Source organism: Aquila chrysaetos, chromosome Z (assembly GCF_900496995.4).
Source record: "Aquila chrysaetos chrysaetos chromosome Z, bAquChr1.4, whole genome shotgun sequence".
Taxonomy (NCBI): domain Eukaryota; kingdom Metazoa; phylum Chordata; class Aves; order Accipitriformes; family Accipitridae; genus Aquila; species Aquila chrysaetos.
In genome coordinates this window covers 68,055,047-68,120,318 of record NC_044030.1, presented here as the reverse complement: position 1 = coordinate 68,120,318, position 65,272 = coordinate 68,055,047, and the positions used below count along the sequence as shown (strand labels likewise).

At 40.9% G+C, this 65,272-nt stretch overlaps 1 protein-coding gene across 6 annotated transcripts; it reads right to left on the bottom strand.

Annotated features, from left to right (window-relative positions):
* Nucleotides 1-10,951: 10,951 nt before the first annotated feature.
* SLC38A9 (solute carrier family 38 member 9) lies at nt 10,952-64,972 on the bottom strand. Of its 6 annotated transcripts, none has more exons than XM_030004736.2 (16): nt 64,795-64,972; nt 60,024-60,080; nt 55,468-55,619; nt 47,228-47,360; nt 46,525-46,646; nt 46,313-46,376; nt 46,108-46,201; nt 44,959-45,129; nt 42,302-42,361; nt 39,837-40,034; nt 36,302-36,409; nt 30,357-30,463; nt 23,597-23,710; nt 22,125-22,273; nt 14,445-14,534; nt 10,952-12,698 (listed from the first exon to the last, which is right to left on the bottom strand). In XM_030004736.2, the coding sequence occupies exons 3-16, from the start codon at nt 55,569-55,571 to the stop codon at nt 12,533-12,535; spliced, it is 1,680 nt and encodes a 559-aa protein (XP_029860596.1). In that variant the 5' UTR covers nt 55,572-55,619; nt 60,024-60,080; nt 64,795-64,972; the 3' UTR covers nt 10,952-12,532. The 6 variants fall into 6 exon arrangements, with proteins under 6 accessions (XP_029860596.1, XP_029860597.1, XP_029860598.1 ...); XM_030004737.2 differs by lacking the exon at nt 64,795-64,972 and adding an exon at nt 64,233-64,280; XM_030004738.2 differs by lacking the exon at nt 60,024-60,080 and having other exon boundaries at nt 64,795-64,968.
* Between the last annotated feature and the right edge of the window lie 300 nt (nt 64,973-65,272).

Genomic DNA, 65,272 nt, shown 5'->3' with positions numbered 1-65,272 from the left:
GTTCAGATTCCAGAAATGCAGTGACTCATGCATTTCCAAAACAGTGTTATAACAAGCTGCTGTCCAAATTTCCTGCTGTATTATATGTAATGCACATTCAGTGGTGCTGCTGGCACACTTCCCTCTGAGTCAGTATTGAACCACTGCCCCAATTCAGAGTTAGGCGACCACTGTGCTGCTGGAGCTTCTGTCGTTACAGATGTAAAACAAATGTCCCAATTCCTTGTAATCATCAGTATCCTCTTACAGATGGCAGAGTCTAATTAATATCTGACCTGATGACCACGTATAAAGATGGGCACTTACCTTCTACATTTCTGTGCCCTTCCAGTTGGTTACAACAATTTTCAGTTGGATTAACATTTAGCTCTGGGGAGCTGGACTCGTAAGTTAAGAAAAGAGAACAGGAAGGTGGAAGGGAGCATTACTCTACACATTTTCTCTTTCTTTCAGTACCTAATGCAGTGATATTATGTCTTAAGGCTACCTGACCTTTCCTGTGGATCCTCCCTGCACTGTGTGTTTGACAAGCTCTTAGAGGCATGGGAAACCATGGGGAGTGATGAGGAGGAAGGTAAAGTGGAGAGAATGACAAGTACCAGCCTTACCCATATGGTCATGAAGGGATTTACCGATGCCAGGGAGCAAGATAACTTGCCTACTCCACAAGCCCTGGAGTAATCCTCCATGGAGATTTCTCTCAGTTACCCTCTTTTTCCTACTCTGGGTCTTACTGCTAAAGAGAGGCATTTCAGCCTTTCGGAAATCTTGACCTCTCTATAGAGACATTCACTGCAGCTTGTAAATGAACTAGAGGAAAGGGTAATAATAAAGAATTAGCGGCATTGAGCTTGGACTGAAATGATCATATCCAAATCTGTTGAAATTGCAAAAAGTAAGAAAACAGACTGCAGTCAAAAACTTGGGGCCATCTCTAATCATTAGGTGCCATCACAAATATGAAAAAAGAATAGCAAAAGCCTCATTTCACTGTTTCTTTTTTTCCTTTCCTTTCCTTTTAATGTACTGGTAGTTTCCTTGAACAAAAGACATCACGAGGCTCTGTGTGCCTTCCTAGTAAACCTTTTGCCCTCTGCAAATGCGACTGTTTCATAGCATGTGGAAATCTGCAAATAAGAAATTGAATCCTAAAGGCAATTTAATTGAATTGATAGTCTGGCTTGAAGGAATCATGTTCGAATTTTTCCCAGAGCACATTACTTGTCTGCTGAAATAGAGTGAATTTTTCAAAGGTTAGGTGTTGCCTAATGTATGCTGGAAAACCACCTTTGTAGAGTTGCACTGAGGCAAGATGGTATTTGAATCTGCTGGAATGCTTTACATATTCATATTGCCTGAAGGTTGGAAACTTTTTATCACCAGCAGAGTAGCACAGATGACAGTGAAGATACAGTTCAGGCAATGGAAAATGAGACTCACACATTTTCTTCAAAACACTTTTCTGAGTGCAGAAGTCCAGATGTCTTTTGTGGAGATATACTGATTTGCAGAGTATCTTGCACTGGATCCCACGGACAGCTCAGATAAGTACAGCTTGAATGGACTTTAGATGTAAATATGGAAAATGCAACAGCTTTTCTTAGCTATAATGAGAAGAGTGACATGCCATGTCCCTGGAGCTCAGACTGAGGTGTATAACTGCCTACAGCACTTCCTACAGCACTTCCTTCTCTACAGCATTCTTGCTGGCTAGATCACAATTCATTTTTTAGCAATGATGGTTTCCACAAATCTTACTCCTGTGGATATAAGTCTCCCTCCAAGAACCTACCCTGAATGCCAGGGCAGTAAAAATTAGAGACAGTAAAGAGCAGCAACCTAAATCTGGTATCTTTTTTAACCTAGTGCTAAGAAGTCCAGTAGAACCAGATTATAATCTGTTTTAGTCCTGTCTCAAATAATCCAGATTTCTTGCAATTGTCCGTTTTTTTGCAGTGACATTTCTACACCACTCTTAAAAATTCAGTTGCAAAATCAGACACGGCTAAGCTGAGAACAGAGCTACTGAAAGATGAAGGAAGGACGTGGGTGGCTTTTACACTAATGCTTAGTTTCTGGTTCTGCAGCTGACAGGATCCATAAGCTTTACTGATGTCTGGAGATCTCTGGTTGTGTGCAGCCACATTCCTGTGCACAGAATAGCTGGAAAAATTGCCATTGCAGCCTTGAAAAACATGGCTTTTCTTCATAACTACAATTCATTTATATAACTGCAAGATGCAAACGTAAGATTGCAGTTGGCAACACAGCAAATAATTAGGGATGCTCTACCTTGTGGGATATATTAATTAAATAAAGAGTTCTGCACTCACATTAAATAAGAATATTCATGTACTCCATTACATGACATATTAAAAAAAACCCAAACAACCAAACAACAAAACAGAGCACAATGCAACTTGCGCACACCTGGGAAAGGAAAAGAAAGAAAATATGTTGAATAAGTAGTGCTATAAAAGGCAGTAAAGCTTTTGCCAGAGACCTTGTAGTCTCTTGCACAGATTTACAATTGTGTTTGATCCTCCTCCTTCAGTTTCTCACGGGACCCTTGTCTAGCTTTGTCATTCTTTATTATGAGACTGACATCAGTCAGCTGGTTTGTAGCCAGTTGCACTAATAATAAACTGGCAGGGAGATTAGAAATTACTGGAACTGTTTGGTCATCTTGAAACTGAAAAAGGAGGACTACTCTGAAACTCTTGAAGGCAAAATAAAGATACACTCTTAAATGCCATTTCTATAATAGTTGTTTCACAGCAGAAAATGTCTACAAAGTTCAAATTGTTTCAGTTTATTTAATGCTATGCTGGCCTTAAGAGTTGCAAGGAGGGCCACGCAAGAGAATCTATCTCATCCAAAAGGGATTAATTTAATATTAGCAAACAAAAATACATATTGTTGAGGACCCAAACCTTTAAAAGCATAGAAATAATTTATTAAGGAGAATGACTTTTCATTCCATATTGCCTACAGCTTTATAAGTAACATAGTCCGTTTGTCTAATAAGGTTTATAGTCTAATATGGAATGTTAAAGAGATTGCATAGGCTCTTGCCTCAGCTACAAAAGCACAGTGTGTGATGGATTTGCATGTTTGACTGCCCCACTTGCACAGTTTTTTGAAGAAATTCAGCTCTCCTGTGCTGAGATCATTTACAGCTTTGTAGCTCTAACCTGGCTCCAAGGGAGCACGTAGTGACTGGCTGTTGCTTTTGAATATCTGGCTGAAGTGAGAGCTTGGTGAAGCTTGGGAGCATCTTACTAATACTCTTGTGAGTGGTAAGAAGATGGAAACAATGACACAATGCTTTCCTCTGTCCCTGCACCTCTAGGTTTCTGGGTGGAACTGCGCATGTCCTGAGGTAGCTTTTGCCATTGCATGCCATTTATCTATTCATGTCCTATTACTTCTTCTACAGCTTTGGTGTGCTCAGTAAGGCATCATTTTATCCCCTTTGAATGTTCCTGAAGTAAGAACAGCAAAGTAATCTGCAGAGTTATACCAAGTTTAGCAGTGACGATGTATTTGCCAGCTGGAGGGCAACCCCCCTCAGGTGTGAATGGCTGGAAACTGGATATAGCCTGGAGCAGCAGCGGCTGTGTGTACCTGTATTATACCAGCCCATCCGTGATTGCTCCCTCCCCTTTACTGCCAGTGGGAAACATACCTCTTGAATTCACTCAGGCCATCAAGGCTAATACATAACATGAGATCAAAATCCTTAGAGCTAGCACCATGACGTTTTATTGTTCCTGAGAGCCAGGCTGTCCAGTTGACTGCTGTCACACACTCATCGTCTTGGTGGACTGGATATCAAGGTGGCTGCATGATGCAACTGATCACAGCCCAGCACAGGCAAACTTCATGACAAAAGGGTGCAATGTGTACTTCAGGTGTTCGAGCAACAGCAGATAGGTGCACGTTATCTGTGCGTCAGGCATACCCAGTGGTGCCCTCTCCAAACAGGTCAGCACCAGGATGTGAGGGCTTAGGCCTCTAGATCCCAAAAAAAGACTCTTTCTACTTGAGTCACACAGGTCAGTGGCTCCTCTGCAGAGATACCTGATGGGCTACACAACTACTTATTCATCTGCTGCAGAACTGCCATTAGGAATGCCAGAACAGGGACAGCTGGTAGTTAGGTTAAGCAAAACTGGATTACTTGGTCTAAAAAGCAGTGCAATACAATGGACAAGTGGTGGGGCTGATGGAGAAGCACGTGGCAGAAAACTGAGTTCTGAGTCTTCCGTGACTCTATATATACTTTGGCTTAACATTTTAAAATAAACATGGTCAAAAAAGTTCACAGCTCCTCTCCAGCTGTCTGCTGGCTTGAGGTTTGTGGCTCTAGTCAGTAATGAAGGTAGTGAACTGCATGGAAATTCACATACCACTTAGAAAAGGGAGGATCTTTTAAAGCTCCTTACAAGTGTTTTTGAAGAGGACAGAGTGCCCTTAGTGTTTTTTTCTTCCCCAGAAATACATGACAGCATCTAAACAAAACGGATTATTCACCAAATTTAGCAGGTTCAGCTTGGTGCATACTTTCCGTGTGGTTCAAGTGCTATAAAATACTCCACAGAGAAACACTGCTGACAAATAACTAACAGACAAAGAACAAGTACATAGGGGAGCAACAATGCAACTACACACGAATCCCAGAGTGCTTGTAAATTTTTGCCCAAGGAGTCAAAGAAAAGCAAGATCCACCCTGGGATAAAATAGCTAGCTGAGAGTACTTCAAAGGTATTCTGTTTTTTCCTCTATGTATTATCACTGCACAAAAAAACATTTAAAAAACCCAGATTATGCTTATATTCTGTGCTTTACTTTGGTACTCACCACTTCAGTGAATTTTTTAAAAGGTAAATCTGTTATATCACACTCAACAATATAGCATGTAAACTGTGATGCAGGCCCGACTGCACTCAAATAACAGCTGCTGAAGTATACCCAGCTCCTTGCGTGGAAGGCTGAGTCCCTCTGTTTCTGATGGAATCTTCCCCTAACTGCCAAAATCTTTTCAAGAGCAATTTCTCCAAGGCCTGAATCAGTGCCCACTGAAAGCAAAGGGAAAGATTCCTACTGATGGCAACCATCCCAAGTAAGCCAGAGGTCTAGGCTGCCCTTGCCAGAAAATTTTATGTGCATTTTGATGACTTTTAAAGCTTCTTTTTTTGTAGTTGTCTTTCTTATGGATCTTACTTTTCAGTGAATTTTTTCCAGACACTTCACATACTGGATAAAGCTGGGTTGATATGTTTCTATCCCTGATTCAACACAGAAGATCATTTTATCAGATTAATTTTTAAGAGACTTGCTTTAGTCAGGGTGCATTGGGAAGCATACGCAATGTTAAAACATTCTGCTCTCCAATGGCCTGATTTTCCCTGTATAAACACATGGGATGAAGGCAAAAGACTCAGTCATGTGCTAAAGAAAACGGTGTGGTGCCGTCACAATAAAACCATAGAAGCCAGGTTTTTAACAAGTTTACCCAATGGCTGAAGTTTACTTGCAGTTTGGCCTCGGAGGTAAGTATAGACATTCCAGTGCAGATGGGGATTGAGGGCAGATTTCACTGTGGAAAGAACTGGGACAGTCTCGTAAGCTCTCAAGGAAGGTGTGGGAGCCTGTGGTCACGTACATACTCCTTCGATGACATTAAATGGCAATTTATTGCCAAGGTGCAAATCAGGTGAACAAACCTGTCTGAAAGGAGCTCATCCTGGCATCTGAGTTATCTACAAAAATAGACAGGAAAGGAATGAAAAACGTGCACCTTTAGGTAAGAGTTTATTTCTGGAGGAGCTCCAAGCCCATCATTTATTGCAATTGCTATGATGGGGTAGCTGGCTGCCTGCAGATAATGTGTCGTCTGTGGTATAAACAAATGCACTCACAGTATAAAGACTGTCATCTTCTGCTTTTCCTTAATTAAACTTGTTTTCTTCTGTTGGAGTAGGAGCAGGAACAGTATATGCAGTTGCAGCTCGCTGTTTTCATAGACCAATATTGGTTTAGGCCAGACTTCAGTTAGTTTAAAAAAATCCAACTCCCCCCAGCATTAAAAATAGCAGCTTTTGTTACACCTTTGACATCCCAACTGATTAGCCAGAGAAGAAATCACAACTAGCTGGAGTTTGGCTGTCAGAAGTTACCCCTAACTTATCACTGTTTTGGTGTAAGACCTATCAAGAGGAGAGACAAGATGACACGTAAACCTGAACCACCACCACCACTGTAAAAATAGGAAGTTGGTGGCACCATAAAGAAATGAGATGCCAAGGGCTTAACAAATCTAGTCTTGGGAAAAAGACAGCAGTTTCCCAGGCGGGAGTAAACTGCTCACGGTAGCTTTCACAGAGGCAGGATATGATCTTTTGCCCATTGTTGTCAATCTGGCTGCACCCTAAATAGCAGCTATATTTCCATAACAGAGGACTTCTGTTATGCAAATCCTCCCTCTCAAGCCAAAGGACTGCAGACAGGATAAGTGAGATTCAGCCTCCTCTTAGTAAAGTGTGTTGCACTTCTACAGGAGAAGAGATGAGAGTGAACATGAGCTCTCCCAGATCCCAAATCCACAAAGCCAGCACAAAGCATCAGTGGGAATCATTTTCACTGCCTCTGCCACCCAGTACCAGCCCAGACTCCTTGAACTCGTACACTGGAAGGCAAAGGGGTGTCCCCGAGTTTCTGTATGCTAACTTGGTATCCTGACTTGGGCTTTTATTACACTTCTGTGTGCAAAACACTAGATATTCACTGAGGAGATAAAAAAATGAGCTTCAGTGCAAAACAGCCTCCCCTCTCCTCCCATAACCAGCCTGTAATTTGAATGCCCTGCGGTGATTTCGTAATACAATCTCCTTTTGCTCTAAGAGATGAAGCCAGCTGGGCAGTGGGGACAATGTCTCTGTTTGGTGTGGCATTTAGTATCCACCCTGGAACTCAATGTCTAGGCATTTCTCCTCCCCTCATATTGCAGCTGAATGACTTTGCTGTGTTGATTTGAAATGACCTGACTAATCTCAACTTCCTCTACCAGTTTAATGAAATGTCAGAAGTGAACAAGGTCCACGGAATTGAAAAAAGACCATTCAAACAATGATGAAAAGAAACACATGGACAGCAGTTTTTAAACAGTACTTGGGCTATTGGAAATAATTCAGTGAACTTTAGCCAAGCTGCAATATAAACATACTAAGGAGGGACCAAAAAATGTTTTCTATAAAGCCACATTTTTCATCTGAACTGTTTAATCTACTTCAGGATTACAAAAAGGAGGTATATGGGAAAAAACATAATTAGGTAAAATTGAAAAAAGAAAGAGACCCTTCCCTCCCCACCTGTATCAGTTGGTGTTTGGAAACAGAAACCACAGAGCAACAGTTACATAGCACTGGTTCCACCATCTGAAATTACAGGAGTGAGAGGTAGAGAGGATCTGGCAAGTTGAGTCCTGTTACTTTCCAAGAAAAGTTTAATGGTGTTCTCAACTGCAGAAGAAATTAAATACGCTGATCATGACTCCAACCTCACAGAATACCAACTCAGAGGGAAAAGCTTACACTGTACTCCCCTGTCAAGCACCGTACAATGAGCTAAAACAAACTTATCAGTGCTTTGCATATCATTACTATTTTACTTCCTATTAGGAAGTTACCGAGAGCTCTGCTAAAATAGCATTTTCATTACTGAAGACAGCCCCCAAATTTCATGAACTGCTCATGGAAATTAATTTCTGCTTCCAACTGAAGGTGAGAAGTGACACTGTTTTGCTGGTACAGCTGGTACCAGCTATTACCAAGCACTAATCCTTTTCCCATTATTATTTTTCCTCACGTGCCTTCATATCCATTATAATCATGACAGATGTTTAGTCCAGTTGTCCTCTGGAGCAAAAATATGCTTTCCAGAGGCTACGTCTCTCACCTCCCTTACTACCATCTTGCTGCAGAACACAGCCATTGCAGCACCAGTCTGGCTGTACGTACACAGGAGTCTCTGGGACTTCCCAGAATGCAGACTGTATCAAAGATTCGCCCATCTCAGTTACTCCGGGAAGTCTCTCCTCCTTCCCAAAGCAGCTCCACATTCAGTTATACTGTTGCTGCCTCTCAGCTTTCCACTCTTATGCCACGCTGGAGGGACATTACGGACAGGGGCCCCAAAGGAGTTTTAACCAACCTTAGGGCTCACTGCACATGCTGGCATGTTAATTAACATTTGCCCAAAGTCCAGCACTCAAAGTCAGGAGATGCCAGGTCTGAGCAATGATAAGGAACCAATTGCTCTCGCAACCTTCACTCTCTGAAGCTGACACCCTATGGAAAAACAGTTACGTGATCATGTAATCAAAAGCCAACCCCAAGATGGCAAGTGCGGAAACCTGGTGGAGGAGGGGGCAGTCTGGAGGTTGGGTGGGCAGACAGTCAATCCAACAAAGTGTTCAGCATTGCAACCAAATGCCATTATCTTTATGTACTTTTTGTATGCGGAGTTCAAAAGGCTGACCTTTTAAGAAAAAAAGGAAATTTTACGTAAAATGTCCTCCCTGAGCCCCTTTGTTTAAATGATCCAACATTTTAATCCCAAATGCTCATGTTTGATGTGCAGATGATCTGAGCTACAGGATTTAATACATTAACATTATATTATTAATCCAGACAGAACAGGAAAAACTGATTTTTAGGAAGATGCAGCTGTGAGCGGCTGGAAGAGCAAGGGGAAACTGAGAGCTAATAAAGCACAGGAGATTTTGAAGCCTGCTAGAACTGAAGGGAAGAATCTGGGCCACAATAACATTAAGAAACTGAAACAGATGATGCTAGGCCATTATAGAGAAGGCAATGAGTTAGTACAAGCACAGGTATGGAGAAGGTAATTCTTTCTCTCATCATGGCAGAAGGCAGACCTAACACCCCCATCTTCTGTCCTTGCCCTTAGAAAGTACAACTACTTCTGTTCATCACAAAGCTGCCACTGAAAAACTAATCCCTCGGTCTCAGTGCTCAGACTGTGTATAATCACCCACAGACAGGTCCACAACTTCACCACACAGGCACATCCACAACTGCTCTTGGAGCTTCGTTGGAATTTCCCTGGCTACCGATACTTTGGCAATGTCCAAAGGTCATGCCGGGTTAATGCCTTATGTACATTGAGATCTGGATTTTAGCTTGATGGCATCAGCACAGGTGATTACAGCTGCTTGAGCCTCCTGCCATGAAAACTTCAGTTTGCATCATCACGGAGTTACCACACAATAAGGAGGACTGGATTTTCAGAGTGCAATGAGGTAGGGATGGTGCTAAACAAAGAGCCTGGTACTGTTATGAAGGAAACCTTAGACTCTTACTCAATGCCCAGAGCTGACACTATTTCACCTCTCAGCTTACTCCAGCAAAGCTCAGATGTAAAGACAGAATTCAATTATTTCCAGCAGAAGTTATCTTTCTTTCATGAGAAAGTAAAAATGACATTTCACAATACACCATTGGGTCCGTGTATTACTTCTTCTGCTCCACTAAATCACGTGATGATTTGGTGGAACAGAGAACATAAGGAATTGGAATTAGCTGGCCATCACTGCAGGTCGCATGAGCAAACAAGATGAAGTGTGCATTTGTGGAGAACTACATTTTGTGCTTGCATGAAAAGAGACACTGCAACCTACTTTTAGACCTTTTAATTTGCCATTAAATTTTAAAATATTACTTAATATAGGATGTTGACTGTTGGAAAAAAAAATCCAAACCCTGAAAATGCCCTGTACTTACACACTTGTAACTCGCTTCTGACACCTGTGAATCTCAACTGCATGTAGTAAAATAAAAAAAAAATTCTCATAAGAAAATGTACTTCAGCTGATCAGTGTAATGAAATATTTGTTATCACTTTAATACTTATCAATTTAGAATTAAAATCAAAGCTGTTAAAGGCCTGTATAAATAAACAGTGCAGCAAGAACCTATCCCTGTAACCCAGAGCTAAAACAGGCTTTTGGAAAGGTACAGAATAATTTTCTTCTAAATATCAACTCAGATCATTGTACATTGCAGAACTGGAAAAGAGACAAACAGATAGAAGATGCAATTAAGACACTTCACCGTAAACTCTGTCTTACCTGGGAATTTCTGTTGAACTACTAGATCCTAACAGAATTTAGTTCTGCTAAAGTCAATGGGCATTTTACTATCTGCTTCAATGGCAAGGATTTAACTCATGGAATCATACCCAGATGGAACACAGATGGACATAATCAAATTGAAGTACCTGCACTCATCAGGGTTTGTACCTAAATTAAACACCGAATCTACAATAAACAAACACAAGAGCTTAATGTGAATGGGCCAATGATGCTTGAATCCTGCATCTTTTGTCCTTTCTTTTCAGTGTTCAAGTACTTCTCTTCTGTATCAAGTAACTGTGGAGGGTTTAGCAATATACTACAGTTGTGGAATTGTAAATTTGTAAAATTTGTTGGAAAGAAGAGGAAGTTTGTCAGAAAGTAAAAAAAAACCCCAGGTTTAATTGGTCAAATACACTGCTTAGAACATTGAGGGAATGCAGCCATCAAGTTACATGCCATGATGACTACCTAGACATTCAAGGAAGTATTTTATGGGAGAGGTCAGACCCAGTCCCTAAAAAGCAGATGTGTTGGCCAGTGCTAATGAGGTCAGCACTGCAAGATACACTCACTGTCAGGCAGTGAAAAGGGTGGACAGATATGCTTTAGAGAACAAGGAAACCAAGCAGTGGAAGATGAAGAGTATAGACAGGGAAAATGACCAGGATGGGGCAAATACCTCTCTCTAATACAGTACAGACGATGGATATATTCACCAATTCTGATTCAAAGGCACAAAAAGTTTCACAGGAAAAAAAGACAGCATCTGAAATAATTATTCTGCAGACAATATTCCAAACCCGTATGATCTTGTATTTCATACAAATCAAAGGACATTTATGCAAGTCAGTGTTGTTTACACAGTTTGAGGAGCCTAACTCAAACAAATGGATTTACATCATTACTACAAAAATTCACATAATTTCCCAGAGAAGCATGGTAATAAACTAGGTTATACTTTTCATTGTCTTTCTGATGCAAATGCGAACTCTTACCCTGCAATGTCATTATCTTTCCCAACTCAACTCCTACTTCACAAATATTGCATCACTCCAACGTTTTTCCTCTTTTACTTACTTTGGGATTTAGCGTTGCTCGGAGTCCTCTTTCAATTATTCTACATTTGTTGATTATTTTAATACACTGAAATTCTGTACACAGAGGAGTTTTTACTCTCTCTCCCACCACAAAATATGACATTCCACTAATGCCTGGCAACTTAATTATTGCATGTTTTGGGTTAAGACTCACGACTCACAGATGGTAGGTGAAGGAAGGTGTATGTGTGCTTACGCATGTACACCCTCTTAGTTAGTAAACAAGAAGTTAAAAAAAAAAAACCAAAACAAAACCCTTCCCAGATTCTTCCAGCTTCTGTTAGGAATTATTTAAAACTTAAATTATTTGACTTAGTCCACAATTCTGAAGAGTGCTGGCTTTGTCTCTCTGCTCACATCCAAAATGTCTAGAGTAATGTAGTGGAGGAGCATAGTGAGAGACCACTAGAGTAAGACCCTACAAAGGAGGGAGCAAGCCTGTGATGAACATTGTGTCCAACATGCATCCATAAAACCACATGCAACTCCTGACAAGACAACTTCACAGCACATAACAGCCCAGTTAACAGAGTTGAAGTGAGGTCAAGCCTGGAATACTAATTTTAATTGTCTTGTTCTAATTTTTTTAATCCTCCTGACTCTTTTCATTATAAGATCACAAATAACTTGTGTACATATTGGTTCTGAATAAAACACTGAGACATGAGTTTATTGTTTCTCTTAGTTGGAAGTTCCTAGAGGAAAAACATTGCCAAAACAATTTAATAGCATATTCAAAATTAAGAGTGCATTTTGACCCAAATGACTATAAATTAACCTAAAAAAAAAAAGGAAAGACAATCATTTATTCATTTTCCAAACAAAACAGGAAAATAACTGCAACAAAAGAGCATTTCAAACAGTCACTGAACAATACTGCAAAAAGCATGTTTTTTAATAAAGGTAAGGACAGTTCCTTTGGAGGGAAGACGAGTTCTATGGCCTGAGGCTGAAAACTGCGTTTTGAGAAGTGTGCTGTAAAAAATTAAAATATTTGAGTTTCATTAACCTTTGATGTATGTTCAAGAAAAACAGGAGAACTACCTCACTCAAATCTGAACCGTTTCACTTCTCAATAAGCTGTGTTTTCAGATGAGCAAGATAGGTTTCCTGTCAAGCGCCTGAAAGATGTGTTTTGAATTTGTTTCAAAGGTGCAGCTTTTCTCAGGAAGATCCCATTGAGGACTGTTCATTCTCATGTGTGACAGTGTTGCTCAAGGCTGTTGCCAAATGTCACAGTACCACTTGTAACAGCTACAGGGAGAAGGCGGAGTTTTCACAATAAGAATTGTGCAATCAGATTAGCCAGTCCAAGGAGGATTATAAAGATGTGAATGATCAATGCTGGCCACGTCAGCTGCCCGGCACGATGCAGGGAGATCACGTAGATGAGGGACGGATACACGAATACAAAGGCCAGACCGCATGTTGCTCCAGAGTATCTGAGGAAAGGGAGGGAGAGGGGAAGAAGAAAAGGGAAAAAAAAAAAAAAAGAAAAAAAGAATGCTTTGTGTTAACTCTTATTTCCTGATGTCATTTTTCCCCCTCAAACCAATGAACAGGCTGAACAATGACTATCTGCAGTTGCTAAACATCAATTTCTGTTCCTTGCTGTTCTTCACCTCCTTCACTGGCATTTAATTATGCCCTTCTCTTGCTCAGCCCCCTGCTCCTGTGTAGCTACACTCTGACATGCCTCTGATGTTTCAGTCACATCTCCAGATGCTTCTGGGGACTAACTCCCTATCTTTGACTTGACGTTTCTACTTTCTTTGGGGAAATTTGTCACACACCACAGAAAAAGACCGGACAGTGTATCCTTTTTTAGGCATCCTTTACTGTCAGAACTGCAAATCTCATTGCATCCCAGCCACCTGGGGATGCATGTTAAAGCATGTAAGCAGAGAAATCCTCCTGAATCTGCAACTTTTATTTTAATTTATTTAATGAGCTTCTAGCAAACCATTCTCCAGACCTGAAAAGATCAACATGCCCTCCTGGTAACATGATCAACCACAGCAAGTGGAACACTTAACTGTTCTTTTTCTAACCACTCCCTTGCTTACCAAAACCTTCTCGTTATTTTCCCCTATTGTGAGTTTCCATCTAACTAAGCTAGACTGCAGCCAATATGCATTACTAACTAACAACATATTTTATTTCAAACATTTGAACATTCCTTTTAGACAGAGGAAACATCATAATACAGAGTAACCACCTGCAACACAAAACCAGCAAATACCTAAGTTAGACTGTATATAGACAATTTATCAGCTGGCAATTCACTGTTCAAAAGTTTGATTACTATGCACAGAAAGAACACATTAGCAGAGGTCAGGATGAGTTTGCAAACAGAGAAATGTACTGCATGATATTTATTTGGAATTAATAACTAGACCATCTCTACCACTGGAATACAAGAATTTTCACTGAAAGGAGAGGTAGAAAAATAAAAGGAAATGGAAAAAAAAAATCAAAATCAGCCACCGAGCAAAAGTAAGTTATTCTGCTACTCTGGTCAGACCTAAACTTGTCATTCTGGTTTTATAATTGCAGATTTCTATATTTTTAAACACCTCCCTCTCCTGGTTGCTGTAAGAAAGATGCAAACAAGGAATGAATGACAATGATTAAAAAAATGGTGGTGTCAAATGTAGAAGATAAAACTCATTAGATTATTTCCTCTAATCTTTCTCAATTATAGAAATCCTAGGTGTTTATTAACATGGTAAATGTAAGATATCATTTAGAAGTACAACTTTTATGTCACTTTGCCCTTTCAAGTTATTTGCTTTCTTGATTTTTATTATGGACATTCAAAACAGCTTCAAATGGTCTTAACACAAAACAAAAACTTGAGAGAAGCCACACAATAGCCAAGGAACTTTTTCTATTGACACCACATTCTTTCATTTGTATAGTTACAAGGCTCTCAGATAGCTCCAATGAAACTTGGGGAATCATCCCAATCATCTCAGATACAGAGGCACAATTACAGATAGCTGCTTGTCAGGAGTTTAAAAGAGCTGATTGCTTATACTTCTAAATCATTACTTACAACTTAAAAAGGTGTAAGCCTCACAAAATGTAAAGATAGAATTACCCACACTCATACTGTTCCTTTCCAACATCAAGAAGCAAACATGCAGCAACACCACAGGCAAGTTTACTGTGCAAGCAACACTCACCTTATGATACCTCCTATATTCGGATAAAATCTTGCCATTGCTACTCCAGCTCCTACAATTGCTACGTTCAGGACAAGCACATGGAAAATGCTACAGGAAAGTGAGGAAAGTGTGTTAAAATCTATGCTGTATTTATTACAAAATACAACCATTATCCTTCATTTACACTAACATTTAACTGGTACATGGATGGTGTTTCCATTTGCACGACTCACTCTATAAAGCTAACTAATTTCACCGCAAACATAACATCTACTGAATATTCAGAGTGCCAAACTCTAAATATCAAGTGTTTTTACTCAAAATATTCCTAAGGAGTAAGTATGTGTAATTTGGCAGTTCTTCTGAAAAACATCATACGTGGTACTCAGCACTCAAGTATTTCAGCTGGCTATTCAAATACCAAAGAAACAATACTGTATAACTTAATTCCCACAAGAAAGAATTAGCTTGTTCAGAGAATGATCTGAATTGCTCAAAGTGAACTAAAGGAAACCAGAAGAAAGGAAAAGATGCATTGAGCGGAAAACATTACACAGAATACTAGGGGGAAAATAACACCTTAAAACTTGAACTCTAGTGCATTTTGATAGAGGACAAACATTTAGAATGTTGGACATCATTTAATATTTGACCTGTGCACTATTTATGCTGGAATTTTTTGTTGAATTTGTTTTTACAAATAATCTCCTGTTGCTTTTCTTTTTGCATTAAGCAGGAAAAAAAAGGAGATTTTCTGTTCTGCAAAAGCAGCTTCTAATGCATCGGACAAACTCTGTGTAGTGATGCACAGAGCTGACACTCAGGAGAGTATCACTTTTCCTTAGAGAACATGAAAAGTTGGCATATTTTAATTTAAGGTGAAGTCAGGAAATACAATAAAAAACTGCGATATTTTGGTCACCCAGCTGTTTCTATGAAGGGAAAAAAGAATTCACACAGAGGAAACATACATACACTTACAGGTTTTGTTTACTCTTCTGGAGGATTTGATTTCTTAAAATAAACAAAACCTGTAAGCTAATTTTTTCTTAACTGTATAAAGTATCTGTATTATGGAGGATGCCACTAACAAACTTTTTAAAAGTGACCACTTCCATGGCTGAAGGCTGGCTGCCAGTTTCGAAGTTAGGAAGAAATATTAGAGACATAGAGTGGTCTTATTAAACTTTAGGGGAATGGAGGTAATTTAAACAGAAAGGAATAATTTAAGATATGGACTATTTCTAACATTCGCTCTTAAAAATTCATTTAAAAAAGACAGAAATAATATCTTTAATTTTGTACATGATATTTTAACAGTGGTACAAGACTGAACACAGACTGAAGACAGCCGTGGGAATACAGCAGCTGAAACTTTAACAAATACATAATTGGATATAAACCTGGTAAAATCCAAGAATAAAAACCAAAATCCCCCAAATCAGACCTATTAGGGAAAGAAGGACCAAACATTTACTGCTTCTCTAATATTTTAAGGAAAGCCAATTAACTAAACTGTTCATTAAAAATTACTTCCTCTCTCCCCACACATACAGCAGATTGCAAATCTTACTGTCAGACAGCACAACTGAAGCCAAAAGTTTATGAACACAGAAAATGACGGCATTTCTTCCATTCTTTTTTTTGCTGAGATTAATTTTTTAGCAAGAGGAATTAAAAAGAGTGCAGGCTTAGTAATTAAAAAATGTTTTGCAGATTTGGGTCACTTCAGAATATTTTAGCAGAAAACCTGAAAAAAAGTCTGAAGTATTTCATTGTCACATGATTTAAAACAGAAGTGATTTTGTAGTTCAAAGTTGTTGCTTTTAAAAACATTAATTCCAGCTTCTTATAACTTCAAAAGCAAAGTGGCGTGTGTGAGTTTGGTGTGTAATAAAACATTTTTCAACTTCTTGATCTGGGAAAAAATAATTGGGTTGGGGAGGGGAGTGTGTTTTGGTTCAATTGAAAACAATGGTCTCAAAATGCTGGAGCTTTCAAAACAATTCAGTACTTGCAGAGCAGTGCTTTGCAGTTTTAATTGTTACAATTAAGCAGGATCCTCAAGAACAATACCAAGATCAAAAGTCTGAAAAGGATTTAAATCCATCTGTTTCAGGGCAAAAGGTTACACTGTATTTCTCCCCTGGAACAAACTTGTTCCTTTTTCTACCTTTTTGAAACAGCCTGAGCTGTAACCATGTTATTGGTAACAGGTGTTTAACCTGCAACCCCTTTCTTTTCCCTAGGCACATATTCATAGTTCATCTCAACTCCAAGACAGGAAGAAAAATCATTCTTAGTGGAGAGAAAGGCATTATCATTTAGAAAAAAACCTATCCTTCTGAATAAAGAAGAATCTGATATCTAGGGCTACTAGTAGCTGTATTATTTGAGATAGTATTTTTCATAAGACTGTAAGTTTCACGCAGGTGTGCTCCAGAAGGGACAACCATTTCTCAGTTCTAAATTGCTCCGTTTCAGCCTGACATTGGCTTATGGTAAAATTAATGGTCACCACACATCACAAAAGGGCGGTCAGAAAAACAGTATTTTTGGGGGGCATAACCATACCACCTCTGCTTATTACAACTATAGGAAGAAAAGTATTTAGATGATGTTAGAGATCAGAAAAGGTTTGCCCCCCTTTTAGCTAACCACCCTGCTGGCACAGAGCTGTTTTCTAAGCAGTGTAACTTTCTTCCTTATGGTCAATGGCAGAAGAGGTGGGTGGCCTATGCCAGGGCTGGACTGTCCGCCTGGGCAGCCTGATTAGGGTTTCTGCTCTGAGGCACAGGTTGGATTGCCTCAAGGAGGCCATAATTCACAAAAGAGGCACACCCATGGCAATCCAAGTATGGCACATGACACTCTGTCTTTTATATTCTGTCCTCAGTCTCAATATTTTCGGTTGGGCAGATGAAGACTCTAGCTCTTTTCTACAAAGGGAATCACTGTTCACCTGCAAAAAACCTGCAATCCCATAAAAACAATAGTAGAGAGGAGGGAAAAAAAAAAAAATATTCAAGCTTCCCCCTATGCTTTTTTCCCCCATTGCAAGGGTAACCTTTCAGATTAACAGGAGTTGAGAAACAACCTGGTATGCCAGAAGGTCATTAGATGGCTTGCTCTATCAAGTTCTCTCCTGAGGAAGTGGTAGTTACAGTTAAGCCACTGAACAACAGTGACCACATATATCTAAGTAACCTCAGCATCCTCAAAGTAAGAATCATATCGAAAGCTGTGAAAGCAAACCCTAGGGCAGGGGACATTTTAAGAAAGAAACTAATTTTAAATCCCCTCAGGTCAGACACAAGGAAATTTTAAGTGCTGGACTCAGCATGGAGTCACAGGGTGAACATACACAATAAAAGAGGAAAGCAAAGAAAAAAGCAAAACAGGATCATTTAAGTAAGAATTTTTGAAAGGTTACTGTATCTAAAAATGCAGTTTCTTCCTGGAAATCTCACTCAAGCGACATTAGTCAAAAGACTATGAATCACAGCAGTTAAGAAGCAGCTAGGTGAAGAGCAGATAACACACATGCAAACAGCAGAAATGTATTTCATTGCATCAGAAGACACACATCTGTGGGAGAACTGGCAGGTCTGCTGGGCTACCATGGAGTAAAGGGAGGATGATCTTTAAGGAAAGCCAAGTGATTTCTGTCCATCAGCTTATTTAACCTCTCAGAACAGGAAAGATGTTAAAAAGTTTTAAAAACTGATCAGATGACTGTACAAAGCAATTTATGCACAGCATATAATTAATCAAGGGAATTCTCTGTCACAAATATCACTGTAGCCAAGAGCCAATAATAATAATAATAACAACAACAACAACTAGCTTTCTGTACACAAAAGAAGATCCAGAGTCACGTAAGAAACAGCAGATAAACCAGATGCCTCTGGCCCTAAGTCACCCGTTAAAAGATGCTATGGGAAACATCTCTCACTTTAGAAAAGCAAGTAGTTTCCCAATACACGATATTTTGGCCCTCCTTTACAACACCAGGGAGAGAAGAAGAGAATGAACAGTTCCTTGGGTTTTGTCCCAGTATGTCACTTTCTATGTTGTCTGCACACTAGCATACATTTTGCAAAATTAGAGAAGGAATTAGGATGCCTTCTCTTGTCTCTAAACTTTTTGTAGGAAGCACAGAAAGGCTGAAGGCTTTGTGATGGTGCCTGGCGGAAGAATACTGCGCCCAGCATATCTACACACGTATTTGTTTTTAAGCTGGGCAGTGACAGAAGTGACTGGTACATAAGAGAAAGGAGAATCCCCCTTCTTAGAAGCAGAGGGGCTCTTGTTCTCCTGACTGCTAGAGGACATTGGATGCTACTTATTTCCTCTCTGCTTCAGTCAAGCAAGCTGCCACTGTTGAGCTGATCCCTGATGTGAAACCTGGGAGAAGAAAAAGTTATGTATCATCTACTTAAGCTTTTAAGTTTGGAGAGGGTGAGCTTCTTCAACACACTAGACTACAGGTTAGTAGGATACATTATGGATAAATACAGCAAAGCATTGTTAGTAGAAAAATAGCACTGCAAAGTATCTAAAAAGCATGAGACAGAAGACATGGGGATCAGTCTTCAGACAAGAAAAGCTCCCCTGAAGGTGAGTAAATGGTTCCTCATTATAACCCAGTGATAATCCATGGCCTACCAGCAAAAGCCAGGATAAGAAACAGGATGCTGCTTTTGGTAGAAATTGCCTTGGATTAGACCAATTGTCAAGACTAAGAACTACAAAACAGCAAACTGATACCTTGATGCTTCATCATACCCAGTGACAGATAAATAGTACAGGAAAAGGAGTTAAAGCAAAGAACCAAATTTATCTGAGTCATACAGTCACTGCTAGGAAATAAAAATTATCTGGCAGCCCTGTAAGCACATGCGTGATCAAGCTATTCGATCAACAGCCAGCTTTAAGACACATCCATCCAGAATTCCAAGTGCTCCAGCTAATAATGGCTAGCCGTTAACTCCATTCATGGCAGCAGCATGTATCCACATCTGCAAACAACTGCTCATATGAAGAAGCCTGGCTTTTCGTATGAGGGAGCTTCCAGTTCATGTGAAACCTGCAGCACATCTGTATGGAGCAACCCAGGGCTTAAAAAGGAAGATAGGTAAATTTACAATGGGGACTTGGACCAGAGGAGCAAGTGTGGTTTGTTTGCTTGGTTTCTTTTGTAAAAAAGGAAAAAATGGGATAATTATAGCCAGAAGGTAAATTTATAACATTCTCTCAGCTGCAAAGGAAACTTAGTATAGGAAGGATGCACCTATGGAAATACACGTGATTTAGCACATTGAATCACAGGGTTAAATGAGGTAGCCAGCAGAGATCCTCAAATGCACAATCAATATGAATTCAGCACACTGCCCAATGTGCTGTATAAACAGATGGATGGATATACCATCAGTGCACACTCTTAAAGCCCCCTTCCACAACCTGAAAATAAAAATAGGAAAAGGCAGAAAAATCATGTAAATGGACAGAATCAGTCACAAAAATACAAGATTTTAAACTGTGGGCTTGGGTTTGTTTTTTTTTTTTAATTCTTCTAGAAGAACAGCACAGAAGCCCACTTTCTGTTCTTCTCTTTTTCTCCTGCTTCATCCTTTTGGTTCATTACTTACAAAGAAATTTTCTCCAGTAACTAACCAGGAATATTCCCCTCTGTATATACACCTTATGCATACATCTAAGAGCTAAAGCTTGAGTCTCTGCAGGTCACTCTTCTTATTGCCCGAGAACCATTAGCCCTGGACATTGAATACTTCGATAAAAGAAGCCGAGTATATATAACTACAAGTAGAGTGCTCATTTTTCTACACAGAAGTCATGGAACTTAATATTTCCATGTAGGTTCTTCAACAGGCTCCCCAGTGAGACATCAGTAAATATCAGCAAGAGCCACTTCCTTATATTTGCAAAATGTTTCCCCATAAAAGCAGCTTGGGGAAAAACTCAGAATACTGAAATTTTTCCTAGAAAGGTGATATAGGCACAGTGCTACTAAAGGACCTCCATCAGCTTTAGCTACTGGTGAGAACCAGTCATCAAAAGACATATTTCACAACCACGTAGGAAATCTTTACTATCCTCCCAGAGACAGGTCCTGTGCTTGCTACCAGTCTTCAGTTAGTCCCCATTCCATAGAAAAACTAAAGGCTGACCTTGCCAGTTGTAAATGCACAGAAGCTGAAGCTTGGAGGTTAGCTGAGTGATTTTTGTGCTATATTTGAGATACTTGGGATACTAGAGAGGGAGACACAGCCAGCCAGCCAGTATGTACTACCTTATCACTGTAGGTTGGATTGATTTAAGTGGCTTCCTAGAAACCATTTTTGACTTTTCAGAAACTTTAAATACCTCCCTATAAGGAGTCTTTAAAAAAAAAAGTGAGTGAAGCTACCCACAGGACATCCTGGAGACAAGAACCAAGCAAGTATTTGCATCATCACATTCGTCATACCATGAAGGCTGAAAACAGCAAGCCGGAATTAACCTGAGAAGAGACTGGTATGAAGCTGTAGGTTCTAGAAGAGGGCATGAGGGAAATGAAAACCGTTCTGGTCAGGGAGTAACTGGAGGGAGGAGATAGGAAGAGGCACATCCACATAATATAAAGGACATGGCTATTTCCCAGTGGCTGTGAAATCCATGTTTAGCACTTAAATCAATGGCCTAGTTTCCAAGAGTAACTTGCAGCAGTTCCTAAAAATCTCAACGTTGAACTGCGTACAATTTAGTATCAAAAAAAGTAGTCACTTATTTCACTGCCTAATTTTAGGCATCCAATTTCTAGAGCTTCTCATACCTATTTTAGGACATAGAAGAAACCTGAAACTTGGAACGTCTTCCCAGACCTGTATGCTACTGCTGATGCCACAGAGGAAATACACGTTTCTTTCTGGGATATTTTTTTCCTTTCCTCCATCAACAGCAATTCACAATATAAAATAAGAAACTCGGAGATAAATGCCAACTTCTCAGCTGTGACAAATTCAGACAATACTCCAAATTTAAATGTCCCAGGTTTTATTTAAAAAAAAACAAAACTAAAATTGAAATCTGGATCAGCTCTTCCCCAGAGTTCAGACAGTGTACAAATGCAGGGGTGGGGCTCATCTCTGAAATTAGCATGTGAAAAGCTATTTTTATAAGCATAGCAGCAGCCTAGATAACACAGCTAACAACTCACTTAGCTATTAGCTCTGTTTAAAAACAGATGGATGATTACTAATTATGCACAATAAAAACACATATGGCACCCTGAAAGGTTAATATCCAGAGGGTATGCCCTTCACAGCTTAAAGACTACTTGATGAAATGTTTCTGGACTGAACAAAATTTTTTTCCTGTACAACTCTTCTTTTGCCATATAAATGCATAACACAAAGGAATTGTGTTGACAAAATTCCTCTGTTTATTAACAAAATGAAGAGCTAAAACAAAAGAACCCCCCCCCTTCTGCTCTGCCAAGCTCTAGCAGTCTTGATCTGCAGGCAAGTTTATTTTGCATGCCTATTCACCCCCTGACTCCACAAACATTGTGAAATTAGCTTCTGAAATGTACCTAATGCAGCAAAGGAAATCCTCCAAAGCTCAGCCAAATTTCTGACAACATAAGGCCAGTTAAGCAAAGTGTGCCAAGCTCTTGTCAAGGAGTAGACTTCTTACCTTGGGTAAGCATTTCCAAAAAACTGTCTTAACAGCTGAACTCGTGCCAGATAGCCCAACAGTGGGTATACAGTCATCATCTGGAACAGCAGGAATATTCTTGCAACAAATGACATGATGTCATCACTGGGAAAGTTATCTAGAAAATTCTAAACACAGGAATAATGTTACACTTATCAATGGTGGCTTGATTACATGTATATGCTGATTTTTAATAGCTGTGTGCAAGAAAGGAAGGGATAAAAGCCAAGCAACTAAAATTGCTAAATGAACTCCGTAACATGAAATACCCTCTCCCCCTTTCACAATTGCCTTGCCACCAAATACCAACTGATTTTTTAATATTACAGGGCTGATGTCAGCTTTCACGTTAGCATTAAAGATGGAATTATTTTCTAATCTTCTGAACATCCTCAAATAATCAAGGCTGTGGAAGGGCCACCTGATTTTTTAGGCATTTAGGATTCATATGCTCCTATTACCTGTCAGATAATATCTAGATATTAAAACCAGTTATTTAATCAGTAAAACTGGATCACATACAAATGAGGAAGGGATCATATACTACACATAGGAACATGTGAAAAAGTACTATAAGACTTAAGTATCATGGAAATATACAAATGGCTTTGTAAGTACTTAGGATAACTACAGAAAATAAACGGGAAGAAAATCACTTGTCACCTATTATTTAACTGTGGATTTCACCCCATGAAATTATTTTAAATGGTTCAAAAAAATTACTTCGTGGTTAAACAATGGCACCAGTTCTCACCAAGTTACAGTCAGAGGAAGCCTTTAAATGCTGCTTTGTTGCTAAATATTATGCAAGAGACATGGAACAGCTGGCATAAAATGGATCACCAATTGGTAACTCCTATCTTTGAAGTAATTCAGCGTGTGGGAATCAGCCTTATCTACAAACAGGTAAGACTTTAATAGCCTTCACAAGGTGTTTCATGTGGTGCTATTATCTGAAGAACACGGCTGTCAAGGCTCACCAAAGTGTTAGACTCCAAACCTACCCACAGTGAGGACTCCTACCGAAACGAGTTTCTTTTTCTGGAGTACCTGAAACCAGTCCCAATGAGTGGGACTGGTCACTGCACACACAACTAAACATAAACATAATACTTTTCAGGATTAAAGAAGATAAAGAAATTAAAGACTCAACTGTTCACTTGTTCATTTTGGCCCTTTCTTCATCACTTTCATAGAGTATTTATTAAATGTTTGCTTTTTACAGAACCACTGGCAACCAGACATGAATATAAATGAGATAACACAACCATTACTCATCTGCTTGTGTAGCGCCCATGAGACATTAGCCAACTGACTGGAGTCAAGGACAGATGTGTCTGCCAGGGTGAGTCATGAAGCAAGAAGCAGTAGCAGTTCTTTTTAACACATGTTTATTACACATGTTTATTAAAAGATCAAAGACAAATATATACTGCAGTAAAATATCTCACCTGTTCAATACATTCTTTGGATAGTGGTGGAGAAGGAAAAGATGCAAAAATTATCACTCCAACATACAGATATGTTAATCCCACCAGGAAGTATGCAATAGAGAGGTCTCTCACCTGAAGAAAAATAAAATCTTATTTTGGCCAGCACTGACACACCAAAACAGGCAAAATAAAAATCTCATGAGAAGATTTCTATTGCATTTATTACTGTTACTTTTATATTTACTACTGTTTTCTATTTATTACTATTACTTTTACATTTTTACTTTTACTTTCTATTACTTGAATGGGCATTTCAAATCTGGTCCTGGATCAGATCAGAAAGCTGCAAGAAGATACCCCAAAGTGGAGTTAGACAGGTATTATGTACCTATCTACATAAAGAAAAGGCAGCAAGAAACAGATATGCTAATAGATGTAGCATGTTATTGTTGGACACACAAACATACACCAGTTATTAAAACAAACAAACAAGAACCCCCCCTCTATTTTCTTACATTCACTTATTCCTACTAAGAGCCCTGGGACACAGAGACAGCTGTCAAAGACAGAGACAGGTTAGTCAGGACTAAAATCTTGCAATTAAAGACATCAGCGTACCCAACTTCAGATATAAGGTAAAGAAGCTGCTTTGAAACCTAAGAGGATGATCCACACACACTGGCTCCAAATCAGAAACTAGTATGTTAGGCTTCTGTATGAATGCTGTGATGGTACAAGACATAGCTAATACACCATTAAATAAAAATTATAAGTAAACCAGAAAGGCATCGTTAGGCACAGAGGTATACATGTCCTTTAGCTTTAGCATTGTATTTTATAATGACTGTTTCATTTAAAATTGCCTATCCACTTTATTACTGAATCTCTATAAACACCCCAGGTAAGTGCACTAAATAATAGCCAAAGATTTTTAGGAGAGAGTGCTGAAGCTAGGGTCATAAATCCATATTTAACTATATTACATATACCTAAATATGGATTTAAACTTCAACTTCAGTGTTCACTTCTGAAAATTTTGACTATATTTATGAAGTATCTAATATATAAAAAGATTGTCAACTACACAAAAATAATTAAAATATTTTAGCAACATGTAGTATTGGAAAATAAGCTGCAAATCTACTCAAGCACTTTATGAAATTGCAGAATCCACATATACATCAGAGTGACGTCATAGCAATGTACTTAGTGGGTTACTCTTCTACATCAATTCTTTTTTTGGAAATAAAGTAGGAGACCATTTGTTTCTAGTTATTAACTAAGTAAATTCTGTACAAGCTTATGCTACATTACGAAAGACTCATTACCTTATAGCAAACCATTTGTTCAGCTGCTGCTAATTATCAGCTTCTTAAAGGATTACTAGTAATGCTTCAATACATGACCCTATTTTCCTGTGACTGAGAAGCAAGTCTTAGTAGCTCAGGCACAGCACCAAATGATTAGGACTATATGGCTTCCAGACCAGGATCATAATTATGGCCTCCAGCCAGCTCACTGAGCATCAGCAAAGCTTGCTCACATCTGTGCATGGAACTACTTCCCCAAGTGTTTCTTCACACTATCTCCTTGACAAAAGCAGCATATCCTATACTTTTCTGGGGTCTCCTGAGGGCAAGGTTGTCCCTGAGGAAAGTATAAAATGCTAGATTACGAGTTTAAAGAAAAGTTCAGAAGGAGGCCAGTTTTTAGTGAGGCAACTGGAATCTCCCACTCATTTTCCCAGTGCTTTTGGGGAGAAGATTGATGCCTTTTTCCCCATCAGCCTGCAAAAGGCTAATGATATTTCTCATCAGACAACAATACGCTGTTAACATATACCCCAGGGTGGCCCTCATGTCCCCAGCAGCTGCACGCTTCCAGCTGCAACCTCTTCCTCGTGCTGATCAGTTACATGCAGCTGGAAGATGCTTCTCTAGTCTTCACTCTTCTTGCACTGGTCACTGACTAAGGACTACCAACCTCCATCAGAAGTTGAGCAATAGTGTTTTCTTTAAATTATTCCCAGAATTTCTCCTCAGTGACATAAGAAGTGGTACAGGTTTTTATATAACAGCTACATCTTCAAAAGCACCAGTGCCCATCCTAAAAAGTGATGTTAGGAATACTAAATTTGAACATCTAGATTTCTTATAGATATTTATGAGTAACTTCCATTAACTGCAGGAGCCAGAGATTGATCAGGGTAAGATGGTTTTGCAGAGTCACAGACTCTCATCTCTTGAAGACAGGACTTTGTCATTTTTTAAAATGCACCCAAGACCTTAAGGCACATCATCTGACAAAACCTGTTTTCTCTTACTTTAAATTTAGTATTTTAGGTGTATTCCTCATGCATAAAGAGAGCATAGTAACTCGCAGTTGTTATTTGTACTCAGCCTACATGTAAGCTCTACAACCAACTGTAAAACTATTTTTGCTGTGACAAGTACTTGCAGTTGTGAGGGCAAGCAATCTGAAATGAAATTCTCACTGCTTCCTTTGGACTACACTTGATTAAGGGTAGATAGCTGGTGTGCTATTACCTCTGATTATACTAACCAGTTCATGTTGCTACAGTTATTAAGGGTGTATGCTTTAATCTGCACTGAAACTAAGTGCTGAGATAATTTTGATAATGTATTTTTATAGCATGTAACACAATAGACCCTTGTCTGCAGGTGCAGTCACCATACAAAGAATACCCAGTTTTTGATTTCCATAAGCAACAAGAAAAGAAATAAAGACAACTTGAAAACCTGAATTTCTTTTTTCTCAAACATCTCTCAGCTCCCTTGCAAACATCTGCTTCTGTACATAATATGATTATCTTTGTACAAGAGTGTGTGTTTTTATATGTAACAGGAACATCTTTTGATTACTGTTCATTACTCTTCAGGAGACCTGGGTTCACTCCATAAAGACCTTGACTACAAATACTGTTTAGACAGCATAATTCCAGATAAAACCAAAGGACACATGGAGAGAGATAAAAGGATTAATTTTAAGTAACAGAGCAATAATCGCATTTGTCTATTTTAAATTTTATACTAAGACGTTTACATTCAGAATGGACATGACTGTGGTGGAAGCTGCCTAAGCATAAACGATACTGCAGTTCTCGCACCCAGAGTTTATAATCTAAGATTCAAATGTAGAAAAAAAGGTTGAAAGGAGGAAGTATTTGGGGGTCAGAGTGGAAGGGAAGTATCAAAGTTAACAGGCAGGTCACAGTCTGTAAGGATCACGGCTTGCCACCTGCCAAGCCCTTGTCAAGTACACCTGAACTAATAGGCAGATTTTGAGGTGGAACTTGGAGAGTGTATGGTAGCTGCAGTTAACTGCTGACCAGGAGCTTTTCTGGTCAGATGTGCAGAACAAAGTGTTACAAGTGCCTCTGGAAGAACAGAAAATTGGGTGACTGAGGCTGGCAGAAGCAGCAGAATGAAGGCAGAAATCAGACTCCTAACAAAAGTATGAGTCTGATAAATAGAGTGGAGTTAACAAAGAAAACTCTGAAAGTACAAGACGTTGTATCACACATATAGACTAGTACCGAGGTGCAGGCTGGACCTGCGGCACAGGACTGGATGCAGCACAGTGAAGGCTCTCTGGCCCTACAGGTATTTCCTACGTGACAGTGAAAAGAACAGGCAACTTTCAGGTCTTGTTTCCCCTGTTGCACACCATGCAGAAAATAGCTCATTTTTAGCTCAGTACCACAGTGAAAGTTAGTTTGTAGAGTTGCTTCTTGGATGGAGAAGCCTGTATCAGTGCTTAGTAATTATTACCACATTAGAAGTACCTTTTGATCATCCAATTTCAGATTGGTCACTTCTCACAAGAGAGATGCTGTCTCTGTAATACCTCAACAAGACTCGGATCCGTATCATAAAAACAGACTTCACTTGTTCAAGCACCAAGGGCAAGTGATAACATTTAACAGGATGACAAAAAAAGTATTCACCAAAATGCATAAAGCTGTGCATAATTTTGGCTGGAAAGAGAAACCAATGGTAGGGCAGCAACACTGGAAGCTCACTCTGTTAACAGGGAATAAACAGTGTTTCAATATTGCAGAAATAAGAACCATCCACAGCTCCATACCTTCTGCAGTTACCACCTGGACAAAAAACATCTCCCCACTCCCAGCCTTTCCCCCAGGTAGGTCCACGAACAATTGTTAGGAGACAGCACTAGCTGCCTACATGCCTGCAGATCATGCTCTGGGCTTGTGCAGCACCTGTACAGTTGCTCAGGGAATCAGATCACAGACGTGAATCAGAAAAAAAAACCAAAACAAAACCCCCAACAAATCACCTTTTTGTGGCTGGGTTAGTTTTCTATGCAATCAGTTTCCAAACCAGCTGATTGTGCAGTGCACAAAAACTTACACAGATAAATTCAAGGGGACAGCAGTGGGAGATGGTAACAGGGAACTCAACTTTGAACTGCAGACTCAGAACTCTGCTCACACGGCTTCTCCAGGCTGTGGTGCTGACGTTTGACTTACTCCACTGCACTGCTCTTCTCACACCCACACCACTGTACTGGAATAGCAGCCAGAGGAATCCTCCCCTTATGTGTGTTTTAGCTTTGGGCAGTGATACATGCCTCCGATCGGAATGGAAGCTGCTATTGTTTTGGATTTCTGACTCCATAAAACGAATGTTATTGTTTCTCTTACTTTTTTCCACCTCCCCGAAGAGATGTTCTTATGACCACTAGTTTCAGCAAGTTTTCTTCAAAACTAAAACAGTACTTTTCAGCTTGCCAAGTTCTGTGCCTTTTCACAGAACTCTGATGGAAGTGACATGTTAACAGGTCGATCCATAAAACAGTGGAGTCTCCAATCGACTCCCCATGAGATACTGATATAAGAAAGCATCTTGTTAATGTAAATACCCTCAACACCATGACTTTTGACAGAAGTTGAGATCCCTATACATATGCAAACCTTCCACTTAGTCCAGCAGCTTAGTGAAATAATGACAAAATAGTTAGCTCTTCAAGAGCATCAGTGCTTCATTAACATTTGCAAAGCAGATTGAGTCCTAGGTGAAAGGCTCCTGTACAGCTACAAACAGGGAAGGAAATCTCTAGCCAAATAAAACTCGTGGAGGAACTATGCACAGATTTGGCTTCCCATTACAAACCTTTCCTGCCATACTTAAAGGTGCTCTTTCCATGCAATCTGAACACTCTTCTGGAATGCCAGAGTCTTGTGAGTCTTGTCGAGGGCTTGGGATCTGTGCAAGGGCTGACTTGGAAATTCAACTTAAGCTCCAGGGAGGGCATTCAGAAAAGCTGATTCAAATGCAGGCAGCAATTTCTTCCTTCTTAACATAGGAAAAGCAAGCTGGAGAAGATTCCAGGTGCTGCTCTTTGCAGCTGATTGCTTGCTCTGATGTAAATGGAGGGGGAAAAGCCACAGGAAGTCTTGAAGATAGCATGGAGGCATTAGGCTTCTTCTGCATACAGAGCTCATTGCTGGAGTGACCATGCCTTTAGAATTTGAAAGCCATAGCTAAAGAGAAAAAGAAATCGTGCCCTTTTCCACATTGTAAGATTCTCTTAAGAAAACTGAGAAGAAACTAACTTAGTTTTCTTTATCCAGAGCTTCACTAACCCCCTCTTTAGTTGTTAAACTATTTTCAGAAATGCTCATAAACCCCAAGAAGCTTTCCTGGAGGAGAATTCATGACTCCTTTACAGAGGTGGTCACTCACAAGCTGGACTTAGTTCACAGGGACAGAAAAGTAACTATGCAAATTACTAAAGCAAAAGGTCGTCTCACTGCATTAGCACATAATCTGTACTTCAGCTCTGAATAATCAAATCAGATATATTTTATCTGATGTGTTGTGTAGGCAACTGGCTCTAGGTGGTCTTGCTTGAGCAGAGGAGGTGGACAAGACGACATCCAGAGGTCCCTTTCAACCTCAACCATTCTGTGATTCTGTACCAGTTTTTCATACAGCTAATATATAAAAATCTTTGTATGTTATTGCAGTTACCTTTACAGCTAAGATTTTAATGAAGCTGGACAAGAATCTTGGAAAGTAGGGAGGAAAAAATTAGATAATAAAAATAATTACAGTAAAAATGTACTCTAGGACTCTAACTCTGTATCATATTTACTCCATTTTGTATTTTATAATGGGAAGATATTAAGAAAGAATGCTGTTCCATCTGCATGAGCAGTACGTAATTTTTTCAAGGGCAAAAGACCAGTCTAAAGGCTCCATATCACAAAGGTTCCCAATCCAGGCTTCAACTTTGAGGATGTCCTAAATAGGGTCAGGTTTCCCTATGAACCTTGACTTGGATTGTGACACAAAACTACTGAAGCAACTCTGAGAAAAGATATTACCTAGACCCCCAAATTATTGTTCAGGATTCTGCTAAAATCAGTCCTGTGCCCAACATTCTCCAGCATTTTTCATTCTAAGATTAGTCAGTTTTTCTAGGGTCTTACAACATTGTCAAGCCTTCTATCCCTTGTGTGTAATTTGGCCATTTAATAGCAGTCTGACCACAAATAAGTCTGGGATGCTCCTCAAGGCTTTCATTTGAATAAATCTGTAATGCATCTGTTACTCTGTTGGTAGCCAGTGAGAAGTATGTATAACTGGTCTCTTAGCAGATCACAAGAACAAGTTACATTTTCTGAAGCTATTACAGTCCCTGGATCAATACCAAGAGAAACAAACAGGAAAAAGATAGTGTCACCTGGTAATCTAGATATAAATCAGCACGGTCTTGTGAAATCACTTACATTGTTTTCTTGATTCCTGTTATTCTGAAGAAGTGTGATGACACAGTTGTGGATGAAGAAGGCAAGTGTCAGAACCCCTGTGAGCTGAGGGAACAGAATTCTAAACTCTAAAGGAAGAAAAAAAGTGTTAATAACTTACTTCTTTGAAACAAACAATGCCAAAACGCAGAGCACATACAGTGCTGTGGGTCTGTTGGCAGAACCATGAACCTCCACATTGAAATGCGACAATCCATCTTATCTCTGACCATAGCCAATACAGATACTAAATCAGGAAGTACAAAATGTGTGAAAACAGTGGTTGCTATATAACCCACTCTCCAGCAAAGTTTCTTGAGAGACCCCAACCATCAAATATTATTAGGTTAATCTAGGATTTACACATATAAGCTTTTCTGCTTCTCAACAGTTTAACTGAAAAGCATTTTTGAGGCAGGAATTGATTGCAGTGAGGCTGCATATCTATTGGTCCCTGAACAGGGAGATGGGGGGAAGGAATCATTTGCTCTGTGAGCATCTTTTCTTGTTATGAAGTCACGCTACCAGAGGAAAAATGACATCTGTAGCTGTTGAAGAGGTTCTGCCTACAAACCAGGGCATAAAGAAAGGCAGAGCAACTTCCTGTCTTATCACACACCTTACAGTATCTATGAAATTTATTTTTTTTTTGGTCTCCATGGGAATAGCATTGCTCTGCTTCTTTTAATACTTGAAGGATTATGTTCACAAGCTTGTGTTTCTGGAAGTGCTGCAACTGGTTTAGGAATTCATCAATATGTAACATCATTAAAGCACCATCTTTGTTGGTATTATATAATGATATATGTACTCTTTAGAGTGTTAACAGCAATTAGAAATCCCTGAGCTAGCTCAGCTTCTGGAAAACATCCAGCAATATAGCAAAACACTCATCAGAGGCTCACAAACCCTTACAGATCAAACCACAGATTGCTCTATGCAAACATACTTAAAGCAGATTTCTCTAAAGTGCTGTGAAGTCAGCAAGGTAAACACACCCCAGGCAATTAATGAAGGGCTCATCCAGGTCGAGAGAATATGCCTTCCTTAGGGCTGGATTCACTTTATCTTCAATACCTAATTAGCATGATGCACTACTGATAGAATTGAGAGTGCAAGCGACTTTTGGGCTTGTTTTCCATCCACTCCTTTAATCTCAGTAATAAAAATCGAACTGACAGATTCAGAATCTCTTTCAACACTGCATTTCCCCCATCACTACAACAATCGGTAGTAGCTGGATTTATATGCATTAGCTACATGCTTTGCCCATCTCCTAGCAGTACTAGTTGCATTGCTAAAATAATCAAACTACTGGGTGCTCCACTTCTTAGTGACCTGTGGCACACGTGTCGTGCTGTAACTCATTTTACACTAGGACTACTTAACAGATTTTGGACTTGAACTTGAAGATACTTAAAACCTGATTTTTAAGACTTAGGCTGGCTTCCAGTTTATATGGGTATGTTAGTGAACCATAGTTTGGGCAAATTTTCTCCTGCACTCTCAGGAATGAGCCTGTAGATATGAGGCCATGTGAGCATTTGAAGACCGTCTGCAGAGGCAGTTCAGGTGAAGACCAAGTTTCCATGCTTTCAATGGATCAAGACCAAACATTGTCGTCTATCTACTGACTGAGCAGCACATGCTTGAGTACCATATCTCCTTACAGACAGCTTTAAGAATAATGCCATGCAAAATAAATTAGGTCATTAATGCTGATGCTAATCATCCAGTGCTTTGAAATCCAAATTTTTACACTGGAGACAAAAGTAGTTTGTTAGTCCAAAAATTCTGTCTAGAAGTAAATGCAGTGATGGAGGAAAATAGATAGCATAGATAGTTCCATTTCAGAACTACCTACATCCATCTGTAAGTTTGTACTTATGCTGTATGCTTATGCAGTCAGGAGGATTCTTAGGGAATCACGATGATAATCCAGTTCATCCTCAAAGCATCTGCTTTGGTCTTGCACACAGTCATACTCAGCAACAATTGCCTGGCTTTGAAGACTCAGCCAGAAAGGACATTGAAGAAACTGTTTTACATAGCCTTCCACTTGTTTCTTGTCATTCAGATCTTGAAATAGCCTTCTGAATGCCTGGATGAGATGAGGAAGGAATGACCTTCAGCAGTTACGGAAAAATGAACAAACTGATTTGATGATAGCTAGGGGCTGGGAGGTGGAGAATGGGAATACTGGTGGAGAATTTTGAGCAGACGTCTTTGCCAAATGTACATGGAATACACTAGCTAAGCTGTTTATTCTGCTTATTATTGTGCCAGATCCATTTCAGTTCATTTAGAGAGCTGAATCAACCCAAAGGGAGTGGTAGAAGACAACAAAGAATAAGTAGCTGCAAGACCACTGTGACTATGATGTGAACACACCTAAATCAGTCAAATTTTGTATTGGTAACTTTACTCAATTAACTACTATCTGTAGTTTACTCACTGAGTTGTTACTTTTGTTGCCACAGTGTGTTTACCATGATTCCACAAATTAGATCAGATTCTATTAGAAACACAAAACAACGCTGGTGTTTCTTTTTTTGATCTCTTATCTTGCTACAGTAATTCAAAACCCATCCTAATGTTTTAAGTTATCCTTGTTTTCTTCTCCAATTCTACATAATTGGACCTAACAATAGTTTGCAACCCATGTGTAAAACTGCTAGTACAATCCTTATTGTGACTGGAAACTAAAAATGCACGGACCCACACAAGAAACCCTAAAAAGGTGCATATCTTTGAATTTTGCCTTAAGTAAAGAAGTAACTTTTAAAGAAGGACAAAATACTCATTTCTAAGAACAGAAGGAGTGATACAATTCAATAGTACAGGACACAGCTACTTGGACCTAAGCGGTCATGCATTTACCTGTTGTAAAGGATAGGGAAAAAACAGCTAAGACATAACCTCAGATCTCTCATTCCAAGCCTCCCAAAACAAGAAATCAATCTCTTTAGACTATCTGTTCATGCAATACCACTGTTTATGACTGTGACATCTCACCCAGTAATTTGTAACAGTAATTTGGAAAGAACAAACAGCCACAAAAACAACATTCAAGAAAGAAAAGAAACATACTGGAGAGCTAATGGGCTAAGATCACTGAAAAGGAGGGGCTTGTGGAGAATGTTAAGCCCAAGGGCAGCCTTGGCTGCAGTGACCATGAAACGTGGAGTTCAAGATCCTTAGGGCAGTGAGGAGGGCTCACAGCAAGCTCACTACCCTGGACTTCACGAGAGCACACTTTGGCCTCTTCAGGGATCTGCTTGGTAGAGAACCATGGGATAAGGCCCTGGAGGAAAGAGAGGCCCAAGAATGCTGGTTAATATTCAAGGGTCACCTCCTCCAAGCTCAGCAGTGATGCATCCCAACAAAGAGGAGGTCAGGCAAAAACACCAGGAGGCCTGCATGGATGAACAAGGAGCTCCTGGACAAACTCAAACACAAAGAGGAAGCCTACAGAAGGTGGAAGCAAGGGCAGGTAGCCTAGGAGGAATACAGAGAAATTGTCCGAGCAACCAGGGATCAGGTTAGGAAAGCCAAAGCCCTGATAGAATTAAATCTGGCCAGGGATATCAAGGGCAACAAGAAAAGCTGCTATAGGTATGTCAGTGATAAAAGGAAGACTAGGGAAAATGTGGGCCCTCTCCGGTAGGAAAGAGGAGACCTTGTAACCCGGGATATGGAGAAAGCTGAGGTACTCAACAACTTTTTTGTCTCAGTCTTCACCAGCAAGTGCTCCAGCCACACTGCCCAAGTCACAGAAGGCAAAGGAAGAGACTGGGAGAATGAAGAACCACCCACCACAGAAGAAGATCACGTTCAAGACCATCTAAGGAACCCAAAGCTACGTAAGTCCATGGGACCTGATGAGATACATCTGCGGGTCCTCTGCGGTTCAACTGGCAGATGAAGTGGCTAAGCCACTATCCATCATATTTGAGAAGTTGTGGCAGTCTGGGGAAGTTCCCACTGATTGGAAAAGGGGAAACTTAACCCCCATTTTTAAAAAGGGGAAAAAGGAAGACCCGGGGAACTACAGGCCAGTCAGTCTCACCCCTCTGCCTGGCAACATCACGGAGCAGATCCCCCTGGAAACTATGCTAGGGCACATGGAAAATAAGGAGGTGATTGGTGACAGCCAACATGGCTTCACTCAGGGCAAATTGTGCCTGACAAATTTGGTGGCCTTCTATGACGGGGTGGTTACAGCATTGGTGGATAAGGGAAGAGCAACAGATGTCATCTTCCTGGACTTGTGCAAAGCATTTGACAGTGTCCCACATGACATCCCTTGTCTCTAAATTGGAGAGACATGGATTTGAAGGATGAAGCAGTTGGTAGGCAAGGAATTGGCTGGGTGGTTGCACACAAAGAGTTGCGGTCAACAGCTCAATATCTGAGTGGAGACCAGTGACGAGTGGTGTTCCTCAGGGGTCAGTATTGCGACCAGTGCTGTTTAACATCTTTGTCAGTGAAATGGACAGTGGGATTGAGTGCACCTCAGCAAGTTTGCTGATGACACCAAGCTGTGTGTTGTGGTCAACACGCTGGAGGGAAGGGATGCCATCCAGAGGGACCTTGACAGGCTTGAGAAGTGGGCCCGTATGAACCTCTTGAAGTTCAACAGGGCCAAGTGCAAGGTCCTGCACATGGGTCCAGGCAATCCCAAGCACAAATAGAGGCTGGGCAATGAGTGGATTGAGGGCAGCCCTGAGGAGAAAGACTTGGGGGTATTAGTGGATGAAAAACTGACTATGAGCCAGCAATGTGTGCTCACAGCCCAGAAAGCCAATGCATTCTGGGCTGCATCATAAGAAGTGTGATCAGCAGCTCGAGGGAAGTGATTCTGCCCCTCTACTCTGCTCTCATGAGACCCCATGTGGAGTACTGCGTCCAGCTCTGGGGCCCCCAACATAAGAAAGACATGGACCTGCCCACGCGGGTCCAGAGGGGGGCCACAAAAATGATCAGGGGCTGGAGCACATCCCTTATAAGGACAGGCTGAGGGAGCTGAGCTTTTTTAGCCTAGAGAAGAGAAGGCTCCAGGAAGACCTTATAGCAACCTTCCAGTACTTAAAGGGGGCCTACAGGAAAGATGGGAAGGGACTCCTGTAGTGATAGGACGAGGAGTAACAGTTTTAAACTGAAAGAGGGTAGATTTACATTAGATGTAAGGAAGAAATTCTTTACTGTGAGGGTGGTGGGACACTGGAACAGGTTGCCCAGAGAATCTGTGGATGCCCCATCCCTGGAAGTGTCCAAGGCCAGGTTGGATGGGGCTTTGAGCAACCTGGTCTAGTGGAAGGTGTCCCTGCCCATGGCAGGGGGTTGGAACTAGATGATCTTTAAGGTCCCTTCCAACCCAAACCATTTTATGATTCTGTTCTATGAGTCTGTGAAGATTATGGACTAAAACCTGAGATACATTGGGAAATACAGGAAAATCATGCTCATAAATTATGGTGAATGATCTACTTCATTTAAGCAAGACAGTGTGTGGAGAACTTACAGCACCTTAACCAGTCAATCTGTCTACAGTTTGACATTTGTAACTGCTACTGAAATAGGCATGATCTGAAAATGGTGCAGCTAGAACTTATGTAATACAGGTGAAAAAGGACTATGGCAAGCTCCCTGAGACATAATATATGTTGGAGATACCTCTGATGGGCACTCCTCCTCTTCTCCACAGTGCTGATACTGTCTCCTAATTAAGGAACATCACTGGGAAACGGATTGTCACTTTGTCACAAGGGATCCTTCCTGACCCTCCACATGCAACATCAGACAGCATTTCCTCACTTATGTCACGGTGGTGTCAAAAGGTAAATGAGAAAGTCGTTCATGAATTGCTTTAAAAAATCTTAAACCGATCATATACATGCTTCATTACTACATTTTAACCATCTTACCTGGTACAAAAAAATCATTCTCTGTAAACCAGTTGTATTCTAAGTGGATTCCCAGACGAGCAGCCTTAACAGTAACCAGAAAAACTAAGTAGACAACTGAAACCGTACCTAGAAAAGACAAGAGCCAAACAAACACCATGAGGCAGTAGAAAGTATTTGTGATCTGTTTTATTCTGGCTCCATCCAGCTAGTTACCAGTAGCCCAAACACTTAGGGTTGGTATTCATTCTTAAAAATACAGGCTAGTCTAAATTTTCTTTTTCTTTATTTCTTTCATAGGTCAGAGAGAAAGAATAATGCACTTGTACCCAATGGAAGCTTTCAGCATGTTTAATGTTCTCCAGATGCTGCAGTAATGACAGTGGAAGAAGTACCCTGAAATCCCTGGTACTGGGCAGGTAGGGAGAGCTCTAGGCAGTAACTGATTGGTTCCAGCTTCAACTAACAGGATTTTTATCTAACATGAGACAAAGTTGGCTACAGTACTGCAGCCATTACAACATGTATTCCGTCACTGACTTTTTGAACCAAATGGCCCAATGAGATATGAACGTTTACTGCAATTGTGAACTTCACACTGTGAGCTAGAAACTGATAATGGCATTTGATCACTACTGATTTAAACTTTGTCTTTATCATAACCATGGATAACCTTGATCATAACACTGGATTTGCATTCCATCTTATTGGTTCAGAGGCATCCAGCAATACTCTGCACAGCTAGAGGCCTATAGGTAGAGATCACAGATGGGTATAAATGCCTTGCTGTGTCTGCCTGTGGGATGGAAAGCATATGATCTTGGCTCCTGCCATTCAGAAGAGCTAAGGACAGAATAATAAGTACCTAAAAATTGAAGGAAACTGTACAACAGTAATTAAGGCTACTGCAATGCAACGTCCCGGCCAACAACACTGCTAGTCACCAGAGAACAGGTTATAGGTAAGTAAAAACAAAGAAACAGCAGTTTTACAGTTTAGAATACAGATTCAGATAAGACATAATTTCTTTCTAGGAATACCTCCAAGGTTAAAAAATAAACTGAAGAAATTATCATTCGATTACACAGAGCATAGTCAAGGAATTAGGAAGATAAAAGGTTCCGTACTTGAGGATCAGCTTAATGGCTAAAATATTCTGCAGCTTCCTAATGATTTAGGTTTCTGTAGGTGTAAAGATATGTAAAAGTGCTCTATTAAGATTCATTTCAGCATCTCAAAAATTGCCTTCCATTTTTTCTGGTCCTATAAATGTCAAGGTTTACAAAAACTAAGGCAACTTTGAACTGGTTCTCAATTACACAACAATCTACTGAAGTTATGAGAAATTCATATTTTAATATTCAGGTTCTCAAATAAAAGAATAGTTGTCCATGATAATGTGCTGCTTTTGGCTAGACCTCACTTGATAAAATATTTTCTTATTCCTAACGCTGTACCTAGTCTATGTAAAAACCTTACTTTTTACACAGAGGCACTATCACTTACCCAAGCTCCTGTGTTGCATTTTCATTCAGCGGTTCCAGCAACAGCAGATCCAAGCTCTAATTAAGTGTCATACTGGAACATAGGACAAACTAGACCCTCAATTCCCTGTCCTCTACCTCCTTTACAATACATCTCCATCTTTTTTCAACCTATTCTGTGATCCCCATCCCCTTTCCCTTTCTCTTCATCATGGGCTTCAATACTATGCTCTCAGACCTCTCCTACTCCATAAACTGTGACCAACCCTACCCATCATCCATGTGCTTTATCTACTTTACCAATCCCACCTGCCTCAGTCTTCTATCTCAACACGGAAGCAAGGAGGAGTCACAATTTTTGACCTTGTAGGGCACAATACGCCAGGGTATTGGGAGCTGGGGCAAAGCAAAGCAGCAGGTTATGCTCATTGATGTGATTAATTAATCAACTGATTGGCAGCAAATGACTTCAGGTCAGAAGTGATTAATCTTTGGAAGTAATTGCCTGTGTTGAATGTTTACCAGATGAGGAAGGGTATGCCTGACTGTGCAAAGGAAGTAAGCATCAAATGCTGCATAGTAGTATGTGTGCCACAGTCTGGGAAAATCTGTTGTAAATACAGTAGAACTTGTTTTACAGGATTATCAAGTGAGCAAAAGAAAAAAAAAAACCATAGAATCATAGAATCATTTAGGTTGGAAAAGACCTTCAAGATCATCGAGTCCAACCATCAACCATGCCCACTAAACCATGTTCTGAAGTGTGTTGCCTATGTGCTTTTTGAATACCTCCAGAGATAGTGACTCAGCCACTTCCCTGGACAGCCTGTCCCAATAACTGACAACGCTTTCAGTAAAGAAATTTTTCCTAATATCCAATCCAAACCTCCCCTGCTGCAACTTGAGGCCATTTCCTCTCATCCTATCACTAGTTACTTGATAGAAGAGACCAGCACCCACCTCACTACAACCCCCCTTCAGGTAGTTGTAGAGAGCGATAAGGTCTCCCCTCAGCCTCCTTTTCTCCAGGCTAAACAACCCCAGTTCCCTCAGCCACTCCTCATAAGACTTGTGCTCCAGGCCCTTCACCAGCTTTGTTGCCCTCCTCTGGACTCACTCCACCACCTCAATGTCTTTCCTGTAGTGAGGGGCCCAAAACTGAACACAGTACTCGAGGTGCGGCCTCACCAGTGCCGAGTACAGGGGAACAATCACCTCCCTGCTCCTGCTGGCCACACTATTTCTGATACAGGCCAGGATGCCGTTGGCCTTCTTGGCCACCTGGGCACACTGCTGGCTCATATTCAGCCGGCTGTCGACCAGCACCCCCAGGTCTTTCTCTGCCGGGCAGCTTTCCAGCCACTCTTCCCCAAGCCTGTAGCGCTGCATGGGGTTGCTGTGACCGAAGTGCAGGACCCGGCACTTGGCCTTGTTGAAAGTCCTTATTAACTGTAAGACTCAAGCAAAGTAGGGTAGAAAGCCTGTGGGTGATTAACAAACCAACCAGTGAATCACTCTGAGGCACAATATCGGCTGCTGGCAAACTACTGGAAGAGTGGCTGGAAAGCTGCCTGGTGGAAAAGGACTTGGAGGTGCTGGTCGACAGCCGGCTGAATATGAGCCAGCAGTGTGCCCAGGTGGCCAAGAAGGCCAACGGCATCCTGGCCTGTATCAGAAATAGTGTGGCCAGCAGGAGCAGGGAGGTGATTGTTCCCCTGTACTCGGCACTGGTGAGGCCGCACCTCGAGTACTGTGTTCAGTTTTGGGCCCCTCACTACAGGAAAGACATTGAGGTGGTGGAGCGTGTCCAGAGAAGAGCAACAAAGCTGGTGAAGGGCCTGGAGCACAAGTCTTATGAGGAGTGGCTGAGGGAGCTGGGGTTGTTTAGCCTGGAGAAAAGGAGGCTGAGGGGACACCTTATCGCTCTCTACAACTACCTGAAAGGAAGTTGTAGCGAGGTGGGTGTCAGTCTCTTTTCCCAAGTAACAAGCAATAAGATGAGAGGAAATGGCCTCAAGTTGCGGCAGGGGAGGTTTAGATGAACCAATGCTATTAAAGTATTTGTTACCTACCTAGGACATTAAACTTTGCAAAGAAGGATGGAGACTTCAGATTTAGCAGGGGTAGAAGAACAGCAATCAGGTAAAATGGTACTGTTTGTGATTTGTTCCACCACTCCTCGAAGAGTTCAAAACCAGTATTGTTGCCAGAAGAGAAGATCACACTCTTGTTCTGTGGTGGGTGACTGCTAGCAGCACTTGGACAAATGACTGGAAGAAAGGAAAAGAAAAATATCCCCAGGTGAAAATGGTTTCACTTGCATAGAATCTTCACAGCCAAGATCCCATAATTTGTGGAGTGTTCTACCTATGGGGAATAAGACCACTCAAAAGCAATGTTTGACAATTCAGTTCCTAACTTCTATTTGTTTTTTTATCAGTTCAGTGCTAAGGTGTCATTGCTAGGCACCCTGCACTCTAAGCTGACAAGTGCTATGTTTTTTTCAGCTGAGCACAACAAAGATGCTATTTGTCTAACACCTGAGCTAGGGCATAGGATCAGCCTTCAAGGTCACATATCCGTAACTAGGTGTGTTCAGTGCCTACATGCACCTGCTGGAATCAAGTCATAGGAACACACCTCTGCATCTGGCTGCGTATTTAGCATTGTAATCTGTCCCTGCACACTTCAGTAAGATCATATGAACCAAGATGCAAGCGCACCTGTGTACAGAAGAGCCTGTATTACTGTACGTTGCTCTGGGAACACACAAACTAAGGATGACAAGAAAGCTACTACAACAATTGGCAGGTCTAAAACTCATGCACTGAACCAAAACATCCTGTCATCTTGGTGCCATGCCAGGTGCAAGTACAACACTGCTAGACAACAAAACGGAAGCAATTTGTACACCCATAAGATATGCACCCATAACACTGCCAAAAGGGAACATCTCACTGCTGTTACATGGTGGCTGATCAATGGCAGCACCTGAACAAGTGACTGGAACAAAACCAACCAAAAAAAAAAAGATCCCTTGATAAAAATGTGTTTATTTGATTTTTGTTATAATCAGCATTTCTTTCTAACATATGCCTACAAAGTTACGTGTTGAAATATGAACCTGTCTTATTGTTCTTATAATGTCTTATTTTAAATTTTGGCATCCCGCAATACTTGATAGCCTCCCTCCTACATTGGCTGCATGCCTGTTCTGTTACAAAGGCAAAGGTGTAAAAAGTGTTCTGCCAAATTTCTTGAGAGACCATTATGTTACTTCCAGTTTTCTCATTTGCTTTCTCTCCATTGCTTATAAGAGGACTGTTTCACAGACCTTGAAAATTGCTTTTGTTCTTACTGATCTCCTTGGTAGCCCTGAATGCCCTGCCAAGAGTCATTTGAGCATCTGGCAGCTGTTAATTTTGTGAAGCAGCTGCTTTAAATCTTCCAGTTGCTGGAGGATGCTGTGGAATATTGTTGTCTACTTTGTCTCCAAGTTATACCCCCTGCTGCATTAAGAATGGGACAGAAGAGCAGAAGCAGGATAGAGCACAAGAGAAAGAGCACTGCAGCAGCTATTGGTGCCTTGCTGGTAAGGACTGTAGTAGAAACAGAATTCAACACTAGCTCAAATGCAAATCAACTGGTTTTCAGAATTTATTTCTCAACTCCTTTGCCTAACTCCAACAGCTGCCCTCCAGAAACAGGGCTGCAGCTAGTGTGACGCAGCTGTCCAGCTGGTACTGAAATGTTTCCCCATTCCCCTAAGCACCCAGGATACAGAAAATTTTCTGCTTCATAACAAAGCACTACATGTTCAGTTACTATATATAGGCAGCAAGATCAGAGGCTGACAATGCCTAGCTCCTGCCTTCGTTCTACGTTATTGTGCTTACTCAAGAACTTGCAACAGACCTGTCTTCATATTTGACTGCGGTTTCTTCCCTTAGTTGTGCAAATGTCAGACTCTCCACAAAACGCAAGCGGATGCTCATTTAGCCTGACACTTGTTTCTTTCTGTGCTGAGCATCATTAAAGCTGTTCTTATGGCATTTTTGTAAATAAGAATGTTGCTGTAGAGGTGGTGAGGAGCAAAGATGTCCCAGCCAAGATTTTAAACAGTAAACAGATCTGATGTGCCTTAACTTTAGGGTGCGAAAGTTAAAATTCCTTAAGGCAATTCCTCACTGTGCAACTACTGTTAAGAGGTCTAACGTTCATGGTTTTAAGGAGGATCTGTCTGGGTATACACACACTTGTAATTTGCTTTTTAATCCTTATTCCCACCCTCACTTACTTTTTTTTTTTTTCTTTTCAACTGTTAAGCTTTCCAAGTGTGTGGTTATTTGTGGAAGTACAAATCCCAGATAATCAGTACAAAGTACAAATCCCAGAAAATTACAGTTTTTAAAAAAACACATAGTTAGAACTTATTATATACCCCTTATAACTGGAATGTGGTTAGGCACGGAAACATGATGATCTGCCTTTAAACCCCCACCCCAAACCAGGAAACAATACCAATAAGTGCTCTTACCTTTGTTACTTCCATTCGTGCCAGGAACAATATCTGTTACATTAATGTCATGCACAAAGTCTGAAAAGAAGAAAATCTTACTATCAATGCCCCAAACCTGCTGTTAGGCTTTTGTCTATTGACTTGATAAAAATTAAGTACGCAAATCTTTTGGAAAATGACATCAGAGTCGCTTGCACTTCCCCCAACCCCAAGTGGATATTTTAAAACTTTCTTTTAAAAGTGTTCTAAAGTAGCCCCCCACTGCGCTACTTTCTTCTCAGCAGCCCTGTCCTTTTATGAAGTTCCCAAGCCTCCCCTCCCAGCTGCTCATTCCTGCTCCCCCAGCACACCTCTGCTTGTCCCAGCTCCTCTGTCTGCAGAGTTGTACAGTAGGTTAGTGGGGAGATACGTCTTAAAACCAGTCTCTTTTGGGACAGAAAAAGAGTGCGTGCAACTACATCCTTAGTCCAGATGGTATTATATGGAAAAAGCTTCCCCTACTAATTTTTCTAATCTTTTTTTCAGAAGAGACTCTGTGGGATGCTTTTTCCATGTTGTATTTTAAAGAAAGGTATCTCTGGAAAAAGATTTAAGTCTCACTGTCTACAGTCATCTCTAGTAGTATTTTGTTTCCAGTACACTCCTGTGCTACTTTATTGCTCTGCCACACCAGGTATTTCTTAGTTTCTGCAACTTCACCAGTATGAGAGTGTTGGATAGCAATTTCCTTATATTTATGTATATATACACACAGAAAATGCCCATCAGCTTGGAAATTTAATTAGTGTGTCTCTGGTTAAAATTTGCTTCTGCTGCATGTGGGTGTATTATGCACACAGAAAATCAACTGGGGCAGTAGACCTCAGATCTTTTTAATGCAATTAACAGCAACTTGTTTCTCATAAAAAAAGTTTTGTTCCCACAAGACTTTTTCTATTTTTTGTTTCTTCATTTTGATTTATGACACCCTGAATCACAACTGAGTTTCTTATACTTACTGATATCAGTTCAGTTCAGCAATCAGAAGATTCAACTAAAATAATTCGTCACCTCCTCACTTCACCACTGCTTTGTTTTACTACTTAAAAAAATGTACCTAGTGTGAAGCCATCAAAAGAACTGATAGCTCTTAGAGAATTAGAGCTCTTTAGAATTAGTTATAGATGGATATCCAACCTATGTTTCCTCTGTACTTAAAAAGTGTTCTAGGACTAGCAATTGCATTTTTTGATTTATTTGTTTCATAAAACAAACACAAAACAAAGGGATGGGACACCATGTTAAAAAAAAAAAGACAGGATATCATACTTGGCTTACAGTTCTTGCATTCTTTGCGTACTACTAATTTCTAGACTATTCTCCCTTAGGAAATAAATTTGTTCCCACCTAAATTGTGTGTGCAGATTTTTTAAAAAGTAATCTGAATGTACAAGAAATACAGTAGCCTGCTTAGAATAACTTAGAAACGCATGGCTGGAAGATGCCATTGTGTCAAACCTACATCCTATTACCCATTTTATAACTTAGTAATTAAGTAGCCACAATGAAAGTTAGGATAAGAATCCAATGATTAAAGTTATCACAGAGCAAACAACTTAAATAAGAACCCCTAACAAATATAGGTAAGTGATAAAAGAACATGCCAATCTCAGGGAAAAGCAGGACTTTTTTCCTAGAAAAGGAACTGTTTCGATCATTCTGAAGTTTGTTTATTAGAATTAGGAGTTATTTGGTTAAGAATAATTTAGGATTAAAGTGCTAACCTTATTTAAAAAAACAAAGTCTAAAATGAAATGGCCTTAACAACATATGAATTAGGTCAGCTGTAAAATATACCAGTCATTAACCAATAAAGTATGTCCTTCAGGGATGGTGGGAACTCTAATTAAACATTGTTTAAGAGGTATAAATGTCTGTGCTGTTATTTGCCTCAAAGATTTGTTAATTACTTTCAAAACAGAAACTCTTAAATCTTAGTTGTTCCATTCAACGCTATGAGTCAGATTTTCAAAGCTCTCAATTCCAACATTTATTCCCACAACTCTACATACCTAATTGATTGTATCCACAAAAGCTTGTGTGTCTGTGCACGTACAAGGGTGTAAATAACCAGTTTTCTTTTGTAGCAACACCAGACTAAGAGTTGTTCTTACACTCTCTTACACTCTGCTACAGTTCATCGTTCCTTCAGGGACGCTTGCAAGAACCTTCTATACGGCAGCACTCTAAGTGTGCTTGTTGAAATGTAGAATGAAACTAGATTTTTTTTTCCATTAATCTGGATCATTGCAACAGCCTAGCCTGTTATGTGGCTGTTCAAATAGTTACACCCATGCAAACAAGGAGGGAGTGAAAATACAAAGTGGAAACAAGCAACCAGGTTCGGGTTGTTTAAACTACACCAAGAAGCCTCATTCCTGACATGCAAATCAGGTGATTGGTACTTTGCCTTTGATTAAAACCATGCTTCAAGAGAGAGACTGACAAACTGGCTTTGAAAACATACATGACTGTGCCCATAATCACACACATAGTTACTTATTCTCACTTGACTTTTCACGCAAAGTAACAGAAAAATGAAGATTTAGTAAAATGGACAATTCTTTTTCAGTATAAAGCAAGTCTTGATCTTTCCACAACATAGCTGTAAAATTTAACCAAAAATGTATACTTACTGTATATAAACCTTCCTGTGTTGAACAGAAAGTTGGACATAAGCACCCAATAAACAACCATGGCTCCAACAAGCGATACCATAGAAAATAAGAGGCTTGACCATTGACCAAAGGATCCAAAGTAATACTTGCAAACATCTGGGAATTCCCAGTTTGAGGTATCTATTAAAGCTGTAGAAGATACAAAAACCAGAAACATATTTAAACAAAATGTTATACTAGAGTCAGTAGAACTCTTCATCACAGCATGTGTTCTTGTTTCAGAGTACTCTTGACAGAAATTCACAGTGCTTCCAAGGGCTAAGAAGATTGCTGTTAACTTTAAAGTTGAACATTCATAAGGCCTTTGACTGAAGGAGCCTGAAGTGGTAGAGGCTTTTATTGTGGCTATACTACTACTTTGAGTACTTCCAGAAGCACGGGAATAAGACATGGTGACAAAAATGCAGCCATGCATTTGCAGCTAAAGGCTTTTGCATGAGTTATGGCAAAGTAGGCCAGACCATGAACTAGTCCTCAACAATGCCCTGAAATGAGTTGTCACAAACTGGAGGTCTTAACTGCCTTTATCTGAGCAAGTGAGGGGTTAGTTTATGCATAAAAACACCAACTACAAAAGCTGCAAGATGAGTTTTGAACAATAAAAGTACATTCTAAGTAGAACCACTGTCATTGAGGCAATTGTCCATAAATTGCTTCCAACATAGAATATACATAAATATTAGGGTAGTACAGGCATACAACACAAGTGGATGCAGCTACAGCCCATGCTGTTCCACTGCAGAACATGATCAGAAATACTGGTAGAGAACTGGACAGTGCTTATGGAGCAGAAGGGAAGCCTCTAACTCCGCAAGTCCCCAGACGCTTAGTAAGTGAACATTTGAAACCATGCTTGCTAAGAGTTTGGGTTTGGCTGTAATACTTAGGTTCCAAAGAACTGAAGGACCATCTAATAAGGGAAGACAGGTATTGAGGTGACAGAGCTTAGATCAGACTACAAAAGTAGGGAGACATTCAAAGGAACAGCTTTTAATTGCAGGTCAGGTCTAACATATACTAAAGATACAGACAAACTAAGAATCTCTTAGATCTCTGTATTTCACACTTAATGGAAATATCTGCGTTATGAAGCTTTGTATTTCTTACGTATCATTTTCCGTGATTTCACAACTCTGTAGCAGCAATAAAGAGTCAAAATGCCCATCAGTAAGATGAGAATGATTCCAGAAGTAAAGCCTGCCTGTTAAGAGGGAGAAATACATTTTACTTTATCAGTAACACTACAGAAAAATGAAGAGCAAGCCATGTTGCCAAAAAGATTTTCATACACATACACTTTTAATAGTTCTACCTGTTTTATTCCCCATGGGATACTTAATATAGAGGTACCCATCATTGTATTCCATATCATAAATCTAGGAAGAAAAGAAAAAAGCCAGTGAATAATTTAAGAAGCACTCTTACCTCATACTACCCTCTTAGCTACAACAGTTATGCATACAATATAGAACATCCACTAATAATGCATTTTCTGGCTAATATATGGCAAGGTGCTTAACATACATTGTCACTACACTGGAGTTTTTACCATAGCCATCTGTGCAACTGTCAACTTTAAAAGCAGTTCCTAACGGACTGTACACATAGATTTCATCAGGAGCTGGAAGTACATGATCAGGAGCAATCTAACAAATGGATAAAAAAAACAAAGACTTATTAGTAACACCAAAGTAACTATTGTCCCAAATACAGCAAGCCAACTGCTGTAAATCACAAAATCTTTCAATGAAAAGTGCATTAAAAAAAAAAAAAGGTTGGCCTACATTAATTTTCTCCCCATGAGAAAAAAACAGTTGATAGGATTTTTAGCTAGACAACAGAAAAACAGATTTTTCCTCTACAAAATGTCTGTAACATACTATGCACAGACTATACTAGTTCAATCACTGCAGCTGACCACTGCTTAAATCCTCTTATAGATGGGAGAAATGAGAACACACATTTGAGCAGCCTGGACCACCGTTAAAATAATTCAAGCTGTTTGTCTGTTTTCTGTGGATGGTGAAGGCATTGCACAAAAAGTCAATCACAACTTGTGATAACACAAGACCTTACTAAGGCACTCAGCTACTAAATATTTACCTCAAAGCAGGCTGCAGAGCAATTTCCCCCCTACCTTTATTCATGCTTCTTTTATAAACCTAGGCTGTGGAAGACCCAACATGCCAGACACCACTCAGTTAATCTGGCCCTGTCTTTGCCTTACCAATGCCCTGTCTGCAGGAGACGTGAGCCTGCTGTAGTAATGAATCCGCTTATTCATTGCTGAAGCTTCGTCAGTGACTCTTTGCATGTCGTCGTTCACACTGACTATGTTTGTAGGCTCCACATGAAATGGTCTAAAGGAGGGGAAAAAAAAGAAAGAAAAGGAAAACCCTTAAAACCCTAGAACACAAGAGCTAACATACAACCCAGAAAACAGCTTAGCATCACTCAGGATGAGTCTGTCATTCACTGACACAAAGCAAATGCAAAAATATCACTGCCATGAGGTAAGCTGCCATCCATGAAAGAATCATGTGTTTATATCATCCACTTTAAAATGGCCTCTTGTGCAGATTCTGTGGGGCAACATAACATCAAAATTCAGACCTAATATCCAGTCTATTAGTTCTCAACAAGTCACACCAGAACTACATGTTAAATAAGCCTGGCCAAGCTTATTAGCACTTATAACCAGTGTTGCCAGAACTACTGATGAGGAACAGAGGTAGAAACAGAAAGTGTGAGAATGCAGAAGCAGAAAAAAGACAAAGAGAGGAACGAGTGGTGGTAATGAGGACCACCTATGAAAAGGCTAGGAACTACTAATCTACCCCAAAACACTGTAGGAAATTGTGTTTAATGGGGAAGGAACCAAGCCCAAGTAAGTCCATGTGCTCATACTATTTTTAAGCCAATGCAACCAGGAATGGAATTTGTCACAGAACATGAAACAACAGATGCCCACTTGCAGTTCTGAGCTACTTCACGACTTCCTTTCAGATTTAATTAGGGTAATCACAGAGAACAGGACTGTCAGCAACAGAAGTCCTACGTCTCTCATACAGAGATGTACAGAATACAGGTGCTCTCCCTTACCTCTTCCCCAGATGAGTTAGACTGCAGGCACAGTCACAGCCACTAAAGGAGAAAGCAGCCACACCACATGCCCCTTGTTTTCTCTACACACACATAGGTACAGAGCAAGCAGAATGAAAACTGCTCCTAAAGTTTCAACACAACACAGATCTAGCTTCTCGCAAGGGGCGCTACCAGAGATATGCAATGTAAGCAAGATATTGCAAAGATTTTTTTTCTAATCGAGTGTAATTTCCTTCCATATAGGCATACTATACTATTGCTTAAATGCGACATTCACTCCTAGCACTGACAGGCTAATTTCTCACACAGGAGAGGAGATACTGGTGGCCTGTAAGCCTTGATACAGGGTTTTGGGTTTTTCTCCCTTTCACCAGTGCTTTTAATTTCTAAAGCAATCTCAACAGCTTTCTGATCTTCTTCTTCCAGGTTGATGTTTAAATCACTCAGAAACAAGAACTAGCCCAAAACCAGAACCCACAAAAGTACAGATCCCAACAAGTTTCAGGCTACCAAGAGCAGAAATTAGGTCAGCAATAAACCCATGCCATTTTTCCTGTAATACGAGCAGAGCCTATTTGAATTGACTGTTTTTCAATACCCATTTCTGGCTCAGACTACAAAGGAACTTGGTCAACCCCTCCTGCCCCAGCTCTCAATACTGTGACAAAGGTCCCATTCTCTTTCCCAGTGAATCATTAAGCATTTGCACCATGGCACCACCTTTCATCTGGTAGGAAGAAAAGGAATACAGCTCTGAAGCTGGTTGTTATATCTTTGGAAGACATGGAGGTAGGTCCTTATTCCTGTGTGCTTAAGGGGACACAGCAGGCAAGAGTATTTATGGGACTAATAAAAACTGACAAAAGTGGAAAACAGAGAAAAATAACTTCCTTCTCCACAAATTCATTCTTTCATCTTAGACTTCATTAATTCTTGCATCCTCCTTCATGATGGAAAAAACGGCTTAGGCTTACTAAACCATTTCCCACTCACTGAAATTAAAGTGAACACATTTTCAATTTTTAAAGCATTCTCAACTGACTCTTTTTTCCATATCTATGACATGAAGGGGGAAATTCCCGTTTTGTGTGTGGACTTCTGTGGTGTTCTTATAAACAATTAAGAGAGATACCGCAATTAAACAGGAATAAATTTTAAGCAATAGCTTTATTACTCAAGGCAGAGGCACACAGGGCTAACTAGTTCCATAGGTACGTAACGTACAAAAATACTCATGGACTGTCAGCTCTAAAGGACTTCACTTGTTTTAGCTCAAAATTTATTGGGCTGATCCAATCATCGGACACTGCTAAAAAATATTTCATTAGAAGACCTGTAAAATAAAGACTGTAATTATGAAAACAGGAAATGTAATATGTTTAAATCCCTCCCCACCTCCAGTCGGCTCTCTGCTATTTCTTTTTGGATCACTGACACAAATTATATTTAGAACATGAAAAGTATGTGTTTTGCTGATTTTACAGCAGCTGCATAGTGTGAAGAGCTTCATGAGGACTACCTCTTTTCCCATCTCCAGTTAATATTATTAGTACGTCCCCATAAACTTCTATTACTACTGTCAAAAAATTACACTGAGACACTTGCTTCAAAGCGAGCAGATCTGTGGCAAAGATTTCCTTCAAAATGGTGTTCAACAACTGCTGACATTGATGTCAAAGAAAATTCTTTCAGACTGGAAGACAGTGGGAGATTATTTTTTAAAGCAATTCAAATTAAAGCCATGGATGATATTAAAATTAAAATAACAGAAAACATGAATACAACATCCTATTTTATGGGGAAAGCAGTGTTATTAGTCAATGACCAAACAAATATCAAGAAAAAGTTTCAGGTATAGCAAAAATGTATCTGTCTGTAGGCAAGAAATTCTTTAGAGAAAGGTATTTCATTTTCTTCAGTATTACGAACAGAGTCTGGATTGAACAAGCAATCTATGGTCCAGCACAAAACAGAAGGGTATGATCCAGAATCTAATCTATGGGTGAGGAAAAAAAGACTAAACAACTCCAAAGAAATTCTGTGTATCTGTTGCTGCTGCTTTCTGCCTGGAGGGCTGCACATGTTTAACGCTGCCAGTACTTGGGCTACTTCGCCTCTTGATCCCTTCTGGTGCACATCTGTTGAGAATGAAAATTATCTAAAGCAACAATTAATTTTCTTCTTCTTAGGGTACCATTGCACCGCTAGTCTTACTGAGCAAGTAACTATGCTAAAATAGACTGTCCACCCATCAGTTTTACAGTTATTAGAGATCTCTTTGAAACATCAGTCTGACTTGGAAGCTATGCAGGCAGGCTGGGGTGCAACCTTCCTCCCTGATCTCCACTAGGAGAGGGTAGCACTCTGTCTAGGATCAAGGTCATTCCTAGCCCCCAGCTATACCTAGATCAAAGACTGGTTGTTGGGCATACTCAGACAGAAGTCTGAGAAGCTCTCAAAGAAGTTTCCAAAGAGTGAGACTTTCAAAGCACAAAGCAAGTAGGATATAATCTGGGGTGTATTTTGGAAAACTCTCTTTAGGGACCTTAAGTCTGGCAGACAAGCACTCTGTAATGTAACATGCAAGCATCAGCAGCTGCAACAGATTCCTAGAAAACTTTCTGATTTATACAGGCAATCACATTATATCTCTCACGTGGCAAAATGATTATGAAAAGGATGTGGGACAATGTGATCTGGGAAGGGGAAAGGTTACATGACTGGAGGGTGTGACTATCAATGCAAAACAGCGCAGACAATTTCCATGCATTGAGATAGATTGTAGTGTCCAAATGAATTCATTATATCCATACTAAAAAACACAATTACAATTTATATTTCAATAGCTAGCCTGAAAAACAATGCTCTTTTTACCAGGGCAAACACACCAGTAAAACACAGCTGTTTTCTACAGCACAATGAGTATGGACAAGATGCAAGATCTCATGCAGGAGGCGCACACCTCCCATACACTACACCCTGCAGATGTACTTCAGAAGGCATTCCCAGAAAACCTGCAGCTACACTCATCTGCTAGTTATTTCTCACTCACACAAAGGGACAGTTAATACGAATTCTAGTGCTGGTCCAGGAAAAGAGAGAAGAGGGCTTCTGTCCAAACTTCCTCACATTATGAACTTCAGCAGCAATTTTTGCAAGCAAAGAAAATGAAAAGAGATGCTCATGATTAAAGTTGTTTCCAAATACTGTGCTAGACAAAGTTCAAGTGTTGGATTTGGTGGGTTAGGGGGAACAGCACAACAGGAAAATCTGTTTGGCAAACTACATACAATCTTGCAACTGCTAGCATCCATAAGGGTGCTACATCTTTTTTTCTGGGTATTTTCAGCAATGTACCACATCTTGCAGAGCAATGAAGCAGTATGATGAATACTTACCTCAAGAAGTTTTAAATTAAATAATACTGTTTTCCAAGTACCTTTGCTGAAATATTTTTAAACAGCAAACAACTGGTTCTGGACATCTGATCAAAAATAGTGTTCTAAGTTTTGAGCTGTTACAATATAATGCAATTTTTTGTGTCAGTGCGTCTTTTGGCTTTACATGATGGTATTAATGACTTCACATCAGACAAACTTTTCATATTTAAATAGACACGAGAAAACCTTCTTTACAGAATGCTTAACAATTTGTTTCCTCTCCTCCAAAAAGACCACAAGGAGCCACTTTAGCTTACTGCACAGCTTGCTTTGACACCCGACATCGATCAGTTACTTTTCAGGGATGCAATAGGATTATTACACAGAAATAAAACTAGTAAATCCCTATGGCTTTATTGTTTTACTGAGTCACCAAATTATTATAGGAATGCTGTACATGGCACAGGAGAAACTAAGGAGTAAAACTGATTCACTAATGGAAATTAAAGTAAGGAGAAAAAGTAATAAGACGACAATTATACTCATCGGTTGCTATTCTTAATCAGGAACTGTCTATCTGCATAGGAACATTACAGATGTCAGTGTGCTTCTCTTAAGGAAACCTGTTCCAAAGAATTCCACGACTGACTTGATTTTTACTTGCTAAGCTGTCTGAATTTACTGAAGCATTGTAAACAGTACACTTATAGTTTATCCTATAAGACTTTTATTCTCTTGGCAATACATTTTACTTAAACTTCTTCCACATTCATATTACCATTGTCATTATAATGATTACAGCATGACCATGCAAGTATCTTAAAATGCTGGATGCCGAACCAAAATAACATTTCAGAGCACAATACTAAGCCACCTGTGTTGCTCATGGAGTACACACTTTAGCAAATAAAGAATCACAAGCTTTACCATACCACATTTCAAGCACTGTTCCCTCTTCTGTGTCAAAGGCAAAGCTATTTTACTCTTCTCTTACAAAGAAGTATGAAGGTTCTTAATCAAGAAGGTTCTAATTCTTCCCAGTTAGGAAGTAGTAATATTAGGAATTAGTAAAAATGTTAGCAACACAGGAAAATGAAAAGCAGGCAATGGAGTAAAAAGACTACAGGGGTGTGGAGCTATAAAAGCGTAATGAATGCAGAAACGGTAGTTCTCCACAGGTAAGTCCTGACCATTGTCTACCATTTTGCAAGTTAAATGAACTTTGAAAATAAAAGGGAACCAACCACTTTTGCATGAAAAAGGCTTCTCTGACTCTCCTGTATAGACACTGTTTAATTTATAACTGTTTAACTTCACCTACTGATCTCTTCAACATCGTGTGAGAACACTAAGGGACTTCAAAAAGAATAGAAAAAGGAAGGTTTGATCCCCCTTTAGCAGGGGGCATTGCCCAGTTTTTTCATATGCAAAACAACCAACACAAAACATCATTTGTTTCTCTGAAGATTCAAGTATTCCTGAAGACAATTGCAGTATCTGTTGACAATAAGTAGATTCAAAGAGCAGTCAGAAGAAAAAAAGAAACTCCCTCTCTTGCATACAATAATCATCAATAAGCCATTGCATCAATGACATTCTAGTTTTTAAAGGGACCTACAAAATGGGCAAAACACACCTGATACGGTGTAATTCAGGTCTCTGCGGAAGAACAATAACATCCTCTTTAAAAGGATTAAAAGTGGATTTATATTTTCCCCAAATTTAGCAAAAGAATACTAGACAAAATAATTTACAATTCTAAAAAACAATTAACTTATTGTTCTTATGTAAACACTAAAAAGCACGCCTTTCAAAAATCCCAAATCCTCCAAGCTGTTAAGAAAACCAAATAACTATGTAAATGCCGTCAAATCTCAAACAACCCAAACAAAAGAACAGAACAGCACTAAGACAGACAAACAGCAATTATAAGCAAATCACACAAAACACTTCAAGAGCTATCTCAATCAAAGCAAAATGACCACCCACCAACGTCTGATCAGGTTTCTGAATAGTGAGTTAAAAAAAGGAGCAAACTAAGCAGAGCAAATCAGGTACTATTCCACTTGCACTGTTTGGTACTTTTATGCATAAGAAACCTTTCTCCCTGGAGCTGCTACTCCCTAAAGCTCTAAGGAAGAAGCCCTTCAAACTGCCCACTGTTCTGACCACAACGGACACAGACCCTGATGGCCTGTTCTTCCTCATTCCTTCTTCTAAAGGCTGCGGCTGCCTCTTCTAATACACACACATGGAGTTCAACGTTGATTTCCAGGACTTCCTGTTATCCCAGCGCTCATGCCCTTCATCTTTGTGCCTCTGCATGCTTGGAAGGCAAAAGACTAAGTTGTAGACAATGGGAGAATGAACTCGGGACAAGCAGTAAGGACAAAGTGGATGGATCTGCAAAGCTGGAGGTTGTGGAGGTGGGAACACAATCCAAGTACACGCTTCTGCTTTTGGGGCGGGAACCAAATGCCACATGCTATATGACCTGTTATGAAGCTGAGTCTCCAAACTTAAGAAATCACAAGAAAAAAAAAACACACAATGAGGAAACAATACCTAACCTCAGTTTTGAAAAGCAGATCTTGACATTTTGATATATCACCAAGGTGTAAACTTCTCTCGTTGCTACTGCATCACCACGCCACCTGAAACCCATTGCTTCTCAGACAGAAAACATACTTCCTCCAACACAAGGAGCTCCTAAAAGCCATATAAATTAGCAGTCGCCTTATGCCAGGAGGGCCCTGAGCAGCTCAGACACTCCTCAGAAAGAAGATAAAGCAAGAATTCATATTCATTTTAACACATTTCCTTTTCCCACCTGAAAGTACTCTACCATTTCCTAACCTTTATACACACAATTCTGTATGCTCCTACACCTGTGCTCCGTTTCCTCCCCTGGGCTCACTCAGACACTTATCTTCCTGCCTTTGCTCCCAGAGAAAAAGAGAGATTGCTTAGCCCCTGGCTAAGGTTTAAGTAGGCTTTCGTGGTTTTCCAAAGCTGCAGACTGAGACAGCAGCAAAATGCTATTATTAAGAACATTTTTTTTGCTGAACTGGGCCCCAGCAAGAGGATTTTGTATACAACAGTGCCATCTTCAGTTCCTTCAGGAAAACTGCTCTACTGAAATACGAAGCTGGATGCAAAGGGAAAAATAAGAACCTTAAACAGGGTCCAAGAGGTGCCACGGGGCTATTCCTTCGTCTAGAAATGCAAAGCAGATGCCTCCAGCTAGCATCAGAAAGGCAGTGCCCACTCCGATCTCCGATTTGGTTCCATGACCAGCTCACAGAAATCTGCAACAGCAGAGGAAGTCTCCCACTCCACCCTCCTTGGGGGAACAGAGCTGTTAAACTCCAAGAAAACATGCAAAATAACCACTTAGCTAGATATGTTATTATTTTCACAGGCATGGCAAAAGGCTGGGCTGTTGAATTTTTAATATTTGCTCAATCTCAAAAAATACTACCTTTTTTTTCTTAAAGGCAGTAAAGGTCGCTCAATTCCCTCAGTACTAGCAAATATATTTTTCCAGCATCACTTGCAGAATGCATACAGAGCCACTTACACATACTGACAGCCATTTATCTACACCATCTGGCAAGCCTTCTTGCATAGTCTCAACATTTCAGTTTGTTGCGCTAAATAAAAACCATCATGCCTCAGTATACACACGATATTCCGTGTTTGAAGAGCACTTTAAAAGCCACACGCCAAGTTCTTATTAGAGCACTCACTCTGAAGTGATGTCAATAGAAGAGTCTTATCCTTATAAACAAAACACAATACAAACATCTGTTCACCTGGTGCTTGGAAATAATATCATATAGAGACAAAGTAGGAACTGTTTGTACTCAGATCCTGGTTTCCAAATGTTAGTCTTCTGTCTTTGTAGGATTCTGTCGCTAAAAGCAAAGATTAAACAACTAATTGCTATATAATCATTCTGTAGGTTCGGCCTTCCTCATACCTTTTGCACTTAAAGTCTTCTGGATTAAACTGTATATTCATGATTCCATAATTGCTTTCATCGCCTCCGACAGGAACCAAGAGAGGTTTGGTATCCTCTTCCATATTTGGTGAATGTGCCACCTCCTTCTAGATTCTGTGAGTTATTCTGACCTAAAAAAAAGGAAACAAGGCAACTGCAGGTAAGTAAAACTGTGTCCCTGCTACGAATTTAACATTGGCAGAGTCCCACAGCTTCAGAAGCTCCTGGAATGAAAAGCACTAGAAATCCCTTCAATTTGCCACTTGGTAATTCTCATTCCATAATGCAAACATCACAGGGCAAGTATTTTTTACAACACACTATCCATTTAAGTAAAGCACTCAATGCACAATTGTGCTCTGAATCTCTTTTAGCACTGCAAGAGGCAATATAAATTAAAGGAATATGACGGATGCTGTTGCTTATATTGGGACTGAAATAGGTTTGTAAAAAGCAAGGCTAGGAATCTGAATTTCCTTTGAGCTACCACAGCTAAGAATTGAGTCCACTGTGTGCAAATTAACATGAAATATATTCATACATAGGTCTTACCTTCCTGCATTCAAAGCATGGGACTCCTTTTCTTACTGCTCCACTGTAAGACCAGTGTGATTTTTAAAGGAGCTGTCTTTCCAATTTGTAACAGCACAGCTGAGAACAATTTATCAGTTATTAGAGACTATTGTTTCACTAAATTACTTCAAACTTTGCAGCAGGCACATATGCAGTTTTCCAGTATATTTCCCAGAATAAAGATCAGATTATTGCAGTCTACTGTGTCCAGGCTCTTTAAATTAAAGGCAATAAATGGTTTAATAACACACTAATAATAATGTATTATATGCATTCAGAGCACTCCTGGCCAAACAATGGGGAGCAGATCGCTTTTAAGGTTATGGATTTCCACTTAGACTGAGTTAGTCCTCACATGGGACTTGCTGTGATCTCGTGTGCAGCTGAACGAAGGTAACGGCTTTAACAGCTCTCATCCCTGCTACCTCCTGAAGAATTCCTCAGCCAGGACTACTTCTTCAAACACATGGTAGAAGTATCTGCTCTTTCAGTGGAACTGTTTCCTGATGCTTTAGAATGTTAGACAGGCTGACGGAAAGACAGATGAGAACCAGAGCTGGCACAAGATAAGGAAGAACGGCACTGTATGTTTGAAACCTGGGGTGGTGACGGAGGAAGGTAAGATAGGAAGAATGAGGTGTGCATCATCCTCCTGTATCCTCCGGGAAATACACTGTAAAGGCCCAATCCCAGAAACTACATCAACCTAAGTTAAGCACTGCTTCTATCCCTTCCTAGCTGTATGTTGCCAATCCTCTCTCATTAGCTCATCCCGCCTCAGGCAAAATAACCCCAAAGAATCTGAAGGAGAGGATGAAAAAGGAAGGAAAGTTAGCAGTTTTCAACCACGTTGACTCTCTGGGGTTCAAACAATTGCTAAAGGAGGAGTGGGAAAACACCAAAGGAGCGCATGGCTGGGACTGCAGAAGCAGTAAGTCTGGCTCAGCCTGCTGAGGAAGTGCGTTTTAGATGACAGGCACCCGCTCCCCCTCTGCCTCCCCGCCCCCGGTGTGCTGTGCACAGGTAATGGCTCTCTGCTCTCCGGGGGAGGGGACCACTGGAGGCTCCAGTTCATGGAAATGCTACTGAAAGCACTAGTCCTGCCCTTGACAGCTCAAGGGCATTTGTGTGATCCCACACTAAAGGGGACTGGGAAGACTGATCGAGATGAAAATTAACCGTTCTTTCCCTTGCTTTAAATCCAAAGCTTGGGGCTTGTTGTCTGGCTGCACACACTCGCATGCTTGTGCAAAGTGGGGATAGTGCATGGGCGAAGCCATTTCATCTGGCAGTGCTGCCAGTCTCCTAGTTTCGGCATCCATGACAAGAGATTTGAACAAAGTTACTGAGGCATGATTATGAGTTTAAAGGCATGATTTTCTCTTGTTCATTTTAGCTCTTTGAGAGGACGTAACAAGCAATCATTGATAATAACCCAGGCAATCTTAAGAGCCTTATTTGCACTCCCTGATAGCATCCTCTTTCTCTTGCACTTCATTTTTGCTGTCACACTCTCTAAAGCTTTTTCCTCTCCTCTTTCCAGAGCCTTTCCTAGATGGGGCTTCTCTTACCTACTTTAACTTACTGCTTCCTCTCTTCTGCCACTCTAGCCCTTCTATAAACCATCAGCTCAGATTCTTTGCCCTAAAGTCCTTCTCTTCCACATTATTGCTGCTGGTTCTTTGGCCTCAACTGAATGTCTTACATTCTCTCATCCTTCTCAGCTCCGCTGGTGATGCTCAGCTTACAAATTCCTGCTCGTTTCCTCTCTATTTTCTGTCTCTCCTACACACTGCCAAAATTGCTTTCCAAACCTGCCTTTACTAAGCACTGCTTACAATGAGATTTCTTAGTTCACAGCAATATTTTTATTTCATGTGGCACTCTGTTCCCTTCCAAACCCCATTTATAGCTCTCCTCTTGTTCACTTCTTTCCTATTGGTTTCCCTTATTTTTCTACAGCTCTAGGTCACCTCCTTCCTCCCTACTTATTCCCTGCACACTCCACTGTTAAATTCACCCCAGTGCACACCAACTTCCTTCAGCAGCTAAATACTTCTGAAACAAACCCAAAGACCCCAGAGATTTCATGCACTGCTACAGATATCCACCTACTCCTCTGCCATTCCCATTACAGAATACTTTTTGCATCCCTCTGACCACCGCTGAAGACACCAGACTTCATGTAATCGTCACCTCTAGATTCTACAGCCTCTTTCTTTCTAAGACCTCACCAGTGGCCTTAGGTAGAAGACTGGTAATGTGGTATTATATTCTTTTATTCCATTCTTTTCTCTTTTTCACCTTAACATCCTGCAAGCTTTTTCTGAACAGATACACCTCAGATACAGATCCCTCACTCGTTCTGCATTTTGCAAATCTCTCCGAGTTTAAATCACTTTGGATTTAGTCATAAAAATGCAGATGAAAATTTAAATTCCTAATGACTGAACTGAAATTTGAAATAAATTCAAATCCCAAATACTCAGAAGTGTTTTTAGCCAGAACTTTCCAGAAGACTGTGGTACTGAGATCCCTTCCTTCCACAGGCCCCGGTTTACGGTGCAGATAAAGCAGACATGACATGCTAATTTAAGATACTGCTTTGAACACATCCATTCCTTAAAACCTGTTGTAAATAATGTATTTGTGCTTTACAATTCAATCTGACAAATGCAGACAACACTGATCACCAGTTTGATTTTCTCTGCACTATGGCTATAAATAAAGAACTCAGAACATTTTATAGTATTCCATAAAGAAAAATAATCCCTCCAAAACATAGCATACACTAAGTTTGGCTTGACAGTGTGATTTGGGGCTTATGGAGTTGTTGCTTACTGACTCTCTAGGGTCTACTTAAAAGCTGGATTGGCAAAGACAGCTTATTTTTTAAGTGCTTATTGTTGAGAACAGGTAGGTGAAGCTTATGACCAGCAAATTGATTACAAATAGATGCAGCTATCACATATGTAAAGTCCGCAGCTAGAGCCAGTACAGCTTAAAAGACAATAGTAAGCAGAAGAGCAAAATGAAGAAGAATGAACCTGATTAACCTCTCTTTTATCTAATTTCTACCGCTTTTGGCTGGACTGCACTCTCAATAAACATTTTTAATACATGGGATGAAGCCAGTTGTGCCATCTGAACTTACTGCCTGACAGTTTCCATTACAATAACCTCTTCTCAACTGCTTACTTTCCTAGTGTCCTAGTTACCTAAAGATTTTTTTATACCGGGTATCTGACCTATGCTCACCTCATTCCAGAGGTTTCTTTTAAAAACCTGTGATGTGACATGCAGTATTTGCTATACGGTCTTAAAAAAGCCTGTAATCAGGATGGGGATGTCCAACACAAAGAATTCATGTCAAAAATCAAAGCTGCTTGACAAACCTCATTCTGTTTCTGTATTTCATGATACACTGTGCTTACAGTTTCCATGAGGCCACTGTTGCATTCCGAGAATTACTATGGATCTCTGGGAATTAACGTATGGCTGCTTGGAAATGGAGAAGGCTCTTTTAAAGATATCTGACTCATCTGCTGTCAAACTGGATTTTACTGCAAGTGGGAAAGAGGTTCCTGCTAGCTGTAGTGTATCTGGAGTTGGTGATATGAATTCATGGTACTTTGTCTTCAGCAGTGCTATGAGTTAAAAGCATCGCTGTTCCCTGGTGCTCATTCTCACAGTCTTTCCTCCCCCTATTTGTGGTGGCACAGCTATTTGTCTTCTTTCTTGTCCTGGTGGAAAGAACAGGACTGGGGAATAGATCTGGCTAAAAAAATAAATCTAAAGAGGAAGATAATTGTTTTGGGTCTTGCCTGGGGTTGTCTGGGTTGTAGTTCTCCAGAACCAGCAGTTTCACTGTCCATTTGAAGAGACACGGGTATGGTTTGTGGCAGAAAGAAGGCATTACTGCTAGAAGCGTAACTAAAACCACAGCCTGAAGGACCACCTACCTCTGACAGTACGTTCCCTGTTTTTTTCCTTCTGCTCAGAACCTTCGACATGTAACGCTGGAAGACAAAAGAGCATTTGTGCTGTGACCACTGAATGATGTTAAATATTTTGAAAGCAACCAAGTGACTCTCAAACTGAGCATTCAAAATTAGTGGATTTTTCCCTGTGTTTTATTCTCTGTCCTTAGAATAAGGATAATACCAATACTCGCCTTAGCTCATAGATACTTTGTGAAGAGAAATTAACTTTTATGTAAAACTTAGCTGTGATTCGTACCAAGCACTGCAAAAAAACGTCCAAGACGAGCAGTTACAGATTTTTAAGCAGCAAATAAGGTACATCTGTCTCATGCAAAAGTGAACTGAACACTATCACTTTGCTGCTCTAATACAACATTCCCTATTCTAAGAACTGTCCAGCTTGAGAAAAATAATGATCTGATAACTAAGTATTTCTAATCAATATCATAATTTGTATGTACCAAGATGAGGTAAGATTGCCTAGGCAATTTTAATTTTCATTAAACTTAGATAAGTTTAATACTCCAACCTTTGAATACTTCAACTTTGCAATCTCTGTCCTTTTAAACACAGGTTTCTGTGTTTAATTTTCTGTGCACAGGTACTGGGTTTGCTTTGTAGCGTATTTGGTAATGAATGAGAAATAGTGATTTTCTCCTCAATATATTGCACCCTATATTCTTCTCTAAAAATCCTTCTTGTCTCGCTAGGTCCTCTGCCATTTGCTTGTCACTATTCTACTCTTCTGCAAGTTCTCTTTTTTTACCTGCAGGGACCTGCTTTCTGTCTTCCTCTGCCACAACCATCATGTCTCTCCTAACTTCTACTAGTGACAGCAAAAATGAAGATGAGAGAGACTGCTAACTGCATTCTCCCACAACTAAAATCTTATTGATAAGACAGGAACAAAGGAAGAAATTTTATGTTTTCCCCTGCAGCATGCCGTATTGCTGCTGAGAGGAAAAGGCTGTAAGAATGTTTTCTCTGCACCCATATTTCTTTTCCTTTCTAACTCAGCTTTGGCGAGGAAAGTGTTTGGTTTTGCTTGTGAAACTCCTAATCTATCACATAACCGATACCTGCTATGTACTCCTCCAAGCATTTGACTCCAGGAGGGAATACTCTGGCTTTGCTACCCCCATGACAGTCAGCGTTTAGTGCTGTTGAAAACACCTCCCTAAACTTTTATGGCTGTATCTAGCATAGTTATTAAGATAAAAAGGTAGATCTGCCACAACACCTATTATAAAGGAAATACACTCTTGACGTACCTTTGTAGTACCAAAACCCCCACAAATCTGGAGCAACGTTGACACTAAAGCATGCCCAGTTGTCCACCTTTCACTTATGAAGAAATGGCTACATCCAGAAGGAAATTTTGAAATACTCTTCCAGACATAATAAGTCTGTCCGAACTGTCAGCATGCTAAAATAAGTTAGGGATCCTCTTCTGGGTAAGGGCTTGAAACAGCAATTACTTTTTCCAATCATATGCTATCCATACAGTCCTAACCACCATTAGTATCTCATCACCTACATAATCAAACACCATTAATGTCAAGATATCCTTCAATGGTGAAAAGTTTGCATAGACTTTGAATCCTGTTGTCCCTTTTCTTTCCAGGATATAATTTCACTGGTTGCCTGGGGTGAAGCTGACGTAGTATGCCCTCTTGTCCTATCTGTAATTCTCCTACAAACATCTGAAGCGCTACATCAGAAGGGCAGTAAAAGGAAACAAGTGGATGAGAATTTAATAATCCAGGTTTTCTGCTGCTGGTCACAAACTGTGAAGCAATACCTAGGGGTATGCAAGTTACTCTTCCCAGTCCAGGCTACACTCCACATGACTTTCAGATGGTAATCTAAACAGGGCTAGACCTTCATTAATCCTCACTGCTTTGCCCCTACGAGTTTCTGCTTTCCCTGGGTTCAGGTTCTCTCTCTGCCTGCCCCTGCCTCCCCCCATTTACAAAGTCTCAAAAGCTTCAAAGAGTGAAGATACTGAACCAGCAAATTTAAAAACCTCATTCTAGCCTGGTGGCTGTGCTGTCATCTGGTCTTCTTTGTATTGGATGACAAAACTGTACTACAAATTGCTTGCACTGTGAATCTAATGATGAGTTTATGGCTCAGCTACAAATGTGTGTGTCAGTGCTGTACTATGAGACACCCATCTCAACAGATCATTCAGTTACAACCCAGGCAACGCAAGAGGGTTACCAAACAGGCTTACCCCATAGCAGGAACAAAACTGTGTTCAGTTAGTCCGTCATCCCATGAGCACCGACAGCGCTTAGCTGGTTTGTAGGACTGCTATCTATCAAAGAACCTTCCACAGAGGGCAGGGGGAGGAAGGCAGAGGAGGGCCACGACCACCACAGCCTCTACCATGCCATCACGGCTACCAGTGCAGTTGGACGTGGTGCTGGGAAAACAGCAGCTGGAGCTCCAACAGCTGTTTATGCTCCACGTTACTAAAGCTAAAGTTGCTGTACTGACGTTTGCAGTGGTTCGGTAACAATTTCCCCGTGTAGAAGGAGACCCTGTGGACCAGCCATCACGGATGATGCCAGAACTCTTAATTTGGAAGTCGCAGACCTCAAAATAAACAATCACAGAACTTAGTCACCTATAAGTTGTTACTTTTCAACCTGTCTAATTACAACTGCAGTCTTAAATCATTTTGTAGGAATTCTGCCACCAAAAGCTGTTCTTTCTTTGTTTTGAGATTTCTAGTGGTTCTTAAGAGGATAGCTCCCAGTCAGTTAGGTTAGACAAATAAAACTTGACAACTTAAACTGTGGACACATCTTGCTTCATTTCTTATTTAAAGCCACTACTCCCAAACCCCCACTTCATATTCACGGTTTTAAATACAAGAATCCACTAATGAAAGTATTTAGTTCAAATAAGCAAAATTATTTTTGAAAGCACTACTTGGTGGGACCTGGTCCTCTGTTAAATTTTGAGCAGGTGAATGGATGAATAAAGCTCAAGGCATACATCTCAAGTAAACTGCAGGCTGTGCGTGTATAAACTGTGAGAAATAAGCAGGGTCTACACTGAAAGACAAGAACTTCAAAGCAGAGTTCCTCGGTTCCTCTTTTGGGGCAGTGAGTCCTCCATCAGAAAGGACTGGAGAATACTATACCGGTCTTAAGAGGAGTAGCATACATTCAGACCTCCTTAAAACTGAGTCAGCTTGCCACTGGTTAGCTTGTCCACACTCTCCTACAACTGTATTGGGTGAAGATGATTTAAACTGTATAAGCAATGTAAACTAGTAAATTCAAGCTAGTAACTTTGGGGGGGAAAAAAGTCTCTTCAATACACAAGCTGAACGACTGTTGAGCTTCAGTGTACCTCAGACTGAACCAATGGGTATGTGGTTGCTGCCAGATGATAAGTCTAAGTAAAATTAAGAAGAAATGGAACATTAATTTGATTTGTCTTCAACAGATAAAGCTTCTATTATTTTTATATAGATTTTTTTTTTTTTTTTTGTGTGGAGACTGTAAAGAAATACTTACAAGAAGATAAAGTTATCACCCTAGGGATTAACTTATATTTTTAACGCTTTTCTTTTTTTTTTTAGGTTAATGGGTCCACAGGCCCGTCAAAACCGATGTGAGCTTTTCCCTCAGTTACGGATCGCCCGAAAAGCTTTCATGCCGCCTCTGTGCGCCACACAACGCTCTGATGTTTTGTTCGTTTTCCCACGTAACACGTTACGCTCGAACCGGACGAGGCGCCGCCGCCGCGGGTCAGTTTCTGCGGGCCGAGCCGCTCCCACCCCGGCCCCCTCCTCCCCGCGGAGCCGGCGCCCTCGGCGGCTGGCAGAGCGCCTCGGAGCCCGAGCCCGCCCCCGCGGCGGAGCGCAGCGGACGGGAGCGGAGAGGGGCGGCCCGCCCCGAAGGGAGGCAGCGCCCCGGCTCGGCCGGTCCGCTCGCCCGCCCGCCGCCCCCCTCAAGGGGGGGGGGCGAGCAAGCCGGACGGCAGGCGCCGCTCCGCCCAGAGCGGCCGAGGCAGCGACAGCCCCCGCCGCCGCCCCGCGTTCGTGGAGCTCCCCGCCGCCCCGAGGGCCCCGCGGCGCGCCCCCGCTGACCCGCCCTTCCCGCCCCGCGTCCCGGCCGGGCCCGAGGGCGCTGCCAGCCGGCGCCGCACAAAGAGACGCGACTCCTCTACCTGCGGCGGCGGCGGCAGCACCGCTTCGCTCCGCGGCGGCAACAGGAAACGGCCGGGGCCGGGAGGCTCCCGGCGGCCCCCAGCTCCCGGGCGTGGCGGGCCGCGTAGTCCCCGAGGGCGGCTCCGCCGAGGAAGCCGCCCGGGCGCTGCCGACCGCAGGACTACGCTTCCCAGGGAGCCGTGCGCGGCGCGAAGCCGGCGGGGCGGGGCTCAGCGCGCCGCGGCGCTTCGCGCCGTCGGCTGCTGCCTGGCCTGCGCCGGGCTCGGACTCGGGCTCCGGCTCGGGCGGTGACCGCCCGTGGTGCACCGAGCGCGGGAGGCTAGGCGCAGCTCTGCCGAGCCTGCCGGCTCAGCCCAGGGCAGGCGGCGCCGCGGCCGTCGGTGGGCGCTCCCGCCCGCCCCGCCGTTCCTTTGTAAGGGACGCCTCCGGCTGGGCAGTCAGGTGCGCCGCTCTTCAGGCGCCGGGGCCTCGCCGCCGCGAAAGACGAGCGCTGCGGGGCACCGGGCTCCGCGCCCGGGCAAGCTGCCGAGTGAGGCCGTCGCGGCACGGACAAGCACTTACCAAACAGCCGCGAAGAAAAGACTTGCGTTTGCTGGTGACGGTGAATGAGGTGCCTCTGATAAAAAAAAAAAAAAAAAAGGCAGCGCACCCATTCGCTTCCGTGCTTTGGCAGTCGGTGTGTTGTCAACGCGGAGACCTAACGCTTGCCAAAACAAACCGCGCTGGTCCCCACGTGACTGGCGAAGCACCGCCCCTGGGCAGTGACGTGCCGTGCGCCCCCGGCCCTGCCCGGCGCAGGGCGGTGTGCGACACTTGCTGAGGAAAAGGGGGGGTCCGCGGGGCGGAGAGCGGGGACCGTCAGCCAGCCAGTGGATTTTACAAGTTCACCGTTTTTAATCCTAAAGGGTTTTTTTTTTTTTTTGGTCCCAGTTAATCTGGGAACATGTCCTTTTCATCACCGAAACCCTGGCTGAAGTAAAAATTCTGGGGATATCTATAGGTCATGCTCGGGAAAATGGCTGAAGTGCATGCAAGGAAG

Bases quoted from the DNA above. Each gene is read 5' to 3' on its own strand.
- SLC38A9 (XM_030004736.2), bottom strand. From the start codon at position 55,571: ATGGAAGAGGATACCAAACCTCTCTTGGTTCCTGTCGGAGGCGATGAA. The intron at 47,361-55,467 runs GTATGAGGAAGG...CCCCTCCTTTAG, and splicing joins GAAGACTTTAAGTGCAAAAG to ACCATTTCATGTGGAGCCTA. The intron at 12,699-14,444 runs GTGAGTGTTGCT...CCCTTTCCTCAG, and splicing joins AATATAGGAGGTATCATAAG to ATACTCTGGAGCAACATGCG.